This window comes from Callionymus lyra, chromosome 19 (assembly GCF_982586985.1).
Source record: "Callionymus lyra chromosome 19, fCalLyr1.hap1.1, whole genome shotgun sequence".
In the NCBI taxonomy this organism is placed as follows: Eukaryota; Metazoa; Chordata; class Actinopteri; order Syngnathiformes; family Callionymidae; genus Callionymus; species Callionymus lyra.
The window spans coordinates 2,544,601-2,598,335 of NC_141836.1; the positions used below are offsets into that span (position 1 = coordinate 2,544,601).

The 53,735-nt window shown below is 43.8% G+C and overlaps 4 protein-coding genes and 1 long non-coding RNA gene across 9 annotated transcripts in view; 4 read left to right on the forward strand and 1 right to left on the reverse strand.

Moving 5' to 3' along the window:
* LOC148058923 (kazrin-like) overlaps positions 1-21,760 on the forward strand; it is a 38,070-nt gene extending 16,310 nt beyond the window's left edge. The window contains exons 4-15 of one of the 4 annotated variants that reach the window (XM_087781926.1): positions 6,604-6,702; positions 9,144-9,329; positions 16,495-16,631; positions 16,782-16,952; positions 17,081-17,158; positions 17,319-17,490; positions 17,809-17,942; positions 18,653-18,776; positions 20,405-20,595; positions 20,651-20,769; positions 20,832-21,063; positions 21,551-21,760. In XM_087781926.1, coding sequence (XP_087638052.1) covers positions 6,604-6,702; positions 9,144-9,329; positions 16,495-16,631; positions 16,782-16,952; positions 17,081-17,158; positions 17,319-17,490; positions 17,809-17,942; positions 18,653-18,776; positions 20,405-20,595; positions 20,651-20,769; positions 20,832-21,063; positions 21,551-21,676 — 1,769 coding nt within the window. In that variant the 3' untranslated portion in view covers positions 21,677-21,760. The other 3 variants (XM_087781925.1, XM_087781927.1, XM_087781928.1) reach the window with 3 other exon arrangements.
* LOC148058924 (uncharacterized) lies at positions 21,697-22,463 on the forward strand. Its single transcript, XM_087781929.1, has 3 exons — positions 21,697-21,893; positions 21,947-22,049; positions 22,104-22,463. The coding sequence occupies exons 1-3, from the start codon at positions 21,805-21,807 to the stop codon at positions 22,221-22,223; spliced, it is 312 nt and encodes a 103-aa protein (XP_087638055.1). The 5' UTR covers positions 21,697-21,804; the 3' UTR covers positions 22,224-22,463.
* A 4,766-nt stretch (positions 22,464-27,229) lies between these two features.
* LOC148058925 (transmembrane protein 51-like) lies at positions 27,230-31,994 on the forward strand. 2 transcript variants are annotated; one of them, XM_087781321.1, is made up of 4 exons: positions 27,296-27,329; positions 28,351-28,500; positions 28,945-29,393; positions 31,215-31,994. In XM_087781321.1, the coding sequence occupies exons 3-4, from the start codon at positions 28,984-28,986 to the stop codon at positions 31,582-31,584; spliced, it is 780 nt and encodes a 259-aa protein (XP_087637447.1). In that variant the 5' UTR covers positions 27,296-27,329; positions 28,351-28,500; positions 28,945-28,983; the 3' UTR covers positions 31,585-31,994. The 2 variants fall into 2 exon arrangements, with proteins under 2 accessions (XP_087637446.1, XP_087637447.1); XM_087781320.1 differs by lacking the exon at positions 28,351-28,500 and having other exon boundaries at positions 27,230-27,329; positions 31,215-31,993.
* A 5,547-nt stretch (positions 31,995-37,541) lies between these two features.
* On the reverse strand, positions 37,542-41,776 carry LOC148058926 (chymotrypsin-C-like). Its single transcript, XM_087781461.1, has 7 exons — positions 41,675-41,776; positions 41,562-41,614; positions 41,381-41,426; positions 41,120-41,256; positions 40,922-41,067; positions 37,601-37,765; positions 37,542-37,559 (listed from the first exon to the last, which is right to left on the reverse strand). Exons 2-7 carry the CDS (start codon positions 41,596-41,598, stop codon positions 37,542-37,544), a joined length of 549 nt encoding a protein of 182 aa, XP_087637587.1. The 5' UTR covers positions 41,599-41,614; positions 41,675-41,776.
* Positions 41,777-47,633: 5,857 nt separating this feature from the next.
* LOC148058927 (uncharacterized) lies at positions 47,634-48,662 on the forward strand. The gene is made up of 3 exons (XR_015709394.1): positions 47,634-48,033; positions 48,102-48,197; positions 48,265-48,662. It is a non-coding gene; the product is annotated as an uncharacterized LOC148058927 (long non-coding RNA).
* The last annotated feature ends 5,073 nt before the right edge of the window (positions 48,663-53,735 follow it).

Sequence of the window (53,735 nt, forward strand, 5' to 3'; positions counted from 1 at the left end):
TGCCTCATGTTGACGTGAAGCTTCAGGTTTGTGGTGTTGGATCGTCATGAAGACGTGATTCAACCTGAGATCTCATGAGTCCATGCGTTACAAGGTTCATTTCACAACCTCTTGACCCCAAACTGCAGGTGATTAGGAAACATTTAAAAAATGAAGAATTCTCAGAACATTCTTCGTGCCTCGACGTCTCATGTCTTCTGTTCTGGACGTCATTGAGAAACGAGGATCTTCTCATGATGTGTCGATGAACGATCTTTACGAACTGAATTCATCAGATCTTGTTGTTTAATTAACTTAAAACACAAGATCTGGGTTGTTTGTCAAAAGTTAAACACTTAACTTAAGTTTGTTTGTTGAGTTTGAACCTGAAGTCGTTCATCTTTGATCCTCAGGATCCATGTTTAGAAGCTGCTGCTCCGACGACCTCCAGGAGATCATGTGATCATGTGTTTATTCTATTAAAGAAGTTAAATCTGAAGAACAGACATTTAACACATTTGAAAGAAGACTTTGAGTTTGAAAACCTTTGCTTAAGAGAAGCAGCTCTTGAACCTCGGACTCGTGTGACTCTCAAGGCCCAGCAAACCTGTGGAACGAAGAGATTCTGAACGAGTCCCGACCTTCAACTGCTGACACCACAGACTGGAACAAGCTGTAGTTCATGGATTCAACGAATCCCACTATTTATGTTTGAGTCTAAATTACCCAGAACACCTAGAGTGCCACAAGCTGAGCGGGCGTGTCAGCGGCATCGAGGGCATCGAGGGCATCGAGGGCATCGAGGGCACAGAGGGCACAGCAGCACAGATGGTGTTGCTCACAGGGATGAAGAGGATTTTCTGCACTGCAGCTGACGGACGACAGAAAGACAGGAAATTGGAAAAGAGAAATGGTGGAGACTGTGGACGAGAGAATAGAAAGAACGCTGTGCAGACGAGTCGAGGCAAGAAGCAAATAAATAGAGATTGATTTGTTCAAAACATGCTGAGTCGACACAACACATGCTTTTCTATCGATGACTGACGATCAGGAGATTCTCTCCTGGAACCTCTGGACCACAAACTGACGAGCCTTTACATATATTTACAGAAACGATCTACTGACGCCAATGCAGTGGTCAGTGGCATTAGTTGGAACACTGCAGTGGTCAGTGGCATTAGTTGGAACACTGCAGTGGTCAGTGGTATTAGTTTGAACACTGCAGTGGTCAGTGGCATTAGTTTGAAAACTGCAGTGGTCAGTGGCATTAGTTTGAACACTGCAGTGGTCAGTGGCATTAGTTTGAACACTGCAGTGGTCAGTGGCATTAGTTTGAACACTGTGCAGTGGTCAGTGGCATTAGTTTGAACACTGTGTGCAGTGGTCAGTGGCATTAGTTTGAGCACTGCAGTGGTCAGTGGCATTAGTTTGAGCACTGCAGTGGTCAGTGGCATTAGTTTGAACACTGCAGTGGTCAGTGGCATTAGTTTGAACACTGCAGTGGTCAGTGGCATTAGTTTGAACACTGTGCAGTGGTCAGTGGTATTAGTTTGAAGTATGGCGGGTTGTGTTGTCGCACAAATGTTGTGTGTTAACACAGGTTTGTGAGTCGATGTCTCGTCACAGAGCTGATCCAGGACCAGGTTGAAGGTTCTGAGGAACAGTAGAGTAATAACTGAGTAATAACTGAGTAATAACTGATACTTTCTAACTTCACATTCAAAGATGGTGAACGTGTTAAAGTTTCAGCTTCAAGTTGAAGTCGCAGCTCATTGTTGTCATGACGACACACGTGTCGAGGCTTCCATCCTTTTGTTCCGAACATGACCTCAAGGCTTGTGCGACAGAGCGTCGCTGATCTGGGTGTGACGTCTCCACGGGGGGGCGAGACTTGAAGGTCGGTCAGGGATGAACGGGTCAGAGGCGAACAGAACGATCAGAACCATGGAGTGTTCGTCTCAGGAGCGTCTGCCGCGGTGGATCTGCTTCAGTCCAGGACTCGCAGGTTAGTTTCATCAGAGAACAAACTGCTGCCAGATTCATTTGTGTCGTGAATCTCGTGAGAAGATCCTGAAGGACTCGTGAACCATCATGTACTTCATAGATGTAAACATTCTGGAGGTTTTTATTGATTTATTAACAATTAACACTTGATGGAAAATGTTCTTCATAAAAAGAAACTAAGTTGAATGTTTTGAAAACAGTTCTGTGTGTTTGAGCTTCTGCTGCTCCTGGTTCTTCTGAGGCTCAGGTTTTAAACCTCCGTCCAGATGTTTGTCATGAGCGTCAGTAGAGCATCGACCAGAGATGGTTTCAGTGTGAAGGAGAATCAATGTTGATAAAGAGCAGCTGATGTTGGTGCTGAAGGTCTCGTTGAGAAACTCTTGATGTTCTATGAGCTTCATTTGATCATCTCTGCATAATCAGGAACATAAATGAAACTCCTCTTGATCCACCTTCATGGACACGAAAACTATCGTTTTCAAATGATACAGGAAGTTGCTGCACATTTACAGTATCTTGTGTTCTTGGTTCTTGGATCTTCATCCCTGACGTCATCAAAGGCTCGGAAAAGACAGAAAATGTCCTGTTTATCGTTAATTCTGTTACTTTGGTCTCTTGAATCATCAGTACTTTATCTTTTTAAATCTTTAGCCTCAAGTCTTGATTCAAAGCCTCAAATGTTCTTATCTTAGTGCCAACAAGTTGGTGACACGTTCAGTGTCATGAGAAGGTCCGGTGTCATGAGAAGGTCCGGTGTCATGAGAAGGTCCGGTGTCATGAGAAGGTCCAGGGTCATGAGAAGGTCCAGGGTCATGAGAAGGTCCAGTAGTAATTCCCCCTTTTCATCCATGAACTTCTGCTGAACTTTGCTTTGGTAACAGGATGAATGTAAACACGACGTTGTATTCTTGGTTCTGTTCGTCAGCTCTGGTCAGTTCTGAGTCACTTCTTCACACTGACCTTGATATAGTCCATGTGTGACGCGTCAGGAAGTCGTGCATTATTTAGCTGATGGTCAAGATGCTCAAGTGCTCAGAGTGTCCCTGTGGACTCTGCAGGTCCTGTGGACTCACAAAGGTTCTAGAGAGGCCAGTGAGTTCCTCAAGGCTCGTCTTCCAAACCATCTCGTCACTGTCTCGATGTGTGGTTTGAACATGAGTCGATGCGTCATCGACGAGTCTGAAGCTTCTAGTGTTTGTTTCTCCAGATCAATGCCAGGAACATGAAGCTCTCGACCATCTGTGGCAACAAACACTCATCAAACATTGATGCTCAGTGTCTGCAGTTGATGTTCGTATCTTCTGCAACAATGTTTGACACTTGGACCTCCTGGTCCTGAAGTTCTGGACTGAAGCCAGTGCAGTGATGTTTGTTTGTAGTTCGTTAAACTGATGTTTTAGATATTATATCATTAATATTCATAATATAAGTGAGTTTGTAACTGTTCATGTATATCAGTAATAACCAAGTCTGAAAGTTGTTAAAGTAAGACTTGTTAGATTTAAGTCCTGATCCTTACAAGTGTGTTCAGCTGATGTTGTCGAGTTTGAGTTGTGCGTTCGTCTTCTGTGATTTGTTTAACGTCATCAGTGATTTGTTTAACGTCATCAGTGATTTGTTTAATGTCATCAGTGATTTGTTTAACGTCATCAGTGATTTGTTTAATGTCATCAGTGATTTGTTTAATGTCATCAGTGATTTGTTTAACGTCATCAGTGATTTGTTTTAATGTAATCAGTGATTTGTTTAATGTCATCAGTGATTTGTTTAACGTCATCAGTGATTTGTTTTAATGTAATCAGTGATTTGTTTTAATGTCATCAGTGATTTGTTTTAATGTCATCAGTGATTTGTTTAATGTCATCAGTGATTTGTTTAACGTCATCAGTGATTTGTTTAATGTCATCAGTGATTTGTTTTAACGTCATCAGTGATTTGTTTAATGTCATCAGTGATTTGTTTTAATGTCATCAGTGATTTGTTTTAATGTCATCAGTGATTTGTTTTAACGTCATCAGTGATTTGTTTAATGTCATCAGTGATTTGTTTTAACGTCATCAGTGATTTGTTTAATGTCATCAGTGATTTGTTTTAATGTCATCAGTGATTTGTTTTAATGTCATCAGTGATTTGTTTTAATGTCATCAGTGATTTGTTTTAATGTCATCAGTGATTTGTTTTAATGTCATCAGTGATTTGTTTTAATGTCATCAGTGATTTGTTTTAATGTAATCAGTGATTTGTTTAATGTCATCAGTGATTTGTTTTAATGTAATCAGTGATTTGTTTAACGTCATCAGTGATTTGTTTAATGTCATCAGTGATTTGTTTTAATGTAATCAGTGATTTGTTTAACGTAATCAGTGATTTGTTTAACGTCATCAGTGATTTGTTTAACGTCATCAGTGATTTGTTTAATGTCATCAGTGATTTGTTTAACGTCATCAGTGATTTGTTTAATGTCATCAGTGATTTGTTTAATGTCATCAGTGATTTGTTTAATGTCATCAGTGATTTGTTTTAATGTCATCAGTGATTTGTTTAATGTCATCAGTGATTTGTTTAATGTCATCAGTGATTTGTTTTAATGTCATCAGTGATTTGTTTTAATGTCATCAGTGATTTGTTTTAATGTCATCAGTGATTTGTTTAATGTCATCAGTGATTTGTTTAATGTCATCAGTGATTTGTTTTAATGTCATCAGTGATTTGTTTTAATGTCATCAGTGATTTGTTTAATGTCATCAGTGATTTGTTTAATGTCATCAGTGATTTGTTTAATGTCATCAGTGATTTGTTTAATGTCATCAGTGATTTGTTTTAATGTCATCAGTGATTTGTTTTAATGTCATCAGTGATTTGTTTTAATGTCATCAGTGATTTGTTTTAATGTCATCAGTGATTTGTTTAATGTCATCAGTGATTTGTTTAATGTCATCAGTGATTTGTTTAACGTCATCAGTGATTTGTTTTAATGTCATCAGTGATTTGTTTTAATGTCATCAGTGATTTGTTTTAATGTCATCAGTGATTTGTTTAATGTCATCAGTGATTTGTTTAATGTCATCAGTGATTTGTTTTAATGTCATCAGTGATTTGTTTTAATGTCATCAGTGATTTGTTTTAATGTCATCAGTGATTTGTTTAATGTCATCAGTGATTTGTTTAATGTCATCAGTGATTTGTTTTAATGTCATCAGTGATTTGTTTTAATGTCATCAGTGATTTGTTTAATGTCATCAGTGATTTGTTTAACGTCATCAGTGATTTGTTTAATGTCATCAGTGATTTGTTTAATGTCATCAGTGATTTGTTTAATGTCATCAGTGATTTGTTTAATGTCATCAGTGATTTGTTTAACGTCATCAGTGATTTGTTTAATGTCATCAGTGATTTGTTTAATGTCATCAGTGATTTGTTTAACGTCATCAGTGATTAGTTTAACGTCATCAGTGATTAGTTTAATGTCATCAGTGATTTGTTTAACGTCATCAGTGATTAGTTTAACGTCATCAGTGATTAGTTTAACGTCATCAGTGATTTGCGTGTGCGTGCGTGATCATGACTCCATCATCATAGATACACACACGTGTGTGTATCTGCAGATCAGACACTCATGTGTTAAATGTTAAACACAAATAAACACAAACTTTGTCCAAAACTTAAATACAAATTGTTGTTATTATATTGTTATTATAGTTTATTGTTTACTTTCACTTCATTTATATTCAGCCTCAAACACTCACTGAGAACGACCTTCACCACTTGCTGAAGGTCGAACCTCTTCAGGCGATACACCTGCTCTCTGATTGGTCGACCCAAATTCGTCCAAAGACAAACAGAGCTTGAGGCGAAACTCGACCTCCACGATGTTCTTGAGCTCACAGTTGTAATAATCTTGTTGGAACACGTTCAGTTGTGTCTGTGAACAAGCTTTGATCCTGACCTTCGAGAATTCTTCTGCTTCATGTTTGACCTTCTAATCATGTTTTTGCTTCACACTTCCTGTCTGTCCTAACAACTTCCTGTCTGTACTCACCACACTTCCTGCCTGTCCTTGCCTCACTTCCTGTTTGTCCTGCTCCTCACTTCCTGTTTGTCCTCACCAAACTTCTTGTTTGTCCTGCTCCTCACTTCCTGTTTGTCCTGCTCCTCACTTCCTGTTTGTCCTCACCAAACTTCTTGTTTGTCCTGCTCCTCACTTCCTGTCTGTCCTGCTCCTCACTTCCTGTTTGTCCTCACCAAACTTCTTGTTTGTCCTGCTCCTCACTTCCTGTTTGTCCTGCTCCTCACTTCCTGTTTGTCCTCACCAAACTTCTTGTTTGTCCTGCTCCTCACTTCCTGTCTGTCCTGCTCCTCACTTCCTGCCTGTCCTGCTCATCACTTCCTGTCTGTCCTCACAACACTTCCTGTCTGTCCTGCTCCTCACTTCTTGTTTGTCCTGCTCCTCACTTCCTGTCTGTCCTGCTCCTCACTTCCTGTCTGTCCTGCTCCTCACTTCCTGTCGAAGAATCTTTGTTATTTAATTCACTTGAAGGACTTGGAACTGTAGAGAAAGACGACATGTATCCATGAGTATGATTACGTACAAATGTTAATTCCTCTTGTGTTCTCTCCCAGATCCGTCTCCTCACCAGAGGCTCCAGCCTCCAGCCACTGACCACTGCGACCTCAGCAGCCTGATGGACTTCAACTCTCCGGACGCCTCCCTGGACAAAGGTTTGTTCATGTCGAGAGACTTTAAAACGACATAAAAGTTTCTGTGTTGTAGGTAGTGAGGAGCAGGACGAGCAAGACGTGTGGTGAGGACAGACAGGAAGTTTGGTGAGGACAGACAGGAAGTGTGGTGAGGACAGACAGGAAGTGTGGTGAGGACAGACAGGAAGTGTGGTGAGGACAGACAGGAAGTGTGGTGAGGAGAGACAGGAAGTGTGGTGAGGACAGACAGGAAGTGTGGTGAGGACAGACAGGAAGTGTGGTGAGGAGAGACAGGAAGTGTGGTGAGGAGAGACAGGAAGTGTGGTGAGGAGAGACAGGAAGTGTGGTGAGGAGAGACAGGAAGTGTGGTGAGGAGAGACAGGAAGTGTGGTGAGGAGAGACAGGAAGTGTGGTGAGGAGAGACAGGAAGTGTGGTGAGGACAGACAGGAAGTGTGGTGAGGACAGACAGGAAATGTGAACAACCAGAAGAAAAAACACGAACAAAACATATTTTTTTCTTTTATAAACTTTTAAATTTTCTCATATTTATTTTTCCTTCAAATATATTTTATTTAGTATTTTCTTCCTTTTCTTTCAAATCTTTCAAATCGTTTTATTTATTTTAAAATCGTTATATTCGTCTCAACATCATCACATCCAGTAGATTTATTTCATGTGTTTTTGATTTATTTTCATTCGTCCATGTTTTCTTACATGTTTACAAACAAACAAATATAAACATGAAGACTTTGATGTTTGTTGATAAACAATCATTCGTCTCCAGACGATACAAACGTTTCTCATGATTCATCTTTAATCCACGTCTGGCCTCGTTTTCCTCTGAAGATTTAGATTCTGAGATAAGAAGCTCTTTTCAATCAGATCCGTGAAGATAAGAATAAACATCTCAACCAACTTCAGAACCTCCAGTGTGAAGGTTCTGATCCATCTGTACTGGTCCTCGTTTGTATAAACGTTTATTTAGAAACATTTCAAACATTCTTGTGTTGACATGATCCTCCAGAGCTTCTGTGGAACATCATGAAACACATGGAGGTCCAGATGTTTCATGATCCTCCAGAGCTTCTGTGGAACATCATGAAACACATGGAGGTCCAGATGTTTCACGATCCTCCAGAGCTTCTGTGGAACATCACGAAACACAAGGAGGTCCAGATGTTTCACGATCCTCCAGAGCTTCTGTGGAACATCTCGAAACACAAGGAGGTCCAGATGTTTCACGATCCTCCAGAGCTTCTGTGGAACATCTCGAAACACAAGGAGGTCCAGATGTTTCACGATCCTCTAGAGCTTCTGTGGAACATCACGAAACACAAGGAGGTCCAGATGTTTCACGGTCCTCCAGAGCTTCTGTGGAACATCACGAAACACAAGGAGGTCCAGATGTTTCACGATCCTCCAGAGCTTCTGTGGAACATCACGAAACACAAGGAGGTCCAGATGTTTCACGATCCTCCAGAGCTTCTGTGAACATCATGAAACACATGGAGGTCCAGATGTTTAATGATCCTCCAGAGCTTCTGTGGAACATCTGGAAAAACATGGAGGTCCAGATGTTTCACGATCCTCCAGAGCTTCTGTGGAACATCTGGAATAACATGGAGGTCCAGATGTTTCACGATCCTCCAGAGCTTCTGTGGAACATCTGGAAAAACATGGAGGTCCAGATGTTTCACGATCCTCCAGAGCTTCTGTGGAACATCTGGAAAAACATGGAGGTCCAGATGTTTCACGATCCTCCAGAGCTCCTCAGGAACATCTCGAAAAACATGGAGGTCCAGATGTTTCACGATCCTCCAGAGCTTCTGTGGAACATCTCGAAAAACATGGAGGTCCAGATGTGTTCTGTTGCTTCAAAAGTCAACGAATGTTATTGAATGTTATTCAAGTTGTGTTGACATTTGTAAACAAACATTTGTAAACAAATATTTGTAAACATTTGTAAACAAACAATTGTAAACAAACTGGACTTTTGGGGGAATGAAGTGTAGTGAAGCGTGTTCGGGTGAATCGTGTTCGGGTGGAGCGTGTTCGGGTGGAGCGTGTTCGGGTGGAGCGTGTTCGGGTGGAGCGTGTTCGGGGTGGAGCGTGTTCGGGGTGAAGCGTGTTCGGGTGGAGCGTGTTCGGGTGAATCGTGTTCAGGGTGAAGCGTGTTCGGGTGGAGCGTGTTCGGGTGGAGCGTGTTCGGGTGGAGCGTGTTCGGGTGGAGCGTGTTCGGGGTGAAGCGTGTTCGGGTGGAGCGTGTTCGGGTGGAGCGTGTTCGGGTGGAGCGTGTTCGGTTGGAGCGTGTTTAGGTGAAGCACGTTATGGTGAATCGTGTTCGGGTGGAGCGTGTGAGGGTAAGGCGTGTTGTGTCTGTGCAGGTGGTTCTACAGCTAAGAGAAGGACCTGGAAGGTGGAACATGTTGACGTCACATCAGGTGCTGATCTTCTGTTGCAGAGCTGCTGCGCGAGGAGGTGCTGCAGCTGCAGGACGAGGTGACTCTGCTGCGGCAGATGAAGGACATGTTGAGTAAAGACCTGGAGACTCAGGGAAGCTCGGCTGACCTTCTCTCCGTCACTGAGCTGCGGGTCCAGCTGGGCCAGAAGGAGCAGGATCTGGACCGAGCCAAGGAGGCCCTGCAAGGTGAGGGAGAACCAGGTCCACACACTCTGAAATGACACCTGTTGGTCTTTGACGTCATTTGGCCTTGAACATCCTAAACCTTATCTTGCTTCTAATTGGTTAGTATTACGTGGTTTCTTAATTCAATGAGTAAATTAAAGCCCTGGTGAACATGCTAACACTATTTCTAACATGAAAGCTAACACCGGAGCTAACACCGGAGCTAACACCGGAGCTAACACCGGAGCTAACACCGGGGCTAACACCAGAGCTAACATGAAAGCTAACACTATTTCTAACATGAAAGCTAACACCAGAGCTAACACCAAAGCTAACACCAAAGCTAACACCAGAGCTAACACCAGAGCTAACACCAGAGCTAACACCAGAGCTAACACCAGAGCTAACACCAGAGCTAACATGAAAGCTAACACCGGAGCTAACACCAGAGCTAACATGAAAGCTAACACCAGAGCTAACATGAAAGCTAACACCAGAGCTAACATGAAAGCTAACACCAGAGCTAACATGAAAGCTAACACCAGAGCTAACATGAAAGCTAACACCGGAGCTAACACCAGGGCTAACACCAGGGCTAACACCAGAGCTAACACCAGAGCTAACACCAGAGCTAACATGAAAGCTAACACCAGAGCTAACATGAAAGCTAACACCAGAGCTAACATGAAAGCTAACACCAGAGCTAACATGAAAGCTAACACCAGAGCTAACATGAAAGCTAACACCAGAGCTAACATGAAAGCTAACACCAGAGCTAACATGAAAGCTAACACCGGAGCTAATACCAGAGCTAACATGAAAGCTAACACCAGAGCTAACATGAAAGCTAACACCAGAGCTAACATGAAAGCTAACACCAGGGCTAACATGAAAGCTAACACCAGAGCTAACATGAAAGCTAACACCCGAACTAACATAAAAGCTAACACCAGGTCTAACATGAAAGCTAACACCAGAGCTTACATGAAAGCTAACACCAGAGCTAACACCAGGGCTAACATAAAAGCTAACACCAGTTCTAACATAAAAGCTAACACCAGAACTAACATGAAAGCTAACACCAGAGCTAACACCAGGGCTAACATGAAAGCTAACGCCAGAGCTAACATGAAAGCTAACACCAGAGCTATCACCAGAGCTAACACCAGTTCTAACATAAAAGCTAACACTAGAGCTAACATGAAAGCTAACACCAGAGCTAACACCAGAGCTAACACCAGAGCTAACACCAGTTCTAACATAAAAGCTAACACTAGAGCTAACATGAAAGCTAACATGTCAACTCTCCTGTCCATCCTCAGTCCTTCATCATTCGTTTGTAATCAAAGAACTAGTACAAGCGGAAACACAATAATGAAGCTTCTGCAGCAGATCAACAGAAAGGAAACAAAAGTTTTTATCTGCAGTTATTCTCAATAAACCACTTACTTTGCTTTCAAAAGAGCTTTTGTGAGCAGATAAAAAACACTTTGGAGATGTTGGAGTGTCAGCAGCAACGAAGGAACGATGCTGGTGCAGCTGTTCCTGAAAGAGTTCAGCAATGAACAAATATATATATTTAAAAAGAAAGATTTTACAAATATATGTATTTAAAACCATCTTATTAAAAATTCATAGATACAATAGATATAAAATAAACACAACATTAGCTACAGAGGTTTGATGTCATCATATGAAGGACAAGAGACTTCGTTCTGTCCATCATGTCTTCGATAGAAGCACCAACAGTGGGATCAGGATCTGAAGCTAAAAAGAGCCACTGAAGAGCGAACAGGTGCAGAGACTCAAAGACTCTTTCATTGACGTCCGGACAAGCTTTTCTCAAAAGGATGTTTGTTCTGATCCTTGGCAGCAGAAGAACCTTCTGGCTCAGAAGAACCGCCGAAGAACAGGTGGAAGAGAAAGTTGATGTTCAGCTCACGACTTCCTCTTTCATTCGTGCTTCTGTTCATCAAAGACCTTTTAACACTTATGTATGCGCTGGTCATCATGTATGTGCTGGTCATGATGTATGTGCTGGTCATGATGTATGTGCTGGTCATGATGTATGTGCTGGTCATCATGTATGTGCTGGTCATGATGTATGTGCTGGTCATGATGTATGTGCTGGTCATGATGTATGTGCTGGTCATCATGTATGTGCTGGTCATCATGTATATGTGGTCATCATGTATGTGCTGGTCATCATGTGTGTGTGGTCATCATGTGTGTGTGGTCATCATGTATGTGCTGGTCATCATGTGTGTGCTGGTCATCATGTGTGTGCTGGTCATCATGTATGTGCTGGTCATGATGTATGTGCTGGTCATCATGTATGTGCTGGTCATCATGTATATGTGGTCATCATGTATGTGCTGGTCATCATGTATGTGTGGTCATCATGTATGTGCTGGTCATCATGTATGTGCTGGTCATCATGTATGTGTGGTCATCATGTATGTGCTGGTCATCATGTATGTGCTCGTCATCATGTATGTGTGGTCATCATGTATGTGCTGGTCATCATGTATGTGTGGTCATCATGTATGTGCTGGTCATCATGTATGTGCTGGTCATCATGTATGTGCTGGTCATGATGTATGTGCTGGTCATGATGTATGTGCTGGTCATCATGTATGTGCTGGTCATCATGTATTTGCTGGTTATCATGTATGTGCTGGTCATCATGTGTGTGCTGGTCATCATGTATGTGCTGGTCATCATGTATGTGTGGTCATCATGTATGTGCTGGTCATCATGTATGTGCTGGTCATCATGTATGTGTGGTCATCATGTATGTGCTGGTCATCATGTATGTGCTGGTCATTATGTATGTGCTGGTCATCATGTATGTGTGGTCATTAGGTATGTGCTGGTCCTGATGTATGTGCTGGTCATCATGTATGTGCTGGTCATCATGTATGTGCTGGTCATCATGTATGTGCTGGTCATCATGTATGTGCTGGTCATCATGTATGTGCTGGTCATCGTGTGTGTGGTCATCATGTGTGTATGGTCATCATGTATGTGCTGGTCATCATGTATGTGCTGGTCATCATGTGTATGCTGGTCATGATGTATGTGCTGGTCATCATGTATGTGCTGGTCATCATGTATGTGCTGGTCATCATGTATGTGCTGGTCATCATGTATGTGCTGGTCATAATGTATGTGCTGGTCATCATGTATGTGTGGTCATCATGTATGTGCTGGTCATCATGTATGTGTGGTCATCATGTATGTGTGGTCATCATGTATGTGCTGGTCATGATGTATGTGCTGGTCATCATGTATGTGCTGGTCATCATGTATGTGTGGTCATCATTTATGTGCTGGTCATGATGTATGTGCTGGTCATGATGTATGTGCTGGTCATCATGTATGTGCTGGTCATCATGTATATGTGGTCATCATGTATGTGTGGTCATCATGTATGTGCTGGTCATTATGTATGTGCTGGTCATCATGTATGTGTGGTCATTAGGTATGTGCTGGTCCTGATGTATGTGCTGGTCATCATGTATGTGCTGGTCATCATGTATGTGCTGGTCATCATGTATGTGTGGTCATCATGTATGTGCTGGTCATCGTGTGTGTGGTCATCATGTGTGTATGGTCATCATGTATGTGCTGGTCATCATGTATGTGCTGGTCATCATGTATGTGCTGGTCATCATGTGTATGCTGGTCATCATGTGTATGCTGGTCATGATGTATGTGCTGGTCATCATGTATGTGCTGGTCATCATGTATATGTGGTCATCATGTATGTGCTGGTCATCATGTATGTGCTGGTCATAATGTATGTGCTGGTCATCATGTATGTGTGGTCATCATGTATGTGCTGGTCATCATGTATATGTGGTCATCATGTATGTGTGGTCATCATGTATGTGTGGTCATCATGTATGTGCTGGTCATGATGTATGTGCTGGTCATCATGTATGTGCTGGTCATCATGTATGTGCTGGTCATGATGTATGTGCTGGTCATCATTTATGTGCTGGTCATCATTTATGTGCTGGTCATCATGTATGTGTGGTCATCATTTATGTGCTGGTCATGATGTTTGTGCTGGTCATGATGTATGTGCTGGTCATCATGTATGTGCTGGTCATCATGTATGTGCTGGTCATCATGTATGTGCTGGTCATCATGTATATGTGGTCATCATGTATGTGCTGGTCATCGTGTGTGTGGTCATCATGTGTGTATGGTCATCATGTATGTGCTGGTCATCATGTATGTGCTGGTCATCATGTGTATGCTGGTCATGATGTATGTGCTGGTCATCATGTATGTGCTGGTCATCATGTAAGTGCTGGTCATCATGTATGTGCTGGTCATCATGTATGTGCTGGTCATAATGTATGTGCTGGTCATCATGTATGTGTGGTCATCATGTATGTGCTGGTCATCATGTATGTGTGGTCATCATGTATGTGCTGGTCATCATGTATGTGCTGGTCATCATGTATGTGCTGGTCATCATGTATGTGTGGTCATCATTTATGTGCTGGTCATGATGTATGTGCTGGTCATGATGTATGTGCTGGTCATCATGTATGTGCTGGTCATCATGTATATGTGGTCATCATGTATGTGTGGTCATCATGTATGTACTGGTCATCATGTATGTGCTGGTCATTATGTATGTGCTGGTCATCATGTATGTGTGGTCATTAGGTATGTGCTGGTCCTGATGTATGTGCTGGTCATCATGTATGTGCTGGTCATCATGTATGTGCTGGTCATCATGTATGTGTGGTCATCATGTATGTGCTGGTCATCGTGTGTGTGGTCATCATGTGTGTATGGTCATCATGTATGTGTGGTCATCATTTATGTGCTGGTCATGATGTTTGTGCTGGTCATGATGTATGTGCTGGTCATCATGTATGTGCTGGTCATCATGTATGTGCTGGTCATCATGTATATGTGGTCATCATGTATGTGCTGGTCATCATGTATGTGCTGGTCATCATGTATGTGTGGTCATCATGTATGTGCTGGTCATCATGTATGTGTGGTCATCATGTATGTGTGGTCATCATGTATGTGCTGGTCATGATGTATGTGCTGGTCATGATGTATGTGCTGGTCATCATGTATGTGCTGGTCATCATGTATGTGCTGGTCATGATGTATGTGCTGGTCATCATTTATGTGCTGGTCATCATTTATGTGCTGGTCATCATGTATGTGTGGTCATCATTTATGTGCTGGTCATGATGTTTGTGCTGGTCATGATGTATGTGCTGGTCATCATGTATGTGCTGGTCATCATGTATGTGCTGGTCATCATGTATATGTGGTCATCATGTATGTGCTGGTCATCATGTATGTGCTGGTCATCATGTATGTGCTGGTCATCATGTATGTGTGGTCATCATGTATGTGCTGGTCATCATGTATGTGTGGTCATCATGTATGTATGGTCATCATGTATGTGCTGGTCATCATGTATGTGTGGTCATCATGTATGTGTGGTCATCATTTATGTGCTGGTCATCATGTATGTGTGGTCATCATGTATGTGCTGGTCATCATGTATGTGCTGGTCATCATGTATGTGCTGGTCATCATGTATATGTGGTCATCATGTATGTGTGGTCATCATGTATGTGTGGTCATCATGTATGTGCTGGTCATCATGTATGTGCTGGTCATCATTTATGTGCTGGTCATCATGTATGTGTGGTCATCATTTATGTGCTGGTCATCATGTATGTGCTGGTCATGATGTATGTGCTGGTCATCATGTATGTGCTGGTCATCATGTGTGTGCTGGTCATCATGTATGTGCTGGTCATCATGTATGTGCTGGTCATCATGTATGTGCTGGTCATCATGTATGTGTGGTCATCATGTATGTGTGGTCATCATGTATGTGCTGGTCATCATGTATGTGTGGTCATCATGTATGTGTGGTCATCATGTATGTGCTGGTCATCATGTATGTGTGGTCATCATGTATGTATGGTCATCATGTATGTGCTGGTCATCATGTATGTGTGGTCATCATGTATGTGTGGTCATCATTTATGTGCTGGTCATCATGTATGTGTGGTCATCATGTATGTGCTGGTCATCATGTATGTGCTGGTCATCATGTATGTGCTGGTCATCATGTATATGTGGTCATCATGTATGTGTGGTCATCATGTATGTGTGGTCATCATGTATGTGCTGGTCATCATGTATGTGCTGGTCATCATTTATGTGCTGGTCATCATGTATGTGTGGTCATCATTTATGTGCTGGTCATCATGTATGTGCTGGTCATCATGTATGTGCTGGTCATCATGTATGTGCTCGTCATCATGTATGTGTGGTCATCATTTATGTGCTGGTCATCATGTATGTGCTGGTCATGATGTATGTGCTGGTCATCATGTGTGTGCTGGTCATCATGTATGTGCTGGTCATCATGTATGTGCTGGTCATCATGTATGTGCTGGTCATCATGTATGTGCTGGTCATCATGTATGTGCTGGTCATGATGTATGTGCTGGTCATCATGTGTGTGTGGTCATCATGTATGTGCTGGTCATCATGTATGTGCTGGTCATCATGTATGTGCTGGTCATCATGTATGTGTGGTCATCATGTATGTGCTGTCATGATGTATGTGCTGGTCATGATGTATGTGCTGGTCATCATTTATGTGCTGGTCATCATGTATGTGTGGTCATCATTTATGTGCTGGTCATGATGTATGTGCTGGTCATGATGTATGTGTGGTCATCATGTATGTGCTGGTCATCATGTATGTGCTGGTCATCATGTATGTGCTGGTCATCATGTATGTGCTGGCCATCATGTATGTGCTCGTCATCATGTATGTGTGGTCATCATTTATGTGCTGGTCATCATGTATGTGCTGGTCATGATGTATGTGCTGGTCATGATGTATGTGCTGGTCATGATGTATGTGCTGGTCATGATGTATGTGCTGGTCATCATGTATGTGCTGGTCATCATGTATGTGCTGGTCATCATGTATGTTCACCAGCCTCGTCTCTCATGGAGCAGAAGAAACTCTTGTTCTTGTAAATGAAAGAAAAGAAAGATGAGAATTAATGACATTTAATCACATGTTTGTAAACAAAGAATGTTTTCATCTCTAAAGCAGGTGAAGGTTGTTTGTCAAACGTACACCTCAGTGATCTTCTCGTCTCCACAGCCATGAAGTCCGACCGCAAGCGTCTGAGGTCCGAGAAGGCGGATCTGGCCAATCAGATGCAGCAGCTCTACGCCACGCTGGAGAGCCGTGAGGAGCAGCTCCGGGACTTCATCCGCAACTACGACCAGCACAGAAAAGTAGGTGAAGATCCTGCAGGTGTTTCTTCCTTCAGAGCGTCTCCTGCTTTCATTCCTTCAGTAACATTATGACCACCCTGAGAACGTCTAAACATGTGAGGAACATGATGACCAGTGTTTGAGCTTCTGACTCGCGAGCTCTTCCACCAGGAGAGCGAAGATGCAGTGAAGACTCTGGCCCAGGACAAGGACCTCCTGGAGAGGGAGAAGTGGGACCTGAGGCGACAAACCAAAGAGGCCACTGAGCACACTGGGATGCTCCGGTCTCAGCTGGACCTCAAGGAGAACCGGATCAAGGAGCTGGAGGCAGAACTGGCCATGGTGAGGACGAGGCGAGTGTGAAGAGTGTGTGTCGTGAAGATGAAGGTTTATCTTCTGTAGTGCCCTCAAGTTGATTCCTCCTCGCTCCAGCAGAAGGTTGTAAACTCCCTCATGTCTCCAACCCCCAGATGAGTAACTGTCTCAGTCAGAGAATGGAAGTCCGGGTCTTTGAGCGGGACAGAGACTTCTCCCCCAGAGTTCTGGCGGTAAGATGGTGATGAGATCCTGATCCTGGTCCTGCGGTGACGAGTCAAACGCTCGCCAATGTTCCTCTGATGGTTCCTGACCATGACTCTCGTGTTTCCATCATTGACGGTGTTTGTATCTGAACGTCTTCACCTGAAGAACATCATGTTTTCTTTGAAGGCCAAACAGTCTCTGTCCACGCTGACCAAGGACGTTCCCAAGCGACACTCTCTGGCGATGCCCGCTGAGACGGTCGTCAACGGCAACAACCAGGAGTGGGTGATGCAGGCGGACCTGCCACTGACCGCTGCCATCAGACAGAGCCAGCAGACGCTGTACAGCGACAGACAAGGTAGTGGACGCTCGTCATCACACGCGTGTGCGAGCCTCATGTCATCATGTGACGTGTGCGTCCACCACATTGTGTGTCCACCACATTGTGTGTCCACCACATTGTGTGTCCACAAACACATTTGTGTAATTGAAGTTAATCCCAGATTATAATCCACTATTTTATTCCTTCGTTACTTCAAACATCTCAGTTATAAACTTTATTTTCAAATGTTCTTCTTGCTATCATGGTTGCCTAGCAACACCAGGTAGTCTTGGGCCGTTGTTCACTAAAAGTCACGACCTTTAGGTTTATCTTGTTCCCTCTCATCACGCTCAGTGGCCGCCGTGCGAGTGAGTCCATGTCACTCACGCCAGCCGTCAATCATCTCCGACGCCTCGGCTGTGGAGGCAGAACGTTCATCCGCGAGCGACATCAACTCACCGCGTCATCGGACTCACTCCCTCTGCAATGTAAGAGCTGCTGACCTCTGCTGACCACCATTGACCTCTGCTGACCTCAGCTGACCACCATTGACCTCTGCTGACCTCTGCTGACCACCATTGACCTCTGCTGACCACCATTGACCTCTGCTGACCACCATTGACCTCTGCTGACCACATTTGACCTCTGCTGACCAGCATTGACCTCTGCTGACCACCATTGACCTCTGCTGACCACATTTGACCTCTGCTGACCACCATTGACCTCTGCTGACCACATTTGACCACTGCTGACCAGCATTGACCTCTGCTGATCACCATTGACCTCTGATGACCACATTTGACCTCTGCTGACCAGCATTGACCTCTGCTGACCACATTTGACCTCTGCTGACCACATTTGACCTCTGCTGACCACCATTGACCTCTGCTGACCACCATTGACCTCTGCTGACCACATTTGACCTCTGCTGACCACCATTGACCTCTGCTGACCACATTTGACCTCTGCTGACCAGTATTGACCACTGATGATCTCTACTGACCTTTGGTGACCTCTGGTCACCTCTAATGACCTCTGCTGACCAGCATTGACCACTGATGATCTCTACTGACCTTTGGTGACCTCTGGTCACCTCTAATGACCTCTGCTCCTCCTCATGGCTTCCTGGCTGATAATCATCCGAACTCTTCCTGCTGACATCACTTCCTGTGACCTGCTTCTTCTTCTGCGTCTGCAGTCTCTGGAGGACCTGGAGGTGTCCAAGTGTAAGAAGAAGAAGGAGAAGATGGTTCTGGGCTCGTTGTCTCGGGTCTTCGCTCGAGGGAAGCAGCGCAAGTCTCTGGACCCGGGTCTGTTCGACGGTACACAAGACCTTTACCTAGAAGAAGACGCAGACTGGTAACACACACGCCTGGAGACTCACAACAGACGCACACTTGTGTTTCTACACAATCATGGACTCGTGAAGAACTGCTGAGCCTGTAAATAACCTTTGTGTCCATGTTGTAGTCCCGTCATCCTGACCTTTGACCTCCTCACTGTCGGTTCATCTCCATCGTGTCCTGAGGGTCCGACTCACAATGAAACGTTCCCGCGCCAGAGTGTGAAGATGTGTCTCTGAAGGTCTTTAGATGTTCAGACCAGAATCCAAACATCTCGTCCAGACTCACTAACTAAAGGTCGCGGAAGGTTTTTTCAAGGTCAAACCAATGATGACCTCAGGTTTCTAAAGGGCGCCCCCTGCAGGACGAGGAAAGAAACACTTCTGTGACTGATTCAAAACATGTTTCACTTCCGGGTGAAAGTCAAGTTTAATGAATCTCTCTGGCGCCCTCTAGTGTCCACTGTGTCCACACGCAGGCCGAGAGGTTCATTTATGATTTATTGAGATTATATCATTTAATCATAGAATCATGAACTTAATCACTAATTAAAGAATATGGACACTGGCCATAACATTATGACACTGGTCATAATTTTATGGCCAGTTAATGATTCTGTCTTCAGTGGTCATAATGTTACGGCTGAACATCAGAAGTTAAAGATCTTCATGAACACGTGACTTTCTTTTCACTTTTCATGTTTTTGTAAATGAATAAGTTATTATTATTGTTCTTATAATAAGTTATTATTGTTATTATTATAAGTTATTACTATTTTTTCTTATGATGCAAGAGTTTTATTCAAATGTTTAAAGTCTGAATAGAGACTATTTTAAAATAAAATAATGAGTTGTCTGTGTTTCTCTAACCTTTATTCACTCGCTTCCTCTCTTTCTTCACTCGCTTCCTCTCTTTCTTCACTCGCTTCCTCTCCTCTTTCATCACTCGCTTCCTCTCCTCTTTCATCACTCTCTTCCTCTCCTCTTTCTTCACTTGCTTCCTCTCTTTCTTCACTCGCTTCCTCTCTTTCTTCACTCGCTTCCTCTCCTCTTTATTCACTCGCTTCCTCTCCTCTTTATTCACTCGCTTCCTCTCCTCTTTCATCACTCGCTTCCTCTCCTCTTTCTTCACTCGCTTTCTCTCCTCTTTCTTCACTCGCTTCCTCTCCTCTTTCATCACTCTCTTCCTCTCCTCTTTCTTCACTTGCTTCCTCTCCTCTTTCATCACTCTCTTCCTCTCCTCTTTCTTCACTCGCTTTCTCTCCTCTTTCATCACTCGCTTCCTCTCCTCTTTCATCACTCTCTTCCTCTCCTCTTTCTTCACTCGCTTTCTCTCCTCTTTCTTCACTCGCTTCCTCTCCTCTTTCATCACTCGCTTTCTCTCCTCTTTCTTCACTCGCTTCCTCTCCTCTTTCATCACTCGCTCCACACACAAGTGTTGCTACTGTTTCAACTTCTTGTCATGATGTCTTCGAGCTGTGTCGCCACCTAGTGGACATGTCGTGTCACTTGTCAGCGATGATTCTGAAGATCAATGAACTTTCACTCCTCAGTGAACTCAGCAGCACCTCTGACCCCTCACTCAGTCTTCCTCACACACCCACGCAGACTCGGACCGCCTCAATCTGAGCCCGTGTGACGGGCCCGAGGAGCAGCTGGACCGGCTCCAGCAGGTGGACCTGGCCCGGTCCAGACCCATGTCTGAGTGGCGGGCCGGCACCGTGCAGGCCTGGCTGGAGGTCGTCATGGCGATGCCCATGTACATCCGCTCGTGCAGCGAGAACGTCAAGAGCGGGAAGGTAGAAGATGTCGAGCCGCCGTGGCCTTCATGCAAGAGCTGCTGGTTCTGTGCAGGTTCTTCTGGGCCTCACGGACGAGGACCTGGAGGTCGGTCTGGGGGTCGTCAATCACATGCATCGCCGGAAACTACGCTTGGCCATCGAGGACTACAGAGACGCCGAGGACGGGCGAGGGTGAGTGACCTTCTCACTGGCTCGACCCGACAGGCGTTCGTAATGTTTTGGCTGTCGGTCAGCTTGTCCAGAGCAGGAGACCTGGACCACCACTGGGTGGCGCAGGCGTGGCTCAGCGACGTGGGTCTGCCTCAGTACTCGCAGTCCTTCCACTCGCAGCTGGTGGACGGACGTCTGCTCGAGTCCCTGACCCCCCGCGACCTTGAGCGTCACCTCAACGTCACCAAGAAGTTCCACCAGGTCAGTCTCCTGCTGGCGGTCCAGCTGCTGCACTCGCTGGACTTCGACAAGGAGGTGAGAGGTCACGATTCATGGGGAGCTCAGAGCTGTCAGTCAAACATGACCTTCTACGTCTCAGCTGAAGGACGTCATATCTTCACGCGAGAGGAACGTTCACTGCTGGACCTTCTAAGAAGTCGTGGCAGCAGAACGTGACCTTGACGAGTAGAAACCTCGTATCGTCTCCATAACTGCAGCTCGTGCTTCACATCAAACATCTCAGAGGCTTCAAGGTCATCATGAGGTGCATCGTAGTGTTGACCAACATCTACATACAGACAAAACAGTTGAAGGTCGAGAGAAGAACCTTAACCAGATGATTATAATCCTTTGACTGACGGCTCTGAGCTGCTGAGAGATTTATATTTGAATACATTTAATATTTTCATAAATTCAATTTTAAATGCGTTTTTTATTTTTTTCCTTTTTTCATGAATTCCAATGATAACCTTGAGTTGTGTCTGGGTCAAAGGTCAGGGTTCACCATGTGTGTGTCGTGCAGGCGCTCCAGGCTCGCAGGCTCCACAGCGACCACGAGAACGTGGACCCGCTGGTGTGGACGTCCCAGCGAGTCCTCAAGTGGGTCCGAGACATCGACCTGAAGGTGACCTTGAACACGCGACCTTGAGTCTCCTCCGATCTACTCCTCGAACCTGAGCTCAGAGCTTGTGTGTCCAGGAGTTTTCTGACAATCTCGCAGGTCGTGGAGTTCACGGAGCCGTCATAGTATTAGACCCCGCCTTCACCACGGAAACCATGGCAACGATGTTGGGCATCCCCGGCAACAAACGCATGGTTCGACGCCACCTGGTGGAGGAGATGAGCGACCTCATGGGCGCCGCCAGGTGAGAAGGTCAGGAAGGTCGTTCCACGATTCCAACGTCTCTGTGACCGGCAGGAGCGACGGCCGCCATGGCGGGTCCGACCCGGGGACGCCGCGGCGCTCGTCCGGTCGGTGGAGCCGCGGAGATGAGGGCTCGCTGAGGAGGACACCTGTCCAGGTGAGTCACGAAGGTTCCTCTGGTGTCATGGATTCATCTTCACGCTGCTCGCAGACTCCGACACGTTACAGCCCGAAAGGTCGCGACGGTGGAGATTTCAGTTGCCATGGCAACCACGGTTCCCTCCCCCAGGACCCCGGAGACCAGAGAAGCCCCGCCCACAGCGGCATGTGACCCGTGCAAACGTTTCCTGTGAGGGGGAAGGATTTAAGTGCGACACGGACTGTCATTCAACTGTCACTCACATCAGCACCAAGATCGTGTTGCTATGGAAACAACAAGATGAAAACATGATCAATTGAAAATGTTTATTCTAGTTTGAATCTGCTTCAGGGTGTCCCCTGCCTCTCGCCCTCAGGAGCTGGGACAGCGCTGAATGAAGAAAATACTACAATAAATACATGAAACAAATTTAAAAACATTTTCTTTTTAGACTTTTTTATCACTTTGTAGACGATTGTTTGTTTCTGTTCAACAATAAAGTGATATTTGTTGTTATTTGTCGTATCATGTTGTTCACAATGTAATCCTTGTGTTGACTCTGGGTCAAAGGTCAATCTTCCAGAAATACATGGAGGCTGTTGCCCTTTGACCCAGAGTCAAAGGATGAATATATTCTTTCATTTTTATTTTCTAATAAATTATTTCCTTATAATATAATATAATAATATATAAACAATTTACCGAAAGAGATCAACTGAGGATCAATAAAGTTGTATCTGTCTGCCTGTCTACATGTCTGTCTGTCTGTCTACATGTCTGTCTGTCTGTCTCCATGTCTGTCTGTCTGTCTCCATGTCTGTCTGTCTCCATGTCTGTCTGTCTGTCTCCATGTCTGTCTGTCTCCATGTCTGCCTGTCTACATGTCTGTCTGTCTGTCTACATGTCTGTCTGTCTGTCTACATGTCTGTCTGTCTGTCTCCATGTCTGTCTGTCTCCATGTCTGTCTGTCTGTCTCCATGTCTGTCTGTCTCCATGTCTGTCTGTCTGTCTCCATGTCTGTCTGTCTCCATGTCTGCCTGTCTACATGTCTGTCTGTCTGTCTACATGTCTGTCTGTCTGTCTCCATGTCTGTCTGTCTCCATGTCTGTCTGTCTGTCTCCATGTCTGTCTGTCTGTCTCCATGTCTGTCTCCATGTCTGTCTGTCTCCATGTCTGTCTGTCTGTCTACATGTCTGTCTACATGTCTGTCTGTCTACATGTCTGTCTGTCTGTTTACATGTCTGTCTACATGTCTGTCTGTCTACATGTCTGTCTACATGTCTGTCTACATGTCTGTCTGTCTGTATGTTTACATGTCTGTCTGTCTGTCTACATGTCTGTCTGTCTGTCTACATGTCTGTCTACATGTCTGTCTGTCTGTTTACATGTCTGTCTGTCTGTCTACATGTCTGTCTGTCTGTCTGTCTACATGTCTGTCTACATGTCTGTCTGTCTGTCTACATGTCTGTCTACATGTCTGTCTGTCTGTCTACATGTCTGTCTACATGTCTGTCTGTCTGTTTACATGTCTGTCTGTCTACATGTCCGTCTACATGTCTGTCTGTCTGTCTACATGTCTGTCTACATGTCTGTCTGTCTGTTTACATGTCTGTCTGTCTGTCTACATGTCTGTCTACATGTCTGTCTACATGTCTGTCTGTCTGTTTACATGTCTGTCTGTCTGTCTACATGTCTGTCTGTCTACATGTCTGTCTACATGTCTGTCTGTCTGTCTACATGTCTGTCTACATGTCTGTCTGTCTGTTTACATGTCTGTCTGTCTGTCTACATGTCTGTCTGTCTGTTTACATGTCTGTCTGTCTGTCTACATGTCTGTCTACATGTCTGTCTACATGTCTGTCTACATGTCTGTCTACATGTCTGTCTGTCTGTCTACATGTCCGTCTACATGTCTGTCTGTCTGTCTACATGTCTGTCTGTCTGTCTACATGTCTGTCTGTCTGTCTACATGTCTGTCTGTCTACATGTCTGTCTGTCTGTCTACATGTCTGTCTGTCTGTCTACATGTCTGTCTACATGTCTGTCTGTCTGTCTACATGTCTGTCTGTCTGTCTACATGTCTGTCTGTCTGTTTACATGTCTGTCTGTCTGTCTACATGTCTGTCTGTCTACATGTCTGTCTACATGTCTGTCTACATGTCTGTCTGTCTGTCTACATGTCTGTCTGTCTGTCTGTCTGTCTGTCTACATGTCTGTCTGTCTGTCTACATGTCTGTCTGTCTGTCTACATGTCTGTCTGTCTGTCTACATGTCTGTCTGTCTGTCTGTCTACATGTCTGTCTGTCTGTCTACATGTCTGTCTGTCTGTCTACATGTCTGTCTACATGTCTGTCTGTCTGTCTACATGTCTGTCTGTCTGTCTACATGTCTGTCTGTCTGTCTACATGTCTGTCTACATGTCTGTCTGTCTGTCTACATGTCCGCCTACATGTCTGTCTGTCTGTCTACATGTCTGTCTGTCTGTTTACATGTCTGTCTGTCTGTCTACATGTCCGTCTACATGTCTGTCTGTCTGTCTACATGTCTGTCTGTCTGTCTACATGTCTGTCTGTCTAATTCAGGTTGTTGGTGAATTATATCTTTAAATAAATATATGTTTAGTGTTCTTTCATAGTTGTATCTGTTGCAGTGAGTGAAGTTAGCATGTTAGCATATCTGCTGTAGTTCCATTTAAATCCTTGAATAAATGTTTTTGTTGTTTGTCTTACATGACTCACCTGAAGGTGTGTTCACAGGTGTGTTCACAGGTGTGGATGTTATCACTAGGTTACTGTTGGAGTGTTCAACAGGGGGCGCTATAGTTGTGTTGTGTTGACAGAGATTTTGTTTTTATCCTTCATGTGTTTATTCCTGTTGAAATATTGTTAAACTGCTCATCACTGTGATGATGAAGATGAAGATGATGAAGATCATGATGATGAAGATGAAGATGATGAAGGTGATGATGAAGATCATGATGATGATGAAGATGATGATGATGGAGATGATGAAGATGATGATGATGATGAAGATGAAGATGAAGATGATGAAGGTGATGATGAAGATCATGATGATGATGAAGATGATGTTGATGAAGGTGATGATGATGATGAAGATGAAGATGGTGTTGATGAAGGTGATGAAGATCAAGATGATGAAGATGAAGATCATGATGATGATGAAGATATAGATGAAGATGATGATGATGATGAAGATTAAGATGCTGATGAAGATGATGATGATGATGATGAAGATTAAGATGCTGATGAAGATGATGATAATGAAGATCAAGATGATGATGATGAAGATAAAGATGAAGATGATGATGATGATGATGACGAAGATTAAGATGCTGATGAAGATGATGATAATGAAGATCAAGATGATGAAGACTAAGATGGTTTGTGGAATCATTCGAGAAGGACATGTTTTGTAGATCCATGAATCATGTGTGTGTTTGTTGGTTGTGTAGTCACTTGAGTGTAACAGAATCATAATCCTGGGTGTGTTGTGTAAAGTGTGTCTACACAACAGTGGTGTGTCCATAAACATGTGACCAGAGGTCGTGACCCTAAAACAGGTGATAGTTTGTTTCTGTGTCAAAGTTCAAATGATACGTGTGTTTAATATTCAGCGTTAAAGTCATTTACTAACATCAGGTAGAAGCTTCACTCCAGGAGGAAACATGTTCAGGACCATCATGGGAGGAAGTCCAGCTCCTCGGGGAACACAGAACAATGGACGCTGGTGTGGTCCTCAACCTGTTGGTAGATGATGTCACCACGAGTCAGAACATGATGTTCATGAGAACAACGCTTCAACCGGTTCCACCAGCCGGACTCGTGCTGCAGGTCAGTGAGAGGCGCGGCCAGGGGTCAGAGGTCAACGTGAGAGCGGGGGAAGGTGCAACAGAAAAACAAGGTTTAAAGCTGTGATGACTTTTTGTTGCAGTCAAAACAAAGAAAGTCCAGATGACCTTCAGACTGGTGGTGTTCTTAGAACATGAGATATTTATCATTTAAATCAAGAGTTATCACAGTATTTCAAAGTATCACAGTATCACAGTGTTTCAAAGTATCACAGTGTGTCACAGTGTATCACAGTGTGTCAAAGTATCACAGTGTGTCACAGTGTATCACAGTGTGTCAAAGTGTATCACAGTGTATCACAGTGTGTCACAGTGTGTCAAAGTATCACAGTGTGTCACAGTGTATCACAGTGTGTCAAAGTATCACAGTGTGTCACAGTGTATCACAGTGTGTCAAAGTGTATCACAGTGTATCACAGTGTGTCACAGTGTGTCAAAGTATCACAGTGTGTCACAGTGTATCACAGTGTGTCAAAGTATCACAGTGTGTCACAGTGTATCACAGTGTGCCAAAGTATCACAGTGTGTCACAATGTATCACAGTGTGTCAAAGTATCACAGTGTGTCACAGTGTGTCAAAGTATCACAGTGTATCACAGTGTGTCAAAGTATCACAGTGTGTCACAGTATCACAGTGTGTCACAGTGTATCACAATGTGTCACAGTGTGTCACAATGTGTCAAAGTATCACAGTGTGTCACAGTGTATCACAGTGTGTCACAGTATCACAGTGTGTCACAGTGTGTCACAATGTGTCAAAGTATCACAGTGTGTCACAGTGTATCACAGTGTGTCAAAGTGTATCACAGTGTATCACAGTGTGTCAAAGTATCACAGTGTGTCACAGTGTATCACAGTGTGTCAAAGTATCACAGTGTGTCACAGTGTATCACAGTGTGTCACAGTATCACACTGTATCACAGTGTGTCACCGTGTGTCACAGTATCACAGTGTATCACAGTGTGTCACAGTATCACAGTGTGTCACATTGTGTCACAGTATCACAGTGTGTCACAGATGTCTTATCTCATGAGCTCTAATAATTTCTTAAAATCTTTATCTTTTTCTAAAAAAAAATCTTGATAATAACACGTTTGTTATAATTATATATGTGTGTTCAATGTTTTTATGAATGAACCCTACATTCTATTACAAATACATTGTTTCTTTCTCAGATATAACCTGATATTTTTCAAGTAAAATACATTTTAAAGCTTAAAACATCTATATAATCTAGCACGTGTTTGAGGAGCTTCATCCGACCACACCCTCCAACTGTTCACCACTCACAGAACCGTGGTTATGAGCCTCTTCCCTCCTGAGTCAGTGAACGAGTTAAAGGAAGTTCTTGTCACTTCCTGTCACTTCCTCTCTTCTGCTCGAGTGTCTTCATGAACTTCAACATCCCAGAGAAGCTCCAGCAGACGAAGGTAAGAACTTCTGCTTCTCTGATGGAATGTCGCTCAAAACCTCGAGATTCAAACTAGTTCCTTGTTGTGAAGGAAAGAAAAGAAAAGTCTTTGAAACGACAAAACTCGATCGTTTCATTTCCAACCAACTTGAAAACTTAAGCGAATGTTTGACTTGAAAAACATTTAAAGCGTGTTTACTACTTTGTCAATGACATCTTTGTCAATAAAATCCAATAAAGTACGTGAAGAAGTTCTCGCTTCACGATTAGCTTAGCGAGCTAAAGTGACGGTTAATAAACGACAACTTTTAACACGAGATACTTTAATGTTAAACAAGATAGTATTTGAATGAGTTGCGTCTCAAGAATGTTTAAGCGTCACGTGTTCGTGGATATTCTCACGCAAAAGTCTTTAATTCACGAGCTAACTGTCCAGAGATGCTAATGTTGACGCCAGGAAGTGTCTGGAAGTTATAGTTATCTTTAATAAAATACTAGTTACGCGTCTTTAACAAGGTTCACAACAACAGTTACTCTGTGTTGACAAGAAAGATTATTGAAGATCATTTGTTTCTCACGAGACCAACTTTAAAGAAGCTTCTCTTCATGGATCTGATGCTCAGTTCAGACCAGAACCTCAGACCTGGTCCAGAGAGGAACATATTGAAGATGAAGAAACACAACAGTCCAGTTGAATACTATCTACTATACTATCAAATACACACATGGTCAGCACCTCAGAACGTGTTGTTTTTGGCCAAATACACGCATATTGTGTCAACTTTGAGGAGGTTTGGCCTGAAGGTTCTGAACACAAACCTTTTTAACTTCTGCTCAGAAACGTCAACATTGTGTCTCGACCTGCAGCTCAGAGGACAACATTGTCTTCAGGTGTGGATGAATAATAAGTCATTATTATTATTAGATTTGCTTCTTTAATCCTGACTTGTTTTTCTTCAGCGTTCGAATCAAAATGAAACCTTGTGTTCATTATAAACAAGTTGAACTTTGACATTTTTTCTCCTCAACATTCATCCAAGGTTAGGAAGTTCAAACCACAGAAGTTCACCTCCATCAGGTTGTGTGTTGAGATGCATCTCTTGAACTCAGTCTTCATTCTTGACATTCCTCCTCCGAGAGGCTCGACCAGTCATGTCTGCACAGGCTGCTAAACAAACATCCGTTCTCAGGTATAACTAATATTGTATTTTACCTTCAGACCATCGATCGTTTGATGCTCACGATGTTCTCCAGCAGCTTCTGGTCAATGAGGTGTTTTGATCAATTCACTAAATAATTTCTCGTTTGTTTTTGAAAAGTGTATTTTCTCTTTCCTTCATATTTTCTTTGTTCAAATGTTGAAGAGGAAACAAAGATTTATGGGATTAGTTTGTTCTTCCAGGAACATGTTTTATGAGTTCACTGGGTAACTAGTGAGTCAGCTGTAGATGTTTGACCACAGACGCTCCTTCTCGTCACTGTCGGGTTTGTGATGAAAGAAGTTTGTTTTTATGAACTCAGTCTGAAGTAAAGTTTCTTCATAAAAGTTGTGAAACGTTTTTTTTGTGACGATTCAATGATTGTCTTTGTTCAACTCGATGTTTGAAACTATTTGAACCTGTGGACGTCCTCAGGTGTGTCTCTCACAGAAGTCAACCTGAGTTCCTGACAAGATGCGAGCAGATGCTGAGGGACACTCCAACAACGCCCCCCCGAGCAGCAGCAGCAACAACAACAACAACAACAGGAACAACAACCCAGCGAGCAGCGAGAACTCTGGGAACTCGGGCTCCCAGTATGCTCTGTGTGCTCTGGGCGTGGGTCTGGTGGCTCTGGGCATCGTGATGATCGTGTGGAGCGTCGTCCCTGCAGACCCTCAGCTCAACAGCACCAGCTCCGCTGACACTGACAAAGGGAACCGTAAGAACAAAGCTTCCTCGGTGGCCTTCGTGCTGGTGGGCTCGGGTGTGATCATGCTGCTCATGTCCTTGTGTCTGGGGATGAGGAACAAACAACGGGAGCAGATGAGACTTCTGGAGGCTCAGAGCAGATCAGCAGGACGGCAGCAGGAGAGCAGAGAGACGTGAGTTGACTTCATTCACACCAGCTGTTCGGCTCTGGTTCTGTTCTTCATACGACCACCAGGGGGCGCCAGAGGTAACTGGAATGAATTGAAATCGGCTTCACTAACTTCAACCCCTTACAAGGTCATGCAGGAACATTGCTCCCCCTAGTGGCAGAATGAAGGAACTGAACCTCATCATACCGAATTTAAAAGGAGTTAAAGTTCAACTAGTGATCAACACTGGTGTCATGTAGTGAATGTTCAAGGTGACAATGTTTCAATGAAAAGAGTTTTGTACAAACACACACTGATGATACAATAGAGTCACACATCACAACAACACACACTGATGATACAATAAAGTCACACATCACAACAACACACACTGATTATACAATAAAGTCACACATTACAACAACACACACACTGATGATACAATAGAGTCACACATCACAACAACACACACTGATGATACAATAAAGTCACACATTACAACAACACACACACTGATGATACAATAGAGTCACACATCACAACAACAGACACTGATGATACAATAAAGTCACACATCACAACAACACACACTGATTATACAATAAAGTCACGCATTACAACAACACACTCACACTGATGATACAATAGAGTCACAACAACACACACACGCTGATGATACAATAGAGTCACACATCACAACAACACACACACACGCTGATGATACAATAGAGTCACACATCACAACAACACACACACACACTGATGACACAATAGAGTCACACATCACAACAACACACTCACACTGATTATACAATAGAGTCACACATCACAACAACACACTCATACTGATGATACAATAGAGTCACACATCACAACAACACACACACACTGATGATACAATAGAGTCACACATCACAACAACACACACACTGATGATACAATAGAGTCACACATCACAACAACACACACACTGATGATACAATAGAGTCACACATCACAACAACACACACACACTGATGATACAATAGAGTCACACATCACAACAACACACACACTGATGATACAATAGAGTCACACATCACAACAACACACACACTTAAACACACACTTTAGTTCAACTTGAAAGTGAAGCTAAGTGTAATTTTCTTATTCCTAAACATTGAAAATGTTTTTTCTTATCTATCTATCTATCTCTCTATCTCTCTAGATATAAATATCTCTCTATCTCTCTAGATATAAATATCTATCTCTATCTCTCTAGATATAAATATCTATCTCTATATAGATATAAATATCTATCTCTATATAGATATAAATATCTATCTCTATATAGATATAAATATATCCCTATCTCTATATATAGATATAAATATCTATCTCTATATAGATATAAATATATCTCTATCTCTATATATAGATATAAATATATCTCTATCTCTATATATAGATATAAATATCTATCTCTATATAGATATAAATATATCTCTATCTCTATATATAGATATAAATATATCTCTATCTCTATATATAGATATAAATATCTATATCTAGATATAAATATCTATCTCTATATATAGATATAAATATCTATCTCTATATAGATATAAATATCTATCTCTATATAGATATAAATTTATATCTCTATCTCTATATATAGATATATATATCTATCTCTATATAGATATAAATATCTATCTCTATATAGATATAAATATCTATCTCTATCTCTATATATAGATATAAATATCTATCTCTATCTAGATATAAATATCTATCTCTATATAGATATAAGCTCATGTTAAACATGTGCTTTTACTGACGGTTCTGAATGATGTTTGTCTTCAGGCCGGAGCAACAGGCCCAGAGATACGCCGTCCCCTCCTATGAAGAGGCGGTGGGCAGTGGTCAGTACCCGGTCCCTCAGAGCAACCCTGAGCCTGGCTCCTCCCAGCTGCCGTCTTACGACGACCTGGTCAAGGTGGACGGTCTGCAGTACGAGTCTGAGGGGTCAGAGGTCGCTCCTCCATCAACACAGTCCGGTCCCAGCGCGCCGGGGTCTCACCGTCGAGGTCCTAAGAACAGTCGGAAGCTCCTTAAGATCCGCAGGATCAAGTCTGAGAAGATGCACGTGAAGTCTGCAGACGCTCCTGCAGGGTTGAGCGTAGAACCCCTGACCCCCCCGCCCCAGTACGAGGACAAGGTTCCTCCTCTTTAGGACTCCATGGTGAGGAGACACTGTCCAGGAAGCAACAGAAGACTTGTGTCCAGACATGGTGCAGCTCAGCAGCTCCATGATCCTGGCGCTCAGAGCAGGAATGATCCGCCGCTTGCTCAGGAGCACTACGGCAGCGACGGCTGATTGACACGTGATGATGGTTGAACTGTGATCATGTGACCAGACATGAAGGTAACATCATGAGAACATGCTTCTGTATCACACCAGCGACCTTCATCTTGCTGATGCGATGGAGAAGATGTGTCGAGTCATCGCGGTGTTGTTGTCGTGTCCGAGCAGATGTAGATGGTACTGTACTGTTGACATGTACTGTACTGTCATGTACTGTACTGTCATGTACTGTACTGTCATGTACTGTACTGTCATGTACTGTACTGTCATGTACTGTACTGTCATGTACTGTTGACATGTACTGTACTGTCATGTACTGTTGACATGTACTGTCATGTACTGTACTGTCATGTACTGTTGACATGTACTGTCATGTACTGTTGACATGTACTGTTGACATGTACTGTTGACATGTACTGTCATGTACTGTACTGTCATGTACTGTTGACATGTACTGTCATGTACTGTTGACATGTACTGTTGACATGTACTGTACTGACATGTACTGTTGACATGTACTGTACTGTCATGTACTGTTGACATGTACTGTACTGTCAAGTACTGTTGACATGTACTGTTGACATGTACTGTACTGTACTGTTGACATGTACTGTTGACATGTACTGTACTGTTGACATGTACTGTTGACATGTACTGTTGACATGTACTGTTGACATGTACTGTTGACAGTACATGTTGACATGTACTGTCATGTACTGTTGACATGTACTGTCATGTACTGTTGACAGTACAGTACATGTCAACAGTACATGTCAACAGTACATGACAGTACAGTACATGTACTGTTGACATGTACTGTTGACAGTACAGTACATGTCAACAGTACATGCCAGTACAGTACATGACAGTACAGTACACGACAGTACATGTTGACATGTACTGTCATGAACTGTTGACAGTACAGTACATGTCGACAGTACAGTACATGTCAACAGTACATGTTGACATGTACTGTTGACAGTACAGTACATGTCAACAGTACATGTCAACAGTACATGTCAACCTGACGAGGTCATGATGTTCCTGTGGAACAAGAGTCTCTTGAGTGAAGGTCTCGCGGTCGAGACACATCTTTGTTTTCTTTCTCTTGTGACACTGAAGACACGACGTACACAACGTTCATCATCATGTGACGTCTGACACCAAACAAAGGGCTTCCCTGCTGTCGTCATGGCGACGCTGGTCTCCTCCGTCTCGAGCTTCATTCATGTTGAGGACCAGAAGATTCACGAGCTTCATCCTGACTGGAGCTTTAACATCTGATGGAACCAAACATCCCAGTATTTTAACATTTTTACTCCATGAATCCAGAAGGTTTTACTCATTATTTTATTTATTCAGCAATCAAGAGCAATTTTGTCTTTTTCTAAACTAGTTAGAATTTTTGAGGTAAAAACACACAAGACTGAAAATCCTTTCTGTGCTTTCCAGTGTGTCCTCTGTGTCTCGTCGTTCTACTCACATGTGAATGTTTGAATCATGTTCAAGAACGGAAACAACAGGAAGTAAAAAAGTACTACATCTGTGGACAAAGTTTGAATTACAACACATTCCTGCTGCCAAATGATTTTTAAATTGTATTAAATGTATTTCTTCGAGTGTTTCTACTTGAACTTTATTTCTCTGTTAAAATCACTTTTGTTAACATTTCTATTGGAATTAAATCCTTTTGAAAACATATCTTGTGGGTTTTCATCACTGCTGCTGTGACGTCTGTTTTCAGTTCCTTCAGACTCTGATGGATCTCCGTCTCAACGAGACTTCAGTTGCTGGACACGACCTCTGATGGATCTCCGTCTCAACAAGACTTCAGTTGCTGGACACGACCTCTGATGGATCTCCGTCTCAACAAGACTTCAGTTGCTGGACACGACCTCTGATGGATCAGCGTCTCAACGAGACTTCAGTTGCTGGACACGACCTCTGATGGATCAGCGTCTCAACGAGACTTCAGTTGCTGGACACGACCTCTGATGGATCAGCGTCTCAACGAGACTTCAGTTGCTGGACACGACCTCTGATGGATCTCCGTCTCAACGAGACTTCAGTTGCTGGACACGACCTCTGATGGATCAGCGTCTCAACGAGACTTCAGTTGCTGGACACGACCTCTGATGGATCTCCGTCTCATCGAGACTTCAGTTGCTGGACACGACCTCTGATGGATCAGTGTCTCAACGAGACTTCAGTTGCTGGACACGACCTCTGATGGATCTCCGTCTCATCGAGACTTCAGTTGCTGGACACGACCTCTGATGGATCTCCGTCTCAACGAGACTTCAGTTGCTGGACACGACCTCTGATGGATCAGCGTCTCAACGAGACTTCAGTTGCTGGACACGACCTCTGATGGATCAGCGTCTCAACGAGACTTCAGTTGCTGGACACGACCTCTGATGGATCTCCGTCTCAACGAGACTTCAGTTGCTGGACACGACCTCTGATGGATCAGCGTCTCAACGAGACTTCAGTTGCTGGACACGACCTCTGATGGATCAGCGTCTCAACGAGACTTCAGTTGCTGGACACGACCTCTGATGGATCAGCGTCTCAACGAGACTTCAGTTGCTGGACACGACCTCTGATGGATCTCCGTCTCAACGAGACTTCAGTTGCTGGACACGACCTCTGATGGATCTCCGTCTCATCGAGACTTCAGTTGCTGGACACGACCTCTGATGGATCTCCGTCTCAACGAGACTTCAGTTGCTGGACACGACCTCTGATGGATCAGCGTCTCAACGAGACTTCAGTTGCTGGACACGACCTCTGATGGATCAGCGTCTCAACGAGACTTCAGTTGCTGGACACGACCTCTGATGGATCTCCGTCTTAACGAGACTTCAGTTGCTGGACACGACCTCTGATGGATCAGCGTCTCAACAAGACTTCAGTTGCTGGACACGACCTCTGATGGATCAGCGTCTCAACAAGACTTCAGTTGCTGGACACGACCTCTGATGGATCAGCGTCTCAACAAGACTTCAGTTGCTGGACACGACCTATGATGGATCAGCGTCTCAACGAGACTTCAGTTGCTGGACACGACCTCTGATGGATCAGCGTCTCAACGAGACTTCAGTTGCTGGACACGACCTCTGATGGATCAGCGTCTCAACGAGACTTCAGTTGCTGGACACGACCTCTGATGGATCAGCGTCTCAACGAGACTTCAGTTGTTGGACACGACCTCTGATGGATCAGCGTCTCAACGAGACTTCAGTTGCTGGACACGACCTCTGATGGATCTCCGTCTCAACGAGACTTCAGTTGCTGGACACGACCTCTGATGGATCTCCGTCTCAACGAGACTTCAGTTGCTGGACACGACCTCTGATGGATCTCCGTCTCAACGAGACTTCAGTTGCTGGACACGACCTCTGATGGATCTCCGTCTCAACGAGACTTCAGTTGCTGGACACGACCTCTGATGGATCAGCGTCTCAACGAGACTTCAGTTGCTGGACACGACCTCTGATGGATCAGCGTCTCAACGAGACTTCAGTTGCTGGACACGACCTCTGATGGATCTCCGTCTCAACGAGACTTCAGTTGCTGGACACGACCTCTGATGGATCAGCGTCTCAACGAGACTTCAGTTGCTGGACACGACCTCTGATGGATCAGCGTCTCAACGAGACTTCAGTTGCTGGACACGTCCTCTGATGGATCAGCGTCTCAACGAGACTTCAGTTGCTGGACACGACCTCTGATGGATCTCCGTCTCAACGAGACTTCAGTTGCTGGACACGACCTCTGATGGATCTCCGTCTCAACGAGACTTCAGTTGCTGGACACGACCTCTGATGGATCAGCGTCTCAACGAGACTTCAGTTGCTGGACACGACCTCTGATGGATCAGCGTCTCAACGAGACTTCAGTTGCTGGACACGACCTCTGATGGATCTCCGTCTCAACGAGACTTCAGTTGCTGGACACGACCTCTGATGGATCAGCGTCTCAACGAGACTTCAGTTGCTGGACACGACCTCTGATGGATCAGCGTCTCAACGAGACTTCAGTTGCTGGACACGACCTCTGATGGATCAGCGTCTCAACGAGACTTCAGTTGCTGGACACGACCTCTGATGGATCAGCGTCTCAACGAGACTTCAGTTGCTGGACACGACCTCTGATGGATCTCCGTCTCAACGAGACTTCAGTTGCTGGACACGACCTCTGATGGATCAGCGTCTCAACGAGACTTCAGTTGCTGGACACGACCTCTGATGGATCAGCGTCTCAACGAGACTTCAGTTGCTGGACACGACCTCTGATGGATCAGCGTCTCAACGAGACTTCAGTTGCTGGACACGACCTCTGATGGATCTCCGTCTCAACGAGACTTCAGTTGCTGGACACGACCTCTGATGGATCAGCGTCTCAACGAGACTTCAGTTGCTGGACACGACCTCTGATGGATCTACGTCTCAACGAGACTTCAGTTGCTGGACACGACCTCTGATGGATCTCCGTCTCAACGAGACTTCAGTTGCTGGACACGACCTCTGATGGATCTCCGTCTCAACGAGACTTCAGTTGCTGGACACGACCTCTGATGGATCTCCGTCTCAACGAGACTTCAGTTGCTGGACACGACCTCTGATGGATCAGCGTCTCAACGAGACTTCAGTTGCTGGACACGACCTCTGATGGATCTCCGTCTCAACGAGACTTCAGTTGCTGGACACGACCTCTGATGGATCAGCGTCTCAACGAGACTTCAGTTGCTGGACACGACCTCTGATGGATCTCCGTCTCAACGAGACTTCAGTTGCTGGACACGACCTCTGATGGATCAGCGTCTCAACGAGACTTCAGTTGCTGGACACGACCTCTGATGGATCAGCGTCTCAACGAGACTTCAGTTGCTGGACACGACCTCTGATGGATCTCCGTCTCAACGAGACTTCAGTTGCTGGACACGACCTCTGATGGATCTCCGTCTCAACGAGACTTCAGTTGCTGGACACGACCTCTGATGGATCAGCGTCTCAACGAGACTTCAGTTGCTGGACATGACCTCTGATGGATCAGCGTCTCAACGAGACTTCAGTTGCTGGACACGACCTCTGATGGATCTCCGTCTCAACGAGACTTCAGTTGCTGGACACGACCTCTGATGGATCAGCGTCTCAACGAGACTTCAGTTGCTGGACACGACCTCTGATGGATCTCCGTCTCAACGAGACTTCAGTTGCTGGACACGACCTCTGATGGATCAGCGTTTCAACGAGACTTCAGTTGCTGGACACGACCTCTGATGGATCAGCGTCTCAACGAGACTTCAGTTGCTGGACACGACCTCTGATGGATCTCTGTCTCATCAAGACTTCAGTTGCTGGACACGACCTCTGATGGATCAGCGTCTCAACGAGACTTCAGTTGCTGGACACGACCTCTGATGGATCAGCGTCTCAACGAGACTTCAGTTGCTGGACACGACCTCTGATGGATCAGCGTCTCAACGAGACTTCAGTTGCTGGACACGACCTCTGATGGATCTCTGTCTCAACGAGACTTCAGTTGCTGGACACGACCTCTGATGGATCAGCGTCTCAACGAGACTTCAGTTGCTGGACACGACCTCTGATGGATCAGCGTCTCAACGAGACTTCAGTTACTGGACACGACCTCTGATGGATCAGCGTCTCAACGAGACTTCAGTTGCTGGACACGACCTCTGATGGATCAGCGTCTCAACGAGACTTCAGTTGCTGGACACGACCTCTGATGGATCAGCGTCTCAACGAGACTTCAGTTGCTGGACACGACCTCTGATGGATCAGCGTCTCAACGAGACTTCAGTTGCTGGACACGACCTGCAGGACGAGAGCGAAGTCATAACGTGTCGTATGTTTGCAGCACAGGTTACCTTGTTGATCCAGGTGAGGTAGGAGCTCACGCGTATGAAGACCGTTGGTTTCTGCAGGACATTACAGCCTTGACCAGAACCGAAGCTCACCAGCCCGTGGACCTCCCAAGACCCGTCCGTGTTCTGGCAGTTGAGTGGCCCCCCGGAGTCCCCCTGCAGGTCAGCGTCAGTACTGCAGTCGTAGAGACGCATGGTAAGTAAGTAATATTTATTTATATAGCGCTTTTCGAGACCAGGGTCACAAAGCGCTTAGACAATCAAAACAATACTCAAAAAAGTACATACTTTAAAGATCAAGATAATACTGAGAACAACACATGAGTTCGAGAAATTCAAGGAAAAGCCTGAACAAATAGAAACGTCTTAAGGTGTTTCTTAAAGGAGTCAGTAGATCCATCAAGCGCAAAGAGAGAGAAGATGGTTCCAAAGCTTAGGAGCAACAGCCTGAAAAGATTTCTCTCCTCTGGTCCTGAGCCGTGTGCGTGGAACCATAAGTAGATTCTGATCCACAGACCTCAGAGCCCGAGCTGGGGTGTAAGGCTGGATCAGATCAGTGTTGTAAGGAGGAGCCTGACCATGAATAGATCTGAAAGTAAGAACCAGAATTTTAAAGTTGATCCTGAAAGAAACTGGAAGCCAGTGAAGAGTTTTAAGGATCGGAGAAATGTGAGTTCTTCTACTAGAGCGGGTCAGAATTCTCGCTGCAGAGTTTTGAATCAACTGCAGACGAGACGATCCTTTTTGTTAAGACATGAAAGCAAACTGTTGCAATAGTCCAGACGAGAAGAAACAAACGCATGGATTACAAGCTCCAGATCATGTTCCGACAACATTTTCCTAAGTTTAGAGATTTTTCTCAGTTGAAGGAAACAGTTTCTGGTCAGTTTTCTGCAGTGTTGAACAAGAGACATGTCTTTATCAAATACAACACCCAGGTTTCTCAGGCTCAGTTTGACAGACTGACCTAAGTCACCCAAGTACTGACTCAACCCTGGAATCTTATCATCAGGAGCAATCACCAGAGTTTCAGTTTTGTCCACATTTAGCTGTAAAGTGTTTTCACTCAGCCATTGTTTGATTTCTAGCAAACAATTGACTAAGCTGTTCAGCCTTTGGGGCTCAGTTGGGTCAAAAGAGCAGTAGAGCTGGATGTCATCAGCAAAAATGTGATAAGAAACATCTGGAAATCTCTGAATGATTTTACCGAGGGGAATCAAGTACAGCAAAAACAATAAAGGACCCAGAACAGAACCTTGAGGGACTCCACACAACAGATCTGCCGATTCAGACCTCATTTGATTGGCAGATACACTAAAACTGCGCCCAGAAAGGTAAGATGAGAACCATTCTAACACAGACCCAGACAGTCTTCATCCCTCAGTCTTCTCAGCAGGATCTGGTGATCAACTGTGTCAAAGGCTGAGGACAGATCCAAGAGCACCAGAACAGTGAATTTACCCGAGTCAGCCGACATCATGATGTCACTGGACACTTTCAATAAAGCTGTCTCCGTAGAGTGATGTTTACGGAAGCCAGACTGAAACTTCTCATGGATGTCGCTCTGATCCAGGAACAAAGACAGCTGCTCAGACACCACCTTCTCCAAGATCTTGGACAAGAAAGGGAGCTTAGAAATAGGCCTGAAATTACTGAGGTCAGTTGGGTCTAAGCCTGGTTTTTTGAGCAGAGGCTCCACAATGGCATGTTTAAATGCATTGGGAAAAACCCCTGTGGAAAGGGAGAGGTTCACCATATTGGTAACCCAGGGGCCAATTACATCAAATACTTTGATAAAAAGCCTACAAGGAAGGACGTCATCTGAGCAAGAGGATGGTTTCATCTTGTTCACTAGTGCTGAAATATCACCCAAAGATACAGCAGTGAAGGAGGACCAAGAGGAGGAGATGGGCTCAGAGACAGTAGGGGTTCCAAACAAAGGGGAAGAGATTTTCTCTTTGATCAATTTAATTTTGTCAATGAAAAATCTCAACAATGCATTGCTGTCAGCTTCACAGAAGACGGGCGTGATTTGAGGAGCAGGAGACACAAGAGAATTAATCGTGTCAAACAAAACTTTGGGGTTTTTCCTATTTGCTGCTACCAGTTTTCTGATGTAATCAGATCTAGCAGTTTCTACCATCTCATTGTAAGAAGTCAACAGATCCCTGAGGTGAAGTCTGTGCACCTCAAGTTTAGTAGACTTCCAGAGATGCTCAGTCTTTCGACAAAGTCTCTTCAGACTCAGGAGATCTTCATTTGTCCAAGGGCACCGTTTTTTCTGAATTTTCAAGTTCGATTTAACAGGTGCCACTTGATCCAGTATTTCAACACAATGACCAGTGAAACAGTGAATCAAACTGTCCACATCTGGGCAGTCATCAAAGGAAAGAGCGTCAAACATAGCAGAAAAACTGTCTGCAGTATCGGCTGAGATGACATGCCTCTGAGACCTAACTTTCAAAGGCTTAGGTTCAGGGATGAAGTCCAGGTTAAACAAGACAAGAGAATGATCACTCAGATGGACATCATGTACAGATACATTAGAAATGTCCAGGCCAAGAGTAAAAACTAAGTCTAAAATGTGGCCTTTTTGATGAGTGGGTTCAGAAACATGTTGCTCAAAATTAAAGGCTTCAGTTAAAGTTAAAAGTTCTTTAGCAGAACAAGATGTGACGACATCAACATGAAGATTAAAGTCTCCAAGAATAAGAACAGATTCCATTTGAATAATGGAAGATAAGAAGTCACTAAAGTCTTTCAAGAACACCGCCGCAGGACCAGGCGGGCGGTAGATTGACACACAATAGAAAGGTCTTGTAGAACCAACCAAGATCATCTGAGATTCAAAAGAAGTGAATTCCTGTGTCTGAATCACTTTGCAAGAACAACTCTCCCTAAAAACAGTAGCAAGACCTCCTCTACGACCAGAGAGGCGAGGCTTCCCCAGAACAGCGCTCCCTACTGGACAGAGTTCGTTCAGATGAATAAACTCTTCCTCTCTCTGCCAAGTCTCAGAAAGACATAATAAATCCAAATTAACTCTTGTGAAAAGATCATTAAGAATAAAGGATTTATTAGTAATGGAGCGAACATTAAGAAGTCCCACATTCAGCACCGATGACGTCACTGACGACGCCGCGTCACTGACAGGCGCGCAGAGCAGGATCTTTTGAAGCGAACAGCGGTCACGTGGGTACCAGCTGTCACTGACGTTCAACTCGGTAGTAAAAGCCGAATTAAAGAGAGAAAATGAAAAAATCTTACCACCTTTCGTTGAGCTCCATAAGCTTACGTTATGGTCAGACTCGCGTGACAACCCGCGGTGACGCCATCTCCTCCCGCACACACCATCCTGTCCGTGGCCAGAACACTCCACCAGTCGTGCTGAGAGCAGGTGAGATGGTCCACCACCGGCAGCAGGGCCTGCTGGAGGACGTCAGCGAGGGGCCCCTGAGCTGTCGGGTGCCACGTTAGTGCTTCACCTCAAAACGATGGTCAATCACTCACTGGACAGGCGACCCCAGCCGGTGACGTAACACGCCGCCCCGTGAGCGAGAGTGACGTCACTCCGTGGAAGACATGCAGGCGAGATGACGTCAGAGAAGGTCATGGGGTCAGACAGCTTGATCGGGGCGATGTCGTTGCTACAGGAAGTCACCATCAGAGAGTAGAATACAGGCGTGTGTGTGTGTGTGTGTGTGTGTGTGTGTGTGTGTGTGTGTGTGTGTGTGTGTGTGTGTGTGTGTGTGTGTGTGTGTGTGTGTGTACCGGCTCAACATGAAGCTGTAGTCCTCGTGCGTGAAGATGTCTGAAGCTCCAGCAGAAGCTCCAGCAGAGTCCTGCTCCTCCTCCTCCTCCTCCTCCTCCTCCTCCTCCTCCTCCTCCTCCTCCTCCTCCTCCTCCTCCTCCTCCTCCTCCTCCTCCTCCTCCTCCTCCTCCTCCTCCTCCTCCTCCTCCTCCTCCTCCCTCAGGTGTCCGCCCAGCATCACTCGGTACCTGGAGCTCGGCCTGCAGCGAGACAACGATGTTCACTGAAGCTTCAGAGACACTGACGCTCGTGACACTTGCTTGATGCAGTGAGCGGACGTGAGGACCCACGCAGAGGAGATGAGGACCCCTCCACACACGTGACTCCAGCGCCCCCTGCTGTCCGACTGCAGCGAGATCTGCACAGAGCTGGACACTCAACATCCTTATCCTTCAACAGTGGACACTGTGACGTCACTCCTTCAACATCCTTATCCTTGAGAGAAAAGATCATTTAATATCAGAGGATTTTTGAGAATCTATCAGTGATAGTTTGGTAGATTCTTCCGCGTCTGACCGTTATAAACCTCCTTGTAGGTGGACAACGCATGCGCAAATGCGTCGTTGATTTCCAACCTCGTGTACTGTACTGACACTAATAGAATGTTTTTCCATCATATTTGTCCATCATGATGAGTGCCATGGATCATACATGAACACACATGTTTAATGATAAATATTTGTTACCAGAGAACAATTGTTTCAACTGTAATGAAGCATAAATGTTTGATATTTACCAATTAGTGTTAAATATTAGCTATATTGATGTTTGAGACAAAATGGGGACCCTTGAAAAAAAAAGCAAGACCCACACTGTTAAGTCTTTCTGTAGGTTTGTTTATTGGACATAATAAATCGTTTTAGCAACACTAGAGGGCAGCAGAGAGTACAAGTTGCTTTGCGTGCAGGTGGAGAGACAGGACGAGCTAATGAGATCACCTGTGCAGGTGAAGCTTCTGTCTACAGAGTATGACTACAGCCAAGGTAATGTTAAACTCTTCTGTTAAATTGTTCTCATTTGGAGAGAATATCTAAGGATTATGGACATAAACTTGCAGTGTGACTGCAGTTCACACTTTTAATGATGTCGTCATGAAGTAGAAAAATGATTAATGACATACATGACCTTAATAATTAAGTCAGATCTACTGTATGTTCATGTGTTGTAAATCTAAAACGTACCGAGAAAGTAGAATTCTAGTGTTTCTGATCCCATCATGCAGGGAATAGCAGGTTTGATATAAATGTACATGAATTGATTCATTAAAGATATTATTACATTTGTCTCTTTTAACGTTAAGACTTCATCACAAAGTATCATTTCTGGAGATGATTTGACTTCAATGTTGACAACAGTTTATACTGAGTGGATCTAGTATAACACTGACAGACCCGGCTGCAGAAAAACATTTAAGGGGGGGCATTACATTTTTTCAGGGGGGCAAACTTTTCAACCTAAAAACGTATTGGCTTCAGGCTGAACAATGGCTCTGGGACGACTCGCACAGTGCAGAGAAATAATTCTCCCATTGTCAAGTCAAGACTCAATTGCACTCCAAACCAGCAGAGGGCGAACATGTGCAAAAGACTCTGGTGGGACCAACATCCTGGCCTGTGTTGCCAGTAGGACCGAATTTACCTGCGCACCCACCAGAACAGCATGGCCTAAATGTTTGGACTGAGCCCAGTCAGTCTCTCTCACCTGCTCCTGAAAACAGGACATGATCACAGCTCCTGATCACCCAGAAGATGCAACTGGTAGGAAAGAAACTACTTTTAAAGAGGATTATGTTTGCTCCTGAGTGCTAATCATTTATTAAGATACTTTTGTTTAAGCTAATTTAAGCTTGCATTTTGTCTTTTGGTTTGCACTTAAAACTGATTGTTAGCACATACTGATATAATTTTGTAAACTTGCTTGGAAAAGCAAGTTATATGAACATTTTATTTAACATTTTAGTTGACCTTAATTGAAATGTATTAAAACTAATGCATGTTTCTATTTTAAAGGTTTTCAACCTATTCATTATTGACAATTATATTCCGAACTGGAATATTCGACTGAAATCATCAGAAGAAAATAAAAAACCAAAGAGAAAGAATCGAGTTGTCCTTTGCATCCTTCGACAAGTGGTCAAGCCCTTTTCAAGTTCGGGCATAGTTGTGGTCCAAACACTCACAGAACTTGACAGTTGAAAACCAGCGTGTGGCAGTGAAGACTTGGATCAAAGACCCAAAGTCAAGCTGTCAACGCAAGGAGATCAATTGAAGTAAAAATCCTCAACCATGGCAAAGGAAACTCTTGGGAGAACAGTCAAGCAACTGAAACAAGAGAACCTTAGCGAAAACGGCCTTTACGAAACAAGTGAACTACCTGAGCAGAGCAGCAGAGGACTTGGTCGAGCACGAGCTACGAGAAGAGTTCAGAAAGCTCAGCTCTCTTGCAAGGAACGTCAGCAACACAAATGATGAATATGAGGCTGGGCTACTTGCAGAAAACGAAGCTGAAGTTGATGAGGGTGAAGAGGTCAAGCTTGACCAGTAGCGAGATGACCTTGAAAGAACGACAGAAGATTGTGATGCAAAACTGCATGAGGTCAGGAAAATAGTTCAATCTCACCTGTGGCAAAGATATGGAGAAAATGAGGTAATCTCTGCAATCCAGGAAGCAGGGAAAGCCTGTGAAGTTCAGCTGGAAGGAGTGAGGAACCTCATCCATGATGCCACTTCGACCATGAGGAACTGGGACGGATGGATCCCTCATGATCAAGTAACACACCTGCAAATCAGAGTAAAGGACCTGAGAGCCCTAGGAAACACCCTCGAAGCCAGAAGGGCAGAATTCCTCACCGCACAAAGATTCGCTGAAGAGGAAAAAAGAGGAAAAGAGCCTCAACTCTTGGCAGCTCTACAACCAGTGGTGAGGATCAAGCCGACCAGTCTCCCTAAATTCACTGGGATCAAGAGGAATTTCCACAGATGGAGAAAAGACTGGGAGAACCTACAAAAGCAGGGAGAGCCGACTGGCTCAGTTGAGGTAAAAAAGTTTAAACTTCTTGATAGTGTGGATGAGAACGTATCTAGAGACCTGCACCTTTCAACATACAATAGTGCTGAAGACATATTTAGGGTACTTCAAAACAGGTATGGAAATAAGTCAACGATTGCTCTGGAGATAATTGAGGACCTGGAGAGCATTCCCCCCTCACGCCAGCCAAGAAAGGTGATTGACTTAATTCAAGCTGTAGAAAAGGCCCTGAATGACCTCATTGAGCTTTAATGTACAGGAGCCATCAAGAATCCCCTGGTAATCCGATCTATAGAGAGCAAACTGCCGGACAATATCAAGAGGGACTGGCTGACATTCATGGTAAATCAATCCAATGGAGTCAACCCCGACAATCACTTTGACAGCCTTCTCACATTTTTAAAGACTCAGGAGGAAATTTAAGAGAGACTAGACCAACTGGGTGTAAGTAGAACGCCCGAAAAGAAGTCTCAGTTCTTGGAAACGAAATATGCCTCGACAAAGTCAACAGAAAGAGTAGGATGTGTTGTCTGTGGAGATGAAAAGCACCTTGAGAAGATCTTCTTGTGCAAGCGGTTCAAAGAACTGAAGCCTGGCGAAAAATTAAGTACTGTTGAAAGGCTTGGTGCATGCAGAAGATGCCTCAGATGTCATACGGAGGATGAGGAATGTGTAGACACTTACCTGTGCAGGAACAAAGACTGCATGAGAGGAAGATCATCGGACCACCATTTCCTTCTTTGCCTCAAGGGAGGATTCAAAGGGAAAGTATCCGAGAAAGGGAAATCCAGCATCAGACGGCAGCCACTCACAGAGGAACAGGAGGATTTGTTATCCGAGCTCACCCAAGGCATGGCAGAAAAGTTCAGGAGAACATTCACCAACATGGCTGCAAGATCCCATTGCGCTAAAAAGGACCTACCTGGAAGGATGGCCTCAATTAAGTGTGAGTTGCCAGTACTTCTTATGCTTTTGGAAGTAACCGCCAATGCAGGAAAAAAGATTGGAACTCTCATTGACCTAGCTTCAGATACTAACTACATCACTCACAGAGCGGCCAAAAGACTGAAGCTACGCAGTGAAAAGGTCACACTTGTTGTCCATGGAGTTGGAGGCATGGTTATGAAGGTCAAAACCAAAGGGTACTCCCTCAAGGTGAGAGTCAAGACACCTAAAGGCACGGAAAGAGCACACAAGCTCATCTGCTATGGCTTGGATGAAATTGCAAAAGTGCACAGAGTAGTCAAACCACTACAACTCAAGAAGTTTTTCCCCGATACCAACCTGGAAGAACTTCAAAGACCAAAGCAAGTTGAGCTCCTCATCAGCCACCGTGAAGGAAGACTTGCTCCACAGAGATTAAAAGTAGTAGGAGACCTTGTCCTTTGGGAGAGCCCTTTAGGAAAGACTGTTGGCGGAGCGCATCCAGACCTCTGTGAAGAAGTAGACATGGCTCTACATGATTCGAAAACTCACTTCGCAAGATCGATGAGAACCACAGCAGTGAGGTACAGAGAAATTGCTGAGACCCAAGAATTCAGAGCCGAAACCAAAAGCACAGTTGCTGGCAGAGAGCTCCTAGACTGGTGGAAATGGGACAGCATTGGAGCAGCGAGCAAACCCAGGTGTGGAGGATGTCGATGCGGCAATTGTCAGCCAGGAGGTAAAGATATGACCCTGAGTGAGGAAAAAGAGCTTGAGGTTATTAGGCAAGGCCTTTCCTGTGTAAAAGCTGATGCTCACAGTCAGGAGCCTCACTGGGACACAAAGTATCCCTGGATTCAAAGTCCAAGCTCCCAGCCCAATAACTAGAGTGAAGTGAAGGCAACCTTTCTGAGGACAGAGAGACGGCTCAAGAAAGAACCTGAGTGGCGTGCAGCACACACAACCCAAGTCCATGAGATGGTGGAGAGGAAAGCAGCAACGAAACTCAAGCCTTGGGTCTGGTCAGGCCAAAGTGGGAGGCAGAAGGATGAAACGGAACATCCAGCGTCACAAGACCAGTTCCCCATTCTCCCCAACCAAATAAGAGCAGAAAACAAAGCTCTTGAAGTTGGCTGTCCTGTTGAATCAGACGGACTGTACCTTTTGACTTCAGGTAACTTCTCAAAGAGAAAAAAGAAAATGAGGGCAGGCCAAAATCTCATTCTCACAGAGATGAGGTAAGGGAAAAAACCCAAAACCCACTGACAAAAAGACACTTGCTTAGCCAAGTAGCAGGATTGTACAACCAAATAGGCCATGCAACACCTGTCAAATGTCAAAAAATGATCCCAACCTCTGCTCTAGCAAAGACTGACCGAAGCAGCTCTAGTGGAGAAGATCACCAGATCCAAGTCTGGAGACTACCCGCTGAAGTGAGGAAAATCCTCGACATCAGTAAGTACTGCAGTCCAACCAAACTAACCACAGTCATTGCTTGGGTATGGAGAGCTGCCACAAAGTGGAAGAAGATGTTGGTCAGGACTTCAGCCAGGAGTAAACCGAAAGAAGAGGCAATTAATTCAGTTCAAATGACCAGGTCCAGAGCCAGAGAAACCTGTTCGTCAGGACCAAGTGGCACACAGCACACAGGAACGTGGCAATCGGAGATGTCGTTTGGCTGGCTGACCAAAACGCCCTCAGGTCAGTTCAGGCTTGCCAGAGTCATCAGCGTCAACACTGACCAGAAAGGGATGGCAAGGGATGTGCAGGTCAGAACCTTTCCAAGCTACCCAGTCTCAACCGTGAAGCTCAATCAAAAAGTGAATGGGCTTTCAACCAAAATACCTGCAACAGTTCTTCACAGCGATGTTAGACTGATAGTTGTCCTGCTTCCAATTGAAGAACAGCGACAGAATTGAAAATTAAGCAAACTAAATCCAGCACAGTATGCAAGTGTGTGACCTCCTTGGGTTTGTCAACCAGGAGGTCAAGTGGGAGGTGTCAAGTCAAGACTCAATTGCACTCCAAACCAGCAGAGGGCGAACATGTGCAAAAGACTCTGGTGGGACCAACATCCTGGCCTGTGTTGCCAGTAGGACCGAATTTACCTGCGCACCCACCAGAACAGCATGGCCTAAATGTTTGGACTGAGCCCAGTCAGTCTCTCTCACCTGCTCCTGAAAACGGGACATGATCACAGCTCCTGATCACCCAGAAGATGCAACTGGTAGGAAAGAAACTACTTTTAAAGAGGATTATGTTTGCTCCTGAGTGCTAATGTTTCTATTTTAAAGGTTTTCAACCTATTCATTATTGACAATTATATTCCGAACTGGAATATTCGACTGAAATCATCAGAAGAAAATAAAAAACCAAAGGGAAAGAATCGAGTTGTCCTTTGCATCCTTTGACAAGTGGTCAAGCCCTTTTCAAGTTCAGGCATAGTTGTGGTCCAAACACTCACAGAACTTGACACCCATGACTAAAAAGTGACGCTTGATCCCAAAATGTAAAAAAACAACCAACAAGAAAGTTTAGTGCTGTGTCCATGTATTAAACTAAAGCACCACAGCTTCACTTCTACTAAAACATAAGCACTGAAGTCAACCTGAACACTGGATTGAACATCAAATAAGTTTTCATCTCATTGAACAAAATCATGGTAGGTGTGATGTGTGATCTGTTTGATACTTGATGAAGCCCAGTTGCTGACAAAGATGTTTTTTAAAGGTCACCAAATGACCAACATGACAATACAGGATCATGCAGGACCAGATGACCGGCGCTGCCATGGCGATGCCCCCCGACCCCAACAAAGCTTTCAAGGTGAGATCGTGGGCAGTTTGATGATTGGATGGTGTCACGTGACCTCTGCTCTCCCGTGTTGCGTCAGAGCGAGTGGGAGGCTCTGGAGATCGTGGAACACAAGTGGGCGCTGGAGAACGTGGAGGACGAGCTGATGTCCAAAGACCTGCAGTTCGGAGCCTTTTTCAGCCAAGACATGAAAGCCACCGTCTTCTGAGATCAACTCAAGAACCTCCAGAGAACGACCTTCGACGCCGCCGTCGTGCCTTATGAACGTCTAGATGTGAAAGTGTGTGTATTTAAAAAAAAAAGGGTCAAATCAGTTTTAAACCCTCGAAACATCCGTGATTGTGTGGAAATGATGTTGATGTGACACTGGTTTGATCAAGAATGTGTTTTCAATCATCACTTCATATTTTTCCCTTACTTTTAGTCATGAAAACGTGCAAATAAAAGTGGTTATAATAAAAGAATGCAGTGATTTTGTCAGTTACAATGAGAGAAAAATAAATGAATGAATTGGTCTAATTCAAAATTGAATTTGATTGGATGAATGTTGGTAGTTCAGTGGGCGGAGCCTACGAGTCTAAATATATATAATAAAGACAACATTTCTAACTGCAATAAAAAAGAACGTAAAATAATTTTATTAAATTTTTTTTAATATATTTAGGTATAGTTCGACATAAATTATGAATTTGACATATTTCTATATATAATAACATATTATATACATTTCGTACTCAAAGTACTGTTAGCAGTGTGAGATATAATGAACATGTAGAATCATTCATGTCATGATTTTTTATCTCAATGTTTTTGTTGTATTTAATTGAACAGGTTTGTTTGAAATAAAAGGAGGAATATCACAGTGCAAATGTATCCATGACTGAACTATTTTCAATAAACGTACTTGGGGGGGAAAAAAAAGAAAGTTTCTTGTTCCTTCATCAGCGACGACTGCATCAGCTGGTTCAGCGTCTGCAGTAACTTCTGCAGCACGTTATACATTATTCATGTTTGCGTTTATTTGTGGAATTAAGAAGATAAATGTGACTCACTGAGACCACAAAGTACAAACAGTTTAGTAAATATTTCAGGATTTAATAACTGACCACTTTTATATTCACCTTTGTTTCAATGAACACTAGAGGACATGAGAGCGTCTTCTTTTCGATGCGTCAATTCAATGCTGAAAATTTGACTTCACTTCAACTTCAGTGTCATATGAGTCTTATAACTTAGTTTCTGTGGCAACAGCTCAGCCTTCGTGGTCCAGTGGTTACAGTGATTGATCTTTTTTAAGATCCGTGACCTCTTATGACCTGGGTTCAAGTCCACTTATTTCCTTCACCTTCATAGTTGACTTGTTATCTAGGACCTGAGTGAGTGTTCTCTTGTGATCCTGCAGGGGGCGGCACAAGCTGATCAAGTTGTATTATTTCAAGAATTCATCTTCATGTTAATGAAACTTTTGTTGACTTCTCTGTCTTCTATTATTATCACCATCATCTTCTTCCACAATTTATAGCTCAGTGACTAAGTTGCCTGCATTTTTGGATTTTGCAGGTTGCTGGTTCAATACCCAGATATGTCCACTTTGAATCACTTTAGTCTACTCTTTGTAATGAGTTCAACTACCAATTTGGCATCTTTGACTTCCTGTTCACTTCACTTTAACTTCCCATTTATTTCACTTTTTCACTTCAACTTCAGTGTCACCTGGTCTTATAAGTTAGCTTCTGTGGCAACAACTCAGCCTTCGTGGTCCAGTGGTAACACTTCTTGTCCTTTTTTTAAGATCCATGACCTCTTATGACTTGGGTTCAAATCCACTTATTTCCTTCACCTTCATGGTCGACCTGTTATCGAAGACCTGACAGGCTGTTCTCTTGTGATCCCGCAGGGGGCGACACAACCTGAACAAGTTTAATTATTTAATATTTCAATGATTGGTCTTCATTTTGATGACATTTCGTTGACTTCTCTGTCTTCTATTATTATTACCAATGGTTCTATCAAGAACTTCTAGCTCAGTGAGTTAGTTTGCTGCAATTTTCAGTTCTGCAGGTTGTTGGTTCAAACCCCACTGACACTTTTAACTACACAAGTCTACATTTAAAGTGTAAAAGTGTTAATTCAGCAGTCATCATAGTATCTGCTCTGGTTGAGTGGTAAGAGCAGTTGTCATTGCTTCATTGTGAAGACCACGTGGTTGTGAGTTCAAATCCCACCAACCTTCCTTCTCATTTTTATCACTTCTGTCCAAACATTCAATATAAATATATCCTAATCAAATGATTATTTGTGGACAGCCGTGGTTCGGTGGTCAGAGCAAAAGTCCCTGCTCAAGTGTGAAGTTGAAGGTTGTGAGTTCAAATCCCACCAACCTTCCTTCTCATTTTTATCACTTCTGTCCAAACATTCAATATAAATATATCCTAATCAAATGATTATTTGTGGACAGCCGTGGTTCGGTGGTCAGAGCAAAAGTCCCAGCTCAAGTGTGAAGTCGAAGGTTGCGGGTTCAAAGCCCACTGTTCCACAAATCAGAGCGGAAACCCAAACATATGAACACTGATGTGTTTAAAGTGAGCTAAGCTGCGGTGTGACATAAACGAAAGATGGTGGTCAAAAGAAAGATGGTGGACAAGGATGAAAAATGGTGGACAAGGACAAAAGAAAGATGGTGGACAAGGATCAAAAGTGAGAAGTGATTGACAGTCATGTGCAAGAAGCAAAATAAAATATTTTTATTTTATGAAAAATTGATATTTTTCTTTTTTTTCTCCAATTTTCATCCATCATCCACCTTACTCAGCCCCACTCACCCTTGTACCAAGTCACTCCATCTTTTGTCCACTCTAGGACTTCATGCAAATGTCTGAACACATCATATGTTTGGGATTCCGCTCTGATTTGTGGAACAGTGGGATTTGAACTCACAACCTTGGGGACTTCACACATGAGCAGGGACTTTTGCTCTATCCACTGAACCACCACTGTCCACAATTGATAATTTGATTAGGATATATTTATGTGGATAATTTCAACAGAAGTGATAAAACCAAATGACAGATTGGTGGGATTTGATCCCACAACCTCAGGGAGTTGACACATGTGCAGGGACTTTTGGTTTAACCACTCAACCACCACTGTCCACAAATAATCATTTGATTAGGATATATTTATGTGTATAATTTCAACAGAAGTGATAAAACCAAATGACAGATTGGTGGGATTTGATCCCACAACCTCAGGGAGTTGACACATGTGAAGTGACTTTTGGTTTAACCACTCAACCACCACTGTCCACAAACAATTAATTGATTAGGATATATTTATGTTTAGCATTTGGACAGAAGTGATAAAATCAAATAACACATTGATGGGATTTGATCCCACAACCTGAGGGAGTCAACACATGTGAAGTGACTTTTGGTTTAACCACACAACCAGCACTGTCCACAAATGATCATTTGATTAGGACATATTTATGTCGAACATTTGGACAGAAGTGATAAAATCAGAGATGTAGTCAGTGGGACTTGAACCCACAACCTACCAGATGGAATACCAGATTCTATCCCAGAGAGCTAATTCACCACACTTACAAATGTCTTAAAGCCCATTTATCTTTCTTAACATCTCAATTGTCAATGAGAATTTCAGTAAAATGTGGGAGTTGAACCTACAGCTGTTCTTGATCTCAACTCTGCAATACAGGTATTGATCCCAATGAGCTATTCAGCCACATATGAGAGTTTTCCATTCTAATATTTATCCAACTAACATAAACAGTGATGAGTATTAAAATGCAAGAGCTGGGATTTGAACCAATGACTGTGCAAGTGTTGAGCTGAGACTCCACCATTAGACCACAGGAGGACATGAGTTTGACAAGAGTTTTGCTCTTAATGAAGAGTAAAGACAAGGATTACTCTGAAAAAGAATCCCAACCATTAGTCGACATGAGGGTGAGTAGAAAAGGTGGGAAGAGTTCACACAGTTGGCTGTTACCTCAATTCAAATAGGAACGATACAGGGATGCTTATTGACAATAAGGTCATATCAAATGACTTTTAAACACATTTTAAAAAGACTTTATAGATAAAGGACAATACATATGAATTAAAACAACTGTAGACAGTGGAGAATTTTAACCTTTTAGAAGGACGGAGATGGAAATTCTGTGCAATGAACATTGACTCTGAATCCTGTGAGAGAAATAAATAAATGACAAATTTGAGTGACGTTTTACATCAAGACTCCTGACAGTTACTCTTATCAGAAAAAAGGTCAAAATTTAAAATAGGCAGAATACATTTGTGTCATGCTTATGTTCATAGCTTTGTTTATTGGACATAATAAATCGTTTTAGCAACACTAGAGGGCAGCAGAGAGTACAAGTTGCTTTGCGTGCAGGTGGAGAGACAGGACGAGCTAATGAGATCACCTGTGCAGGTGAAGCTTCTGTCTACAGAGCATGACTACAGCCAAGGTAATGTTAAACTCTTCTGTTAAATTGTTCTCATTTGGAGAGAATATCTAAGGATTATGGACATAAACTTGCAGTGTGACTGCAGTTCACACTTTTAATGATGTCGTCATGAAGTAGAAAAATGATTAATGACATACATGACCTTAATAATTAAGTCAGATCTACTGTATGTTCATGTGTTGTAAATCTAAAACGTACCGAGAAAGTAGAATTCTAGTGTTTCTGATCCCATCATGCAGGGAATAGCAGGTTTGATATAAATGTACATGAATTGATTCATTAAAGATATTATTACATTTGTCTCTTTTAACATTAAGACTTCATCACAAAGTATCATTTCTGGAGATGATTTGACTTCAATGTTGACAACAGTTTATACTGAGTGGATCTAGTATAACACTGACAGACCCGGCTGCAGAAAAACATTTAAGGGGGGGCATTACATTTTTTCAGGGGGGCAAACTTTTCAACCTAAAAACGTATTGGCTTCAGGCTGAACAATGGCTCTGGGACGACTCGCACAGTGCAGAGAAATAATTCTCCCATTACTAAAAAGTGACGCTTGATCCCAAAATGTAAAAAAACAACCAACAAGAAAGTTTAGTGCTGTGTCCATGTATTAAACTAAAGCACCACAGCTTCACTTCTACTAAAACATAAGCACTGAAGTCAACCTGAACACTGGATTGAACATCAAATAAGTTTTCATCTCATTGAACAAAATCATGGTAGGTGTGATGTGTGATCTGTTTGATACTTGATGAAGCCCAGTTGCTGAAAAAGATGTTTTTTAAAGGTCACCAAATGACCAACATGACAATACAGGATCATGCAGGACCAGATGACCGGCGCTGCCATGGCGATGCCCCCGACCCCAACAAAGCTTTCAAGGTGAGATCGTGGGCAGTTTGATGATTGGATGGTGTCACGTGACCTCTGCTCTCCCGTGTTGCGTCAGAGCGAGTGGGAGGCTCTGGAGATCGTGGAACACAAGTGGGCGCTGGAGAACGTGGAGGACGAGCTGATGTCCAAAGACCTGCAGTTCGGAGCCTTTTTCA

What these genes read in the sequence shown, in the direction of transcription:
- LOC148058924 (XM_087781929.1), top strand. Translation starts at nt 21,805, where the DNA reads ATGGCAACGATGTTGGGCATCCCCGGCAACAAACGCATGGTTCGACGC. An exon ending in GACCTCATGGGCGCCGCCAG is followed by an intron (nt 21,894 to 21,946) that starts GTGAGAAGGTCA and finishes TGTGACCGGCAG; the next exon opens with GAGCGACGGCCGCCATGGCG. An exon ending in TGAGGAGGACACCTGTCCAG is followed by an intron (nt 22,050 to 22,103) that starts GTGAGTCACGAA and finishes CGCTGCTCGCAG; the next exon opens with ACTCCGACACGTTACAGCCC.
- LOC148058925 (XM_087781320.1), top strand. Translation starts at nt 28,984, where the DNA reads ATGCGAGCAGATGCTGAGGGACACTCCAACAACGCCCCCCCGAGCAGC. An exon ending in CAGCAGGAGAGCAGAGAGAC is followed by an intron (nt 29,394 to 31,214) that starts GTGAGTTGACTT and finishes GTTTGTCTTCAG; the next exon opens with GCCGGAGCAACAGGCCCAGA.
- LOC148058926 (XM_087781461.1), bottom strand. Translation starts at nt 41,598, where the DNA reads ATGCTGGGCGGACACCTGAGGGAGGAGGAGGAGGAGG. An exon ending in CGGCTGGGGTCGCCTGTCCA is followed by an intron (nt 41,068 to 41,119) that starts GTGAGTGATTGA and finishes GGCACCCGACAG; the next exon opens with CTCAGGGGCCCCTCGCTGAC. An exon ending in GCGTCACCGCGGGTTGTCAC is followed by an intron (nt 37,766 to 40,921) that starts GCGAGTCTGACC and finishes GCTGACCTGCAG; the next exon opens with GGGGACTCCGGGGGGCCACT.